The sequence below is a fragment of the Atractosteus spatula genome, chromosome 5 (assembly GCF_055471065.1).
Source record: "Atractosteus spatula isolate fAtrSpa1 chromosome 5, fAtrSpa1.hap1, whole genome shotgun sequence".
Lineage (NCBI taxonomy): Eukaryota > Metazoa > Chordata > Actinopteri > Semionotiformes > Lepisosteidae > Atractosteus > Atractosteus spatula.
In genome coordinates, this window is record NC_142710.1 from 3,600,715 (window position 1) to 3,671,928 (window position 71,214).

The 71,214-nt window shown below is 44.8% G+C and overlaps 6 protein-coding genes and 1 non-coding gene across 7 annotated transcripts; 2 read left to right on the forward strand and 5 right to left on the reverse strand.

Moving 5' to 3' along the window:
• The first annotated feature begins 2,305 nt into the window (after positions 1 to 2,305).
• On the forward strand, positions 2,306 to 3,262 carry LOC148833566 (G protein-coupled receptor 68-like). Its single transcript, XM_088915167.1, has one exon. It carries the CDS (start codon positions 2,306 to 2,308, stop codon positions 3,260 to 3,262), a length of 957 nt encoding a protein of 318 aa, XP_088771293.1.
• A 7,973-nt stretch (positions 3,263 to 11,235) lies between these two features.
• Positions 11,236 to 12,252, forward strand: LOC148833567 (cysteinyl leukotriene receptor 2-like). The gene has a single exon (XM_088915374.1). It carries the CDS (start codon positions 11,236 to 11,238, stop codon positions 12,250 to 12,252), a length of 1,017 nt encoding a protein of 338 aa, XP_088771500.1.
• Positions 12,253 to 13,121: 869 nt separating this feature from the next.
• Positions 13,122 to 18,857, reverse strand: LOC148833568 (P2Y purinoceptor 2-like). Its single transcript, XM_088915257.1, has 2 exons — positions 18,760 to 18,857; positions 13,122 to 17,358 (listed from the first exon to the last, which is right to left on the reverse strand). The coding sequence occupies exon 2, from the start codon at positions 16,640 to 16,642 to the stop codon at positions 15,749 to 15,751; it is 894 nt and encodes a 297-aa protein (XP_088771383.1). The 5' UTR covers positions 16,643 to 17,358; positions 18,760 to 18,857; the 3' UTR covers positions 13,122 to 15,748.
• A 5,559-nt stretch (positions 18,858 to 24,416) lies between these two features.
• Positions 24,417 to 25,019, reverse strand: LOC148833569 (uncharacterized). The gene has a single exon (XM_088915186.1). It carries the CDS (start codon positions 25,017 to 25,019, stop codon positions 24,417 to 24,419), a length of 603 nt encoding a protein of 200 aa, XP_088771312.1.
• Positions 25,020 to 37,218: 12,199 nt separating this feature from the next.
• LOC148833570 (G protein-coupled receptor 68-like) lies at positions 37,219 to 39,002 on the reverse strand. Its single transcript, XM_088915192.1, has 2 exons — positions 38,125 to 39,002; positions 37,219 to 37,240 (listed from the first exon to the last, which is right to left on the reverse strand). The coding sequence occupies exons 1-2, from the start codon at positions 39,000 to 39,002 to the stop codon at positions 37,219 to 37,221; spliced, it is 900 nt and encodes a 299-aa protein (XP_088771318.1).
• A 6,738-nt stretch (positions 39,003 to 45,740) lies between these two features.
• trnai-aau (transfer RNA isoleucine (anticodon AAU)) lies at positions 45,741 to 45,814 on the reverse strand. The gene has a single exon. It is a non-coding gene; the product is annotated as a tRNA-Ile (tRNA).
• A 21,109-nt stretch (positions 45,815 to 66,923) lies between these two features.
• LOC148833572 (G protein-coupled receptor 68-like) lies at positions 66,924 to 67,796 on the reverse strand. The gene has a single exon (XM_088915197.1). It carries the CDS (start codon positions 67,794 to 67,796, stop codon positions 66,924 to 66,926), a length of 873 nt encoding a protein of 290 aa, XP_088771323.1.
• Between the last annotated feature and the right edge of the window lie 3,418 nt (positions 67,797 to 71,214).

Consider the following 71,214-nt stretch of genomic DNA (forward strand, 5'->3'; position numbering starts at 1 on the left):
ACTCATGGGTTTCATCCCTCTGCAATCCTAGAAAAAGTTTATTGTCTACCGACTCTTCTTAAGAAAGGAGTTGGTGGCAAACCCAGGGCTAGAGTTTGATTTTGTTGTTATTGTATTTAGTAAATAATGAGCCCCCGAAAAACCCAACAGCGATCTTGGGTCCAGGATTGTTATGCCGCGGCTTGGTGTTGCAAAGCTGGTGTCACGGTCGTCATCCCTCCTCTAGAGGGCGCTCCGACCTTTTATTATTAGTTCCATTATTACGTGCACCGGTCTCCTGTTTAACCCGTCACTACATAAGTTACGTGTCTCCTAAGTTCTGGGCTCAGTATTGGAAGACGTCTGAAGGCCCGCTTGTCCATCGGTCTCAGGAGCAGCCCGAGGGCACAGGCATTTTCCCCAGGCATCCTGACCATCTGAGTTCGGGGCTCAGAGTGCCTTGCTCCATTACAGCCTTATTTTCCATGTTCCTGGATCCCTTTTCCCTGTCTTCATCTCAATTTGATCTCCCGGCTACCTGGACTTTGGATTGCCCCCTGTTTTTTCCCTTTAGGACTCCCACTGGACTTGTTCGTATTTCACAAATCCTCTGGCAGGATCGGAGGAAACGAAAAATCCCATGCTGGATTGAACACCCAAGGAAAGCTGGTTTCGAGGAGAAAACTGTAAACCTGTTGCAGAGAGAGTATCTCAATAACCGAGCTCCGGACCAGGGGCGAGAGAGGATTAAATACCTGGCTGATTGCTCATCAACTGGTGGCAGATGTCTGAGAGAGATCCTGCCACTCTGGGTCCAGATGACACTGTGCGGAGCTGAGCGCCCCGTGTCAATGCAGTCGGTCCGGTGGAAACCGAGGACTGGGAGCTCTGACCCACCCGGGCGTAGCTGGTTTCTGTAACAAAGCGTTCTTTCCGGACCCTATGCAGACAACACAATCCGGGGAACAGTGAGGAAAGAACGGGGGAAAAAAGCATACGGGGTTCAGGACTCAAAATAAGGGGCATGTCCATGGTGCTTCTGGGGGGTGAGTCCGGGCCAAACAATCTGAAGTGAGTCCAAAGGGAAATCCAATGCGAGGCAAATGTCCAAAGCCAGGACGGTCCATCTGGGATGAAGACAAACAGAATTAAAAACCTTTTGACTCCACGGGATCAGGTGGAGGGTCAGGGAGAACAAGGGGGGAACGAGACCAGAAGCTCCAGATCCCGGACTTGCAAGGAAACCAATGCAGAACCCAGAACAGAGTGAGCGTCTGGCTTTTAATGGGAACTGAAAAGGGGGCTGGAACAGGGAGCAGGTGCGGGAGATGAGTAAAAAACAAGGAAGGCCTGGAGTGTCCTTAAGAGGAGGGGTTTATGAGCGTGACAGTTTCTTTGATAGGGCTGGCCAAGACAGTTATTCTAAACCGGACAGATAAAAAAAATCAGATGAGATCTTTATCCTTCATGGACTGGCTAGTGATTGGTTGAATACTTTAAACCAGAGAAATAGTTGTATCGAGTTCACCTGTAACACACAATAAAGGAGCAGGGGATTGTGTGTTGTTTGTTTAGAAAACAATAATTTTATTAAGCTCACATAACTTTCAGGGATGATCAGATAGAGAGTGGGCCAGTCAAAAGCTTGACATAGGGAACATTTTTTTCAAATCTTGCATCTTATGAAATATTTGCTCATTTTGCTGTAATATTTTCTTAGCCTTGTTATAAAATGTCTTCAGGAGTCTTTGGTGGAAGAGTCAGTCAGTCCTCAGGAAAATCAAGATCATTCAACCTCACAGAGCAGGCAAACTGTATAGTTTAGGATGTGTAGAAAGGAGATAAAATTATCTATAAAATCCTATTGTATCAGAGCTATTTGCCCTTTCACATGTTTTTGCATGATCTTTTAACATGCAAAAAAATTATGTTTATTTTTTAGGAGAGCCTTCAGCTGTGAGTGAAGTCTCAAAGCAAGGTGTCAACACCCCCAGTCTGTCCTCTCAGGTGATATACTGTCCCCCCCTGCAGTACAGCTCCTCCACACCCCTGAGGCTCTGAGAAGGGCAGGGAGAGAGATGCCTTGTGGACTCACCTGGAGAACCCAGGAGCAGAAGAAGCTCTGGGTTGCTGGTCACCAGGAAAAGATCCCCACTGACAAGGACAGGACACACACCTCAGTCCCCATTGAGAAGGACAGGACACACAGCTTGATCCCCATTGAGAAGGACAGGACACACAGCTCAGTCCCCATTGAGAAGGACAGGAGACACAGCTCAGTCCCCTGTTGACAAAAACCCCTGAAGGCCCAGTCGACAAATACGTCATGGCAGACACAAGAAACTGCAGTGACCTCTTTCCCCTGCGGCCTCTTGATGTGTTCACAGTTGTGTCACACTACATAATCATATTCGTTGGATTTCCTGCAAACTGCCTGGCCATCCACGGCCTGTGCCGCCTCGTGAAGGCCGACTGCGTGTCCCCCCTCTACGTCATCAACCTCCTTGCCGCCAACCTCCTTCAGATCGCCACCGTGCCCATCTACCTCGCCAGCTTCACGGATCAGCGCGTGTGCAGCTGGACGGTGGTGAACCAGGTCAACGTGGCCGTGTTTGAGGTGGGTCTGCTGGCCAGCATCGGGTTCATGCTGTGCATCAGTCTGGAGAGATACCTGGTCATCGCCCGCCCGGTGTGGCACCACAACCACAACAGCCTCAGCTTCGCCAGCCGGATTTCCCTGGCCATGTGGGGTGCTGCTGTCCTCCTCACCTCCATCAAAGACTGCCTGGAAGATCTTGATCTTGAGGCATCTCCGGCGTTCCTGCTAGTTTACTTGGCCATCCTGTTCCCAGTACCGTTGGTCCTTCTCCTCATCTTCTGCGTTTCCACCAGGAGAGCCCTGGTCACACTGAGCACGCTACCTCCTGAGGAAAAGAAGAGGATCCTGCGCACTCTGGCCCTCGTCCTCTTCATTTTCATTGGCATCTTCGCCCCTCATTTCGTTTTGTATGTCATCACCGTCATTTACAACTTAGCCAAGGTGGACGTGCCCCAGGGGGTGACGGATTGTCAAGGTGTGCTCTTAAATATCCGCTGCCTGCACCCCCTCCTGGACCCCATCCTGTACTTCCTCCTCAGGACCGATGTCAGAGAGAGCCTGGACACTGTCTCCTGCTGTCAGGGGCTGTCCCGTCTGATCCAACACTGGTGGAGACCCGGGAAGGGAAGAGAAGGAGACAGAGACACTGTCCATACCTTGTCTTCCAGTATTCATGAAGTCTAAAGGTGACAGGATACAGCAGATGCCCAGACAAGAGCAGATGGCGGTTCTCGTCTGAACCACGTTCCCCAGAAAGCTGTGGGGTACGATCCGCCATCCTCTGTCACGTGTTTAACTGGGGGGGACAGTTTGACAGATCTAAAAACTAGGAGGCAGAGGCTCCCAGCTTCGCTCTGTATCTGATACTTAGAGAAGACATCAGATTCTCCAGGCCAGGGGGAAGATGGGAGCGAAGGAGTGAAGGGCTTGGCTCTCGGTTTTGGAGCTGGTATGCAGCGTATCTGCCGTATGATTTATAGAGAAGTCATTCATGGAAGTGTTTAGGCTCCTTGACACAGCCCTGGCCTATGTCAAAACCCTGCAAGCCTTGGAATTGGACACACATGACCAGAACGGTCCATCCCTTCTCTGGGAGGAGCCATCGTCCGGCTGGAATGAACCAGCTGTGATCTCCAGAAGTTAAAGTGGCTGCAGGTTGGAAGTGAACCTAAAGAAAGGACTAAAATCTGTAGGCACCCTCCCCTCCAGGACCCAGTTTGATTTCACTTTGAGACTGAAAATCAACACTTAAAGAATGTGTACCCTGAGAATGTACCTATCGTTCAAAGGTTCTTCTTCACAAAAACAAAACCTTTTTTTTATTTTTCGAATAAGTTCAGGGAGGTAGCTGTGTTAGCGTGCGCAGGCTGCGGCGGAACGGATAAAGGTTTATGCCTTGCTGAAAGGAAAAGAAGAGAGACACAACATTGGCTCAGCCTTTAAGAAGAAAAATGCCGAAAAATGGTGTCTCTTTTCCTTTCCTTTCAGCATGGAATTAAACGTTACCCATTCCTCTGTTTGAAAATTTTTGACCATGTCCATATCGCCTACAGTAGCTATCTAAGCCTTTTCCTGCTGGATTTCTGGACTGCTGTGTGCTTGCCACCTCCCAGTATAATATTAGCTCCAACACTGTGATGGTGATCGTCAGAGAGGCTCAGAGCTGGAGCGGGAAGTTTCTGAGATCTTATCCAGCGTATGTGACACACCGCAATCAGATAAGCAGGTCCCACAGTGGAGGGAGTCAAAGCAGAAAACCACAGCTATGTGGAACATGTAAACATGTTAAGTGCCTTGGGGCAACCTTGTTGTGAAATGTGCTATATACAAATGAATTGAATTGAACGTAAATGTGTGTAGATCTTAGCCGTCTTTTCTTCTTCCATTGGGGTGACATCAAAACGACATAACTACATAAATAGGTACATTCTCAGGGCACAGCGCTTAACATCTTATTGAACATAAGACTACCTGATCAGTTTGTCCATACAACGTCGCTGTTTGATTTAAAATCTGCCAAGGGTCCAACCAGACCTGGGCTTGCACAGATCTCATCCACAACTGGAATGGACAGCTCCCCTTTCCTGGTTTTCATCTTTACCCTGACTGTCACAGCTTCGCTGGACCAATTCAGTGGATGAGCAGGCTGGTTTCTTGTAAGATCCAGGCTAATTAACAGGAGCCTCTAAAGCAGGCAGATTCCCAGGGGTCCTAATGTTCCTCGCAGCTCAAAGCTGCTCTAAGCTCACAGTTGCTCTAATTATTTAATTAATCCTGTGATTGGAATGCTTCTCGCCAGGCTCACAGGTGTTTTATAGGTCACTGTATCCTTGAATGAAGTGACTGTTTTGAGTGATCAGGTGTAAAGATCTACATGTTCAAGAAAATAATTTCTGTAGGTTAATGGTTTAAACTTACTCAGAGCTGGGACTCACAATAAGATCAGATAAGATCACTTTATTAGCCATGTACAATTTCATGCATTAGGAATTTGTTTGTTAGCGTACCCCAACTTGCTCACACAGGCATGGAGAGAGAAGCTTGGGGTCAGAGCGCAGGGTCAGCCATTCATATGGCGCCCCTGAAGCAGCTGGGGTTAAGGGCCTTGCTCAGGTGCCCAACGGAGTAGGATTCCTCTGCCGGCCACGGGATACAAACCGGCAACCTTCCAGCCACGGGTGCAGATCCTTAGCCACAGTGCCACTGCAATGCCCGGCTATCACTGTGGAATCACAACAGTGACATCACAGCAGCATCACTATGACATCACAAAAGTGACATTAGAGCAGCCTTCTGCCAGCACCTTTGGTTAGCCACATGGGCACATAGGTAGTCAAGTCGCACATTTAAGCACAGATTGTGAAACCACTACAAAGCCTGGAGTCATGAACCCTTTATCACCAGGGAACTAAGAGTTTAAACATCGGACATGATCAAGACTGCCCATTTCTGTTCTATGCTGCCTCTAACTTCTGTTTCAATGATACAAAATTGTGCTGAAATATGTTTTGTTCCCCTTTCGAATAAACCTTCTGCAACAGGAACAGGAACCATTTCTTCTGTCTTCTTCCTGTTTATTTAAAGATATCCAACTTGATGTGGTAGAACAGTATTTCGCATTTGATCTAAAGGATGTAGCCCAGCTGATCATGAGTGGACTGTGCGTGTGAGTGTGTAGATCACAGTGTGTACTGTGAACATGAATGTACTGTGTCCAACCACGTCACTCACACCCATCCTACATGCATTAAAGCTCACACAGGCAGCACTTGCTCAGCCCATTGGTCACAAGTCAGTGTGATCTCCAGCTTATTGATCACTGCTTTAAGCCTTGTCAGAGAGGTGGTGCTTCAGACGAGCCTGGGTTTGGACAGGATGATGGCTCCGGGTCCATCCCTCCTCTTTTACCCAGCACAGGGATTCAGAGGAGCCAGGGTTTTCCCAGAAGCCAATTTACCGACCTGCATGTTTTTTAAAGTATAGGAGGAAACTGGAAACCCATGCAAACACTGGAGAACGTACAAACTCCACACACAGCACCCCAGGTCTGGAATTTGAATCCAGGGCCCTAGAAGGCCACAATGCTGATCGCTGCACTGCTGTGCCTCCTCTCTCTCTTAACCCTTTCATCACCTCACACCATAACCTTCAGCGACGACTCGGTGGCTTGTTTCCTCGAGTCAACAACTTTCCATCTAAAGAGTTTAGAAATGGCCCCCGCGCTGACCTCTGACATCCCCCTGTTGTAAATCTAACGTGTGTCTTCCGCTGTTGTGGTGTGTTTCGAGCTCAATGGCTATCTTTCTTGAACGGAAAGCCCCTCCAGACATCCGCAGTGCAGCTCAGATGTGGCTTGTAGGCAGCTGGAGCCAAAACGCCTCTATCGTCATCACTTCCTGGCCCACAGGAAGCTCCCCGGCGAGCACGGGCTCTTGCTCGTCGCCATCGTCACTCTGCCTGAATCACCCCAGCTCCGAGGCTGGCTCACCCCAGCTCCTCCACTCGTCTTCAATCCACGGTCATTCCAGATCGAGAGAGGGCTTGGATTTCACCCCCTCCCCCGCTGCTCCCCCAGCTCTGGCCGATCCTCCGTGTTGTGTGCGGGATATCGCCTGCAGACGTGACAGCCTGTCGTCCGGCGGGCCTGCTTCTGCGACTCGTCTCGGACGCGTAAACTCCTCGCGGGGAAGCGGCGGAGAGGACCTCCGGAGAACGAGAACTGAAGGGACACACCTGGAGCTCTGTGACGCAGCAGGTGAGGAAACCACTCGGGTTCGTCTGGCTAACCGGCGCCAGCTGAGCTGAGACTGGACCAAAACTAAGAAGCTTGCTCTGCCTATGCTCTGTTCTTAAGGTCGCGTCTCAAAACCTGCTAACCTTTCTTTACTGTGCCATTGGAACCTTCCATGATCTATCTAGATACTGTGAGAGATATATATCACATAGTCATAGGTTGGCTTTGCGGTAGCATAGTTTTTAGCATTGCTGCCTCGCAATATTGGGGCCCTGGGTTCGAGTCTGGATCTGGGTTTCCTGGGGCTGGGGTTTGGGTTCGGATAGATTCATCCTGTAGTCATTCAGTCTTGGGGATGAGGTCCTTCCTCCATACTTGATGGATGCTTCCTCCTCGCCTGTCCCCCCTTGCGGGACGCTCTCCTTTAGTCTTGGGTGCGGAAGTGTGATTTTCGGGATCTGCCCTTGCAGGATGCTTGGGGCTGCAGGAGCTTTAACGTCCACCCATCCGTTTTCTAAACTCTTTTAATCCCATGTAGGGTCGCGAGGGCGCCAGGGCCTGTCCTGGCAAGCAATGTGGTGCACAAGGCGGGGTGCACTCTAAGATCAGATAAGACAAGATGACTTTATTGGCCATATACAATCTCTTGTATTAGGGATTTGTCTTTTCGCATACCACAGCTTGCTCTCCATGAGACACACAGGCAGGGAGAGAGAAGCTGGGGGTCAGAGCGCAGGGTCAGCCATTTATACGGAGCCCCTGGAGCAGCTGGTGTTAAGGGCTGGCAGATCCTGAGCCACAGAGCCAGCACTCCGCCCTCTGGATGGGACACCTGTTCTCCACCGGGCACCGACAGACACAAACACACTCCCAGCAGGGGCTAATTTTCCTCGAAGCCAAATGAACCCACCAGCCTGTCTGGGGACTGTGAGAGGGAACCGGTTCCCAGGAGGAACCTCAGGCGGACGGGCAAACAGGAGCCCAGGGTGTCCGCGCAGCGAAGTGGCGATGCCAATCACTGTGCCAGCATGCCAGAGAAGCTTGAGCTTTGAGAGCTTTATACTGTACCACCCTGCGCTCTGCATCACCACCTGCCTTTATCATCTAGCCATGACAGCAGCCTGTCAGGGAACAGACGGCACGGGGCCAAGCTTTTGCACCTGTTTGCAGAGAAGAGATCAACAACGCATTCTCTATGGAGAAAGTTTCTATGGTAACTGGCCAAATTACTGACTAAATTAAATAACTAAATATATTAATGGGAGGCCCAGAGCTAATTTCGTGAGCCGTTACATCCTGCTTTTTTTAACACTGCTATCTTTTCTAATGATCTTTCAGCGATAGTGGTCGGTTTTGCTGGGTTCGATGTTCGACGTAAACAAATTTATCAAGTTCGATCGGACAGGTGTTCCTGACAGAAAAAAAACCCCGAAAATGGCTCATTATCTTCCTTCCTCTGCCACGATTCTATCAAGAGCGTGGTTTTTCTCTCTCTCTCTCTTAAAAAGAAACAGCAACCAACAATGAGTCGAAACAAATACACGGCATCACATCATATAGAGGGTTACAGTAAAGCCCGCCATAATTACATGTTATTCCCGAGCCTGTGTTTATTCCACAGCCTGTTGAAACACAAGAAAAAAGCCCAACATATTTTATACACATCATGTAATTACGTGGTAGTACCATGTGATTATGAGACGGATAATTAATAGGTAGTTCATGTAAATAGTTATAATTTGTGTGTATGGATAACGTACATTAAATTGCGCAAAGATAGTACCGAGAAGCTACCTAAATTTAATTTTACCGCTCACTTTAGGGTTCGTGAGGGTTCAACAAGGGATTTTGCACTGGGGTGCACCATGAACTTTTTTAGTTCGTTTGAACAGAATCATTATAAGCCTAAGGACACCCGGGCGTACCGTCAAACAAGAGAGACTACTGAAGGAAGCACTATGATGATTTACTGTACCAGACGTGGCATTTTCCCTTCAACCGTCGCTTAATTTCGCGATACATTTCATGCACAACCCGCGATGATCGCGCAATATTCTTGTTCTTGCTGCCGCTTTGCGCTTCTACATAAACCAATTAGCGCCGTTGAGGAAAAAAATACGGCGTCCGTTCAAAAGCACGTTTCTGACAGCGGAAAGCACACATTGCGGTCAGTAATAAGGGCTCTCACGCGGCCGGAAAATACTGTAGTGGTCCTACCTTTCCCCTGACCTTGATAAACTCACTCCGCGAGTGAAAACATATATTTTAAAAAATGGACAGGGCAGCAGGGCCGGTTTATTAATTTTTTCACTCGCGGAGTAAGTTTATTATTTTTTTTCGTGTTCCGGTCGAGAGGGAACGTTTGGCTGCCGCTCCTCTCACCAGTTTTTCATTTTTTATCTACAGTACATATTTATGTCTTTTTTTTCCTTTTTCTTCTCGGCAACACTGATTTCTAACTTTATCTTGTGTATTCTTCTTATTTATTGTTGTTGTCATCCTGTAAAGCGCTTTGAGAAGCCACCCTTAAAGGCGCTATATAAAATAAAGTTGTTTATTATTATTATTATAATTAATTAACAAGCGCCTGCTGGTCTCCGAGAGGGGTGAGCGAGAGAAAGAAAGTGCGCTTCCTACTGCACCGTGACAAATATTCTGAGATTAGAGAAACAGTCTGCCCCAGATTTACAACTCTAATCCCCCAGAATTCCCACACCTGCCAGAATCACAACAACCCCCAACCCTACTGGGAGAGGGTGGAGGGAACTCAGTTGAACTGGCAGCCCAGTATGTGATCTCCTGTCCCAGCCTGAGGAACAGTGAGCCTGTCTCCCAGTAATGCTCCATATGTTTATATGTGAATATTTTATGATGTGTCTGTATTGTAAATGTCTGCAGATTTTTTTTATGTTAACTGTATTCTCGACCACCCCATGCGGTGTAAGAGGGTGTCTAAGATGTGTGTACTTTACCCAGGAGAAATTAAGTGAAAGGGATTCGCTGTTGAAGCTAATTAGCGGGGAAGCGGAAAGTAACAAGACGTTTTCTTGCGACTCCGTGTGTCAAACCTCTTCGCTGCGGCGGGCCAGGAAATGTGAAGTATTCGGGCAGGACATTACGGCCGCCTCCCCAAATCCGGCACTAAGCCCTTCCTCCAAGACCGCACTGGAAAACTTGGCAATACCGCTGTTGAGTCAGAGCTCGTTGCTGTTAAATATTTCATCTGGCCCTGGAGAAAATAAAAAGTGACATTACAGGTAACATAACACGTTCATTCCCGTTGAAAAGGATGTATTGAAAGAGGGCGGAATAAGATATATAAGGGCAACCTGGCAGAACCTCAATGCTTTGTACTATCAGTCTTTCCGTGTACAAAACACACTGCAGGTACAGTAAACGAGCATTCATCAGTCAAAACAGGGGGACAAAATTAAAGCTTTGCGTCAACACTTTGTATATAGAATACACACAGCGTGAACCTGAAATAGCCTAACGACATTTCATTTTGACATAATTCAATATTATGAGTGTAAAAAGAAAAAAAAGCTTCATTTTACGAGCAGGTGAATATTTTTTTCCCCCATGGCAACCGCTTCTCGCAGGGCACGGCGCATTGCGAAACACAAATATCCAAACGGGACAACTAACTTACGCCCTTGCAGACCAGAGCAGCGAAAGCACATACGAAGAGCTCAAAATCCGCGAGCGCGCATACTGGGGCACGGCCGGTGAAGCACAACCATCGCCCTGCTTCCACAGCGCCCCCTGGTGGCCCGGAGGGCAGCTGGTCTCCACGTCCACTGATTCCCTCCGGCGCGGAACAGGTGGGAGGAGAAGGTCCTCCTGTTCGTTTTTAAAGGCACTGGAAAGGTTCAAGTTATCTTAGGGGTTTCTGGCATGAGTGTAGTCCTGCTCTTCAGGAGTGAGCTGGGTAATTCAGGTGTCACTCGGCGCACAAAACGTGAGGGAGCAAAAGAGTGGGGTCTTCTCTTATCCAGACAGTGTGCGGATCAGATTTCTGCAGCAGAGAACCACTGCAAGCGATGGATCGTATTGTAACGCATACGGCCACCATTGGTTGTGAGAGCCGGCTTACCAGCGCGGTGACATCACCGCCCTTCCCTGTGAATAGCAGGGACCTCAGCCGTCGGGCTGGGGGGAGATCTCCCTTTAGATCAACTGGCTGTGTCCCTGTTGAATGACGCCAGAGGCCTGGGTTTGAGCCCCCAGAGGTGGGGGGCCGACCTGAGGTGGCAGCGGCGAGGGCTCATACTCACCTGAACCCGAGAGCGCTACAGTAGCGTTGATCCATGTTAGTCTTCCCTTTGCTCTGAGCTCTGTGCCCCGCGCTCACGATCTTGTGATCTCATTTTTTAGGTTAATCCCCGGCATTTCTCTCCCCCCCCCCCCCCCACCGCCAGCCATGGATCTCTACGCCATCCCGGAAACCGACACCCTACTTCCCACTACTGCCGCCAGAGAGGTGAACAGCAGCTCCTCCTACATGAACCACACGCAGTCGCCCCTGTCGTCCGCTGCCTTCTACACGAAACACACGCAGTCGCCCGTGTCGTCCGCCGCTCCGACCTTGCCTGAGCAGTGTTACCAGATGGCTCAGATCCTCCCGGCCATGATCTACATCGTCGTCTTCTGCATGGGCCTGCCTGCCAACTGCTGGGCCCTGCACCGCCTGTACCGCAGGTACCGGGCTGGCACCCGGCTCTCGGTCTACGTGCTCAACCTGCTCCTGGCAGACTTCCTGCAGGTGGCCGCCATGCCTACTGAGATCTATCGCCACTTGAACGGTTTCCCCTATATGTATTATGTAAAGACGAAGAATTGGTATCTCCTGTGTGCTAGCAGTCTGTCATCCGTCGGGTTCCTAGTGTGCATCACCCTGGAGAGCTACCTGGTTATTGCTCAGCCTGCAGGTCGTGCCTGCATCGCTGCTTTTAAATGCGCCGTAGGCATCTGTCTGGGCTGGTGGGTTGGTGCAATTCTTTCCCTGTATCTGTTAAAGGTATTCTGGGGCACCCTAGCTTTTTTCGTTGTGTACAAGCTGGTCTTTTACCTGCTGCCTTTGTTCCTGCTCGTGTACCTCTGCGTGGGCACCCGAATCGCCCTGGCCAGAGCCCCTGCAGTACCGGAGGCTGACAGGAGGGGCGCTGTGGGGACACTGACTCTCTCCCTGCTCATATTGATTCTGATATACAGCCCGTATCACATTATGCAAGCCATAAGATATTTTCCCACAACCTGGTGGTATTTGCCTCCCATATTTTACATTGCTTCACAGCGGATCCTCAGTCTTTGTGTGGTCTTTGCCCCTCTTGTGGTTCTGTTCATCAGAGAGCAGCCCAGAGCCCCGGGGCAGCATGGGACTGATCCCAAAGAGCAGGGGCCCGACCAGCTGCTGTGTGAGGCCGAGTCTGCTCTTTGAGGTGAGAAGCCTATAGCTGGGAGGTTGACTGAATCAAGACTGATAGTGATGGGCTGTCGTTTCGCTTTTAACCCGAGGTACTGTTTCAGTACACCTATGCAACACAACAACCGGCGAGCCAAACCTAGCATCCCTGCTTCTTACCAGACAGGTGAAGAAGTGCCTCTCTTCATCAGATTTTTATTTTGTGGCAATTAACCAGGACGGACACCATTCTTAAAGAATGGGAGGTTTTTTTCCGAATTTACAAATGGTTACACATTATTCCATGCAGCACAGCAAGGATCCAAGGAGGGCAAGGGGAAAACGATGATAATAAGGATGACTATGATAACAATCTTGCTGACTGCCATTGTTATTCTATGTGTTTCTTTTGTGAGCCACTTGTTTGACTTGCAATACAGTATCTGTGGCAAACCTGCCTCCGAGTACATCTTTCAAAGTTTAACCGGGGATAAAAGAAACAAAACAGCAAGGTGTACTGAAGCTGAAGTGACAAACAGTTGATTGCTCACAGATGTATTCTATTGATTGTGTCTTCCTGTCCTTTATTCGGGATTGTAGGGTCTCATTTTCAAAGCACACAGAAACTCAGTTGTTTCTTACAGGGACGGACTTAGGTGAAGGATTTCGGAGTCAGAGGTAAAAAGGGGGTAAAATGTTTTGAAACCAGAGCTCTAGTTTAAGAACACAAGAAAAATCTCATTCCTTACTGGTCCTTTAACAAACCTTTGCCAGAGATTCAGAAATCCCTTTAGTCAGTTCTTCCATTTCTGTCCCCTTTATCGCCAAACCACCTCTCCAGCGTGTTGTTTTGTGGTGTACTCATTAAAACAACAAAAATAAAAAAAACAACACAACATATTCTGTACGGATTAAAATTCCTTTTAACCTTTATTATTTAGAATTATTAAAAACTCTTCTCTCTGTTTGTAACTCTATCAGTTGTACATATTCAAATCCCTCTTTCCTTGATCTTTTCTTATTATTCTACTTAGAATTGTAGAGCTTACATGCAAAAAGTTTGATTATTTCTCAAATTTAAGATTTTTTTGTACTCTCTTCTATGCAGTTGCTACAGACCGATCTGTAATGTCACTGTACAGCTCTTTGAAATAGGCTTTGATTGTGCATAAAATCCCACCTGAAGGACTACAGTACATTTTGTGCTGCTGAAAGAGATCTAATTCAGAAGAAACAGGCTTGTGAACATTTAAAGTGACAAGGCTGGCAGAATTTTCCATCTTAGATATTTTCACAATGGCTATTTTTTAAAGGCTGTACTTGGATTTTAGGATGAAATGTATTCATGAAGATTGGTCTTGGAATAAACTCAAGTGCCAGAATGTTTGTTGTCTTGGGTAGTTTTTTTTAATAACTCATTTTCAATATTTCTGTTTCAAGATCGTAACTCTCTGGCTTGTAACTTCGGTCTTGAGCATCCACAGGTGTTAGGGTTGTATTTTTTATTCATTTTGTCTTACAGAATAGCTGAATCACATTCATTCCGAAACTCAGGTCTGCTGAAATGAACTGCATTGTAATTCAGTCCTAGATTAAACTAAAACTTAACTCCCATGAAAATTTTGAAATTTCACATCTGACAGGGTGGAGGGGTTCTGCTTGCCAAGGAAAAGAATTGCCAGGTTTGAGATCTGCTATGCCTGGCAGAATGACATTTCCATTAAAAATGAGCTGTGGTTTCAGAGACCTGCATTTAGTTTGAGCCAAATGTTCCTACTTCATTTGGATAAACTATCGGTCTCTTTCTCTCTGACTTAATGACAAGAACATTCTTGTTGCACTTCAGTTCAGAAGCTGAACTATTCCTGTTCCAGGCATTAAAAAGTACAGGGAAATCAGGAAAGGCAGAGAAAGAAAGTAGACAGTTCCACTGATAATATCTGAGTCACTATTTGTATTTCTTTATATTTAATGAGCCAGATATCAATACATGTATTTTAAAGTGCTAAACATGGAATAAGATATGTTCAGATCTTCAGGACTATGGTGGGAGACACCTGATGGTTAAAGTTGATTTCTTTTAATATATGACACACAATGTTGCATTTGTAAAACCTTCAGAAATGATATTTTCACCCCACAATCTAAAGTGTCAGCAAAGCATTGTGCTCGAGCACCTTACTCTGAAACAGAAGGGAGCTGCGTTCTTCATCTGCGGTGTTTGAATGTGATGTCCTGCCACTAACGATTAAGATCAACAACCAACCCATTTAAAAGCACAAATGCTGCAGAAAACACAAACTAGACAGAGTACGGGCGTCGACACACAAAGCAAAAGAACGACAAATCATTAAGAACAACATAAGAAATGGAAGACTCAAGGGGACACTTGGCCGTCTCACACTTGATGTTCCCACAGGAGGTAAAGTAAGGAGGAACGTCCTTGTCTCTGACTGCTGGGAGAAAGACAGAGCACACACGCAGTTGTAAAACGTGGTGTCACAGGGAATTTCGACCACCATGGATCAGGTGCATCTGAGGATGTCGACTGAGCGTTGAGGATGAGTGATATTTGGGTTAACCTGCTTGGGTGAGGGCTATCGCCCCCTGCTTGTGGGACACGGAGACTGCAGAGGGAAGAGTGAACCAAGGGGCAGTGGCTCAAGTGGAGATGGGCCAGGGGAGAGACGCAGGAGGCAAAATGCGAAACAAAGAGGAGTTTGTTTGTGATTTATACTGCATACAGCTAAGCGCAGTAATGCAGTGATGATCCTGAGTAGGAACAGCCAGGTGAAACTGACAGGGGCAAACACATAGCTTGTCTAGAAACAGGAAGGAAAACCATTTGTCGGTCCAGTCGAGCTGGGAAGCTAAAAGGTTTCATTTTCAAATGAACATTTACGGGGATGTGACCAAAAAAGGGCTCAGAACGAGCTGCGAGGGACACAGTGCCTTGCAAAAGCATTCATCCCACCTTCCTGTGATGGGCCTCTGGTGAGCTGCAAGGGATTTCTTTGAACTGTGTGCTCTCAACAGAGCTGGAGCAAGTTTGCAATGGAGAACACTGTGCAATCTCAACGTGCCCAGCTGGTGGACACTCACCCAGAATGGAATTGTGGTCAAAGGTGCTTCCATTTGGTATCAATTAAGAGGATGGGATACTTATACAATTGACATAATTTACTCTGTGGCTTTTCTTTGCAGATTTGTTGACATTTACCTTCCTTCACCCACATGAAATGTGTCTGGTCTGAGGGTAAAAGTTCTGATAAGATATATTCACTTGCAATATTTGTAATCCAGCTCATTATTGGAAGGAAATTAATGCTTTCTCTAGCTGCTGAAGAACCATAATCCAGTCAGTCCAGGGGTCCCTAACCTTGGTCCTAAGGATCCCCTGTTTCTGTCAGTCCCAAACCCTTGTCCTGCCGAGTCCCGATGTCAGGCAGGATGTGATCTAACCAAATCTTGGGGAAAACAAAATCCATGTAGCTTGGACGTTTCCCTTTCTCACTGGCGGATCCTTTTAGACCTAGAGGGAATCTTTTCCCGTATCCTGACCGGTCTCTTCGCCTCTCCGATCATTGCTGCTGTCCTTCGCCTCTCTGGGTCTCTCCCGGACGAACACCGCCAGGCACAGGACCAAGTTGAGGTCAAGGGGCACGGCCATGGGGACTAAGATCTCGATGCTCAGAATCATGGGGTATGTGCCGAGGGTTGAGATGAAATAGATCATGCAGGTCAGAGAAAAGGGGCAGTGCACCAGCGCTATCACGAGCACGATGAGGGCCAGCGTCCGCTGAGTGTGCCTCTGTTCCCTGCGGAAGACCGCAGAGGCGGCGGCCAGGCTCCTCAGGGTGCCGATGCAGAAGAAGGCCAACGGGACCAAGGGCAGGAAAAAGACAGTCACCACGCTGAACAAGATGTACCCCACCGCCGCCTGCGAGGTGGCGAACGGGTAAGTGACGCCCACGCCCAAGATGAACACATAGACCCCCCAGATCCCCAGGGAGACGGACAGAGGGAACCGGAGAGCCTGGGCCCGCTGGGACCAGGCAGGCTGGGCCACACGTAGGTACTTCTCCATGGCCACGCACACCAGGAACCCCACAGTGGAGAAGGCGCTTATGCAGAAGACGCAGGAGGCGGCGACACAGAGCCGGAAACTGCGGTTCCAGTTCTCCAGGTCCACTGTGATGTGGGTCAGCACCGGCAGCATGAGCAACTGGAGGGAGGTCGGGATGAGGAGGTTCGTCAGGAAGATGGGGACCCTGTGGCCAGACTTGTAGAGGCGGTACAGCCTATAGAAGGCCCAGCAGTGCACAGGCAGGCCGATGCAGAACACAATGCTGTGGAACACAGCCAGGAACACCTGGTAGATGTGACAGGGCCGACTGCCCTCTTCGGGCAGGTAGGACTCATCCATTATCTCCCGAGCATCCAGGTTGCGTGGAGCACTGATCAAAGCTGGATTGGACTTCCTGTCCTGTCCTTGTCAATGGGGGACTGAGGTGTGTGTCCTGTCCTTGTCAATTGTGATTGAGCCGTCTGTCCTGTCCTTGTCAATGGGGACTGAGCTGTATGTCCTGTCCTTGTCAATGGGGGACTGAGCTGTGTGTCCTGTCCTTGTCAATGGGGGACTGAGGTGTGTGTCCTGTCCTTGTCAATGGGGGACTGAGCTGTGTGTCCTGTCCTTGTCAATGGGGGACTGAGGTGTGTGTCCTGTCCTTGTCAATTGTGATTGAGCCATCTGTCCTGTCCTTGTCAATGGGGACTGAGCTGTGTGTCCTGTCCTTGTCAGTGAAGGACTGAGCTGTGTGTCCTGTCCTTGTCAGTGGACACTGAGGTGTGTGTCTTGTCCTTGTTAATGGAGACTGAGGTGTGTGTCTTCTCCTTGTCAATGGGGGACTGAGCTGTGTGTCCTGTCCATGAAGAGTGATGTGTGTGTCCTGTCCTTGTCAGTGGGGGACTGAGCTGTGTGTCCTGTCCTTGTCAGTGGGGATCTTTGTCTGGTGTCCAGCAGTCCAGACCTTCTTCTGCTCCGGGGTTCTCCAGGTGAGTCCACCAGGCGTCTCTCTCCCTGCCCCTCTCAGAGCCTCAGGAGGGGAGGAGGGGCTGTGACTCTGGTTCTAAGAAAGGGTTCTAGACAAAGAGAATACATTTCCATTCAAAGTCATTTCTCTGACACAAATCAACATTCCAGGAAAATGAAATCAACACTTACCCACCACCACAGGAAAGAGAAAAATAGGAGCATTAGATGAGATCTTTTCTCACCCAGAATCTAAATAGCACTGCTGTGCAATGACCTTCCTGATCAATGAAATGCATCTGAACAGGGCCGGGGATCAACATTGCTTTTACAATGAAGGGCCTGTCTAATTACTGCAGCTCTGGATTTGAGGATTTTTGGTTCCCATCACTCGTATCATTAGAGGGATTCCCGTCCCTTCACTTTCTTTGTTGTTAACTGGCTGTTTTCATGGCCTGTGGGGGACGTGACATGATGTGACGAGACGTGCTCTCGCGCCCGCACAGCTGAGCTCGAGAGTTTGCACACCCGCTACTTCCTCCCCTCCCTTCCTGCGGGTCCTTCATCGGCACGTAACGGGGCCCAAACAGCTGCTGAGAGCGCCGGCTGTCGCCTCTTCCTCTATCTCTCTCAGGCAACGATTCAGACTGGGACAAACAGGAAGTTCTTTCTGAGGTTCTTTTAGATCTTTCACAACTGCCGCTTACTAATCTCTCTTGAGCCGGGCAGCACCACATAATCTTTACAGTGATCACGTTCGATCGCAGACACGGAAAACAATCTCTGTTTGCCTGCCACTGTGTGCTGAGTTTTTCGAGAATGTGGATTAACAAACTAGTAATCTTTTCCAGATTTGTATTTATCCATAGTCATAAAGACAGGCTGGCAGAGACATCTAAGTTTTCAGACAAACTGAAAAACAGGCAGACAGATACGGTATACAGCCAGCTTAGACACACAGACCAGCAGACAGACAGACAGGTACTGTATACAGCCAGTTTAGACACACAGACCAGCAGGCAGACAGACAGATACGGTATACAGCCAGCTTAGACACACAGACCAGCAGACAGACAGACAGACAGACACAGTATACAGCCACCTTGGACACACAGACCAGCAGGCAGACAGACAGATACGGTATACAGCCAGCTTAGACACACAGACCAGCAGACAGACAGACAGGTACTGTATACAGCCAGCTTAGACACACAGACCAGCAGGCAGACAGACAGGAACTGTATACAGCCATCTTAGACACACAGACCAGCAGGCAGACAGACAGGTACAGTATACAGCCACCTTAGACAGACAGACTAGCAAAGCAGGCCGACCAGAAGACAGACAGAGAGATAGACAGCAGATAAAGAGACAGACAGAAAGACAGCCAGCCGAACGACAGATCCACAGACAGCTCCTCTTTTTCTATGCATGATGAAAGCCGTTCATTCTCTGGCTGCGGTTCACCGGCTGGGACCCAACCCTGACAGACGACGAGATGGCGTCCTTACCGGAGCGAAGCTGGATGAGCTGCACATGCGGTGCTGTCCGCGTGCGTCCGCCCCCTGTCCCCTCGGACAGAGATGTGTATCCTGGGCCTCAGAGGGTGGTCTCTCACTCCAAGACTTTGCGAGGGAGACCAGGCTCAGGAGGCTGTGCTGCACACAGAGAGAAGGGGGACGAGCCAGACTGTCTGTGTGTGCGTGGCTGAGAAGGCGAAGGACCAATGAGGCAACAGGGCGGCGTGTGGAGGCACAGCAGTGCTGCATCCTGGAGGGCCGGGGGGTTACACACACATGTGGCCTTCAAAAAAAAACCTGGAGCGAAGCCAAGTCAGACTGAAATGGAAACCACCCGTTGCTCACAACTTGATTGTTCGCCAAGAATTCAGCGTGCATGAAGCTAGTTTGATTTTTTTTTTAAATCAGACTGCTTAACCGCTTAGCAGAACTGTTTGATGAAATGCAGCTAGAACCTAGGTGTTTCTTTACACACAGGGTGGCAGGGGTGGGGAACAAGCTGCCCAGCCATGTTGTTGAAACCGAACCCCTGGCTACTCTCTGGACACAGCCGGGTGAGATCCTCCAGTCAGGACAGGAGGCTCTTCTTTACACAGAGGGTGGTGGGGGTGGGGAACAAGCTGCCCAGTCCTGCTGTTGAAGCCGATACCCTGGCTTCTCTCCAGACACAGCTGGATGAAATCCTCCAGTCAGGACAGGAGGCGCTTCTTTATACAGAGAGGGGTGGGGGTGGGGAACAAGCTGTCCAGCCATGTTGTTGAAGCCAATACCCTGCCTTCTCTCCAGACAAAGCTGGATGAGACCCTCCAGTCAGGACAGGAGGCTCTTCTTTACACAGAGGGTGGTGGGAGTGTTGAACAAGGCAACCCCAGGATGGAACAAGCTGTGTGCTGTCGCTGTTTTTCCACATTGTATAGTAATAATTGTATAAGACACTTCGACAACTGTTCCATTATCGAGTTTGCAGATGATGTTGTCTTGATTGGACTTTTGAACAATGATGACGAACGCAATCACATTGCAATTACAGGAGACGTGTCTTTTTTAGAGTTGGTGTCAGGATCATTCACAGTTTTTAAACACAAACAAAACAAAGGAAAAGAGCATCAATTTAAGAAAGAGACATTCTATTCATATGAACCCTGTAACTGTGAAGGGGAGGAATACTGAAACAATAAATGAACACAACCTTGGCACTGTTATGGACTGCACATTGACGTGGACTGCCAAAGCAGAGACAAGGCATTTGACAAGGCTGGCTCTGTGCTGGGGCTGAGCCTTGACCCCCTGGAAGTGGTGGCTGAGAGGAGAATGCTGACCAAGCTCACAGCCATCATGAACAACGCCTCTCATCTGCTTCATGGGACTGTTACTAGGCAGCGGAGTACTTTTAGCAACAGACTGCTCCAGCTACAGTGTCCAAGGGAACGTTTCCGCAGGTCCTGTCAGGGTGTATAACGCTAGGCTAGGACTGCTTGCCCTTCATCTGCTCATCTATGGACAGCATGTTGCACTGTTGTACTTTTTGGACACTCAATCTGTATATATTTATGCACATTTGCACATATTTTTTTTGGTTTACAGTGAATATTAACATATTTTGCACACACCTATGTCTTTATTTTATATTTATTTTGTATTCCTGTATGTATTTCAATTCTTTGTCTATTCTGATGTCTGTTTTTGTTTGTCTTGGGGTGGGGAGGCTGCTGTAACACCTCAATTTCCCTTTGGGGATCGATAGTCTTTTCTATCTATCTTGAAGGTGCAATAAAGGTTGATTTTTTTTAATGGCATTTAAGGAGTTTCAATGCAGATCCTGCAAATGCTGACACTTCTCTGTAACAGTTTTATTCAGAACATTCTAACCTTCTGTATTCACAGCTGGGGAGGAGCTATGTCCTTGCAGAACAGAAACAAGTGATCAGGACTTCCTGCACGACCTTGGACGCAATAACATGTCTAACAGAGCGATATATTATCAGTCTTGCACATACAATCATAGATGTATACTCTCCTATCCTGCGGAAGAAAGTATCAGATGCCCGTTATAAAGATAACAAGAGTTTTTACTTCTTTTACTCCTAAAAGCCTGAAATTGTTAGTTCTACAATATTTACTTGCCGTCATCCAATTCCCCCCCAACCCCATCAATCAGTTTCCCAAATGAGGTATTCCAAAATACTTCAGCTGAGTTGTTGGCAACTTGTAAAAAGGGATCTTAAAAATGTCGTATGACATCCATAACTCAAAATATCCTTTCCTTGTAGTCTGATACAAAACTGTCGATTCTTCCGTGGTTTCAAATCGACTGCTATCGCAGTTCCTAGGGATCGCATTGATTACGTAAAATATTGATCAGACTTAATTGAGATATTATATCTGTTCACAAAGTCGATGTAATTACACATTTCACCATCAGCATGGATTAAGTTGTAAATCGGTGTACAACCCAAACGTCTGGATCGTAGAGGATGCAGGCGGCCATAAACCATCTCAGTGTAGAACAGTCGCTGTTTTATTTCAGCAGTAAAATATAAGAACCTTCCGCTCTTTTCATTTCAAAGGTTTGCATTCATTTGCCTACTGCAGCCTGTTGGACGACTCGAAACACGACTACTTAGCCAGATTAAAAGTCGTGTTCTTCACGTTTACAAAACTAATAGTAGCACAACTGTCAGCCTACGCGTTAAAACCCGTCCGATATTTGGTTTTAAAATCGAAGCTTTACACACCTCCCCTTAGTATTCTGACAAGACAGGCTTCGGGAGTAGGGAAGCGAGCATACGACACAGATTCGACAAGTGTTTAACTACACGACAGATTTTATTTAGAGATGAGTTGAGGGCCGTATAAGTACACGCCAGATGTGGAATGAAAAGAAAAATGTAACTCGTCATTTCGAAGCGGGGTCAGATCTGATCAGAACGAAGAAAACCGGAAACCTTCGATGCGCAGCTGGCGATAGGAGAGCTGGTGAGCCGCGGAAATAGCGGACTTTTGTCAAACAACTCGGGGGTGGAGGGGAGGGAGAGCACGGAGCGGTCCAGGAAAGATGTAAAAACACGGATACGTACTGGGCGTTTTCCCGGGACCCTGAAGCAACGAGTTCTTTCTGTGACTCACCACAACTGCGTGATAAGTCATGTAGAACAGCTGGAAAAACTCTGTAACCCGAGGCCACGGAAGGGCGAGTTTACTGAGCCGCTAACGAAGCTTTGAGAGGACAGAGGAAGGGGCTGGCTCCAGTAGCCAGTGAAAGTGTTTCTTCGACAGCTGCAGTAACGAAAGATGAAGATTTTCCTGTGCCCTGAGAAGTTTTTTGTTCCCCTACCGCAGTAAGCAGTAGGAATGTTGACCGATCTCTATCGTGAAACTGCGACGATTTCATGATTTTATGCGATGGACGAGGTTACCGGTTTTACTGGGAAAATAAGCAGTCAAAAAACAATAATGGCACTTTATGTGGGACTCAGGAAAGCTATGAGTGTCCGTGAGGGGATAAATCCTGCGGGTGATGATGTTCAATGAAACAGCAAACACAGAGTCTGTCCAACAGAACACGAGAACACAGAAGCTGTATTGCGCTCCTCACATTTTGCGATTTATTCTGAAGCTGCGCTTTACAGATGACTAAAACCAAGATCTTTACATTTAAATCAAAAGGTTAAACAAGCCCACGTTAAAATCAAAATAATTAGTCATAACTTCATACTGTACATAACACCCCCTGTAACTTAGAAGTATCTGAACAGATATGAATAATTCAAAAGCCCTAAATACTCTCCTAATAAAGCTTCTTAATTCCTATTGTTGCTTATATTCCAATTTACAAAGTACCATAATAAAATCCTAGTTTTAAAAAACGTAAGTATTTTACTGTTGCCGATCACGAAGTACATTGGGGAAACTGACACAATTGCTCGGCAGCGGAATTGCCTGTACTCTTCCTGAGTCCTTCCTTCAAAGCCTTGAGAACGACGTGGGGGTGATTATCAATGCCTGGAAACCAGACTCGGCGGCAGGAATGAAATCACATTGTCAACATGGGCAGATTCTTCGAATAACGATCTCCTCTTAAAGGGGAACTGCAACATTTTTTTTTATCTTTTGGAAATGAGAACGAATCAGCCTGAATGAGTGCATTTCAAAATACAGAACCTCCGATTTTCCTCCCAAATTTTCCGTATTATGCTATTCAGAACAAGGCAAGCAAACGTCAGGTGAGGTGAAGTGGCCCTATTATTTTGTAAACAAGCAGGCTTGTGAATACATCTCTTTTAACCCAGTAGAAATATTGCTCTCGACTTCGAGATGGGTTTTATGACAAATACTACTTACTTGTGGGAACATTTCTGCAGTTAAATGTGGCACAGCCTGTGCTTCTTCCCTTGTACATCACAGTACATTAATCATTACAGTGACTAGTGAGCAGGAAGGGCCGGTGTAAGTCACATTTCTTGTGAACTCTCTGGTGAACTCAGGTGAGACCAGAGGTTTGTGATACATCACAGCACTTCCCCAAAGTTTGTGATTTTGTACTTAATTCGAAATTGGTAAAATGTTGCAATACCATCTGTTCATTTATTTTGTTACCAAGATTGAATAAAAATTGGGACTGCAGTTTTCCTTTAAAGGGAGGTGTAGCAGATAGACGGAATCCTGATAATTTTAATTCGATTATGCTGTTGTCGCCTGGCAAGCTCAATTTACATCGCCATTACTTCCTTTCAAATCAGGTGAGATCCCAAACTTTCCAAATTCCCTACATTTCTAAATTGATTGGATTAGCATGAGTTATTCACATGCCTGCTGCCAGAATAAATGTCCCTTCATGTTTCTAAAATGCACCCATTGCTGGGTTAGGCTCTGTAGAGATCACCTCCTTGTCTCTGAAAACCTCAGTTTTTTGACAAAACAGACCTGTAGTTTTAGACGTTTAAAGCAGCACTCTGTAAAAAAAATGCTTATTTCTGCATGAAACAAGATCTGTAAAATAACTACTAAAAATTGTTTAAAATGTAAAAATTGTCTTCAGCTCTAACATTGAAGGAGACTATGTCCCCGTTCTTCCTCTATGAGGTCTGTTCACAGAAAAGGGGTACTTTCTGACCTTCTCACGAGTGTACACAGGCCAGAGACAAGGTATCTGAGTTATAGGTGCCATTTTGTCAATGGAGGTAGAGGTGTCTTTCCTGTTCTTGTCAATGAGGACAGAGGTGTGTGTCCTGTCCTTGACAATGAGGACTGAGGTGCCTGTCCTGTCCTTGTCAATGAAGACTGAACTGTGTGTCATACCTTTGTCAACAAAGACTGAGGTGTCTCATCTGTCCTTGTTAATGGAAACTGAGGTGTGTGTCCTGTCCTTATCAATGGAGACTGAGGTGTGTGTCCTGTCCTTGTCAATGGAGACAGAGGTGTGTGTCCTGTCCTTATCAATGGAGACTGAGCTGTGTGTCCTGTCCATTTCAGTGGGGGCTGTCAACCTTTTCTAGTTCCATCTGTGACACTTTTGGAAATTCATCTTCATTTCACAGCTTTGACTCAGATTGTGGTCACACGATGTCACACGAGCTGAGACTATGCCTTGCCAAGCATCATAAAAATCTCTCCAGTTCTAGCTGCTAAGAGTTTCATCCATCACCAATTTATTCTGGGCAGGAAGGGAGAGAAGAGAGTTCTTTGTCTCTTTCTCCCTGGCCTGCCATTGCCTTCCTCCAACCATTGAAGGCACGGCCCAGATGCCGAAGTCCAGAGACGGGATTCAGAGTCTGTTGGAAGTCGGTTCTGAGGAAGATATACAAAAAGGGATCCAAGAGCAGATTCGTGGAAGTCAGGATGAACAGGATGTAGGCAAACGCCTGGAAAGTGATGGCTTTTTTATACTGCACGTCGACGTCAGTCACGGCCAGAAGCAAATACACCAAGAGCGGCACAGAGAGCACGGCATTGGTGACCAGCACGAAGGTCAGCATGCACAGGATCCGCGCCTTCTCGGCGGCAGACACGGAGATCGTAGCCACGATGGCTCTCCTGGTGCCGACGTAGAAGAACATGAGAAGGGCCGTGGAGAGGAGCATCAGGATGATCAGGAACCCGTACCGGACTACGTAAGAGGTGAAGAGGCCGCAGGGGACGCACGTCGTCCAGATGGCCAGAGAAAGCAGAACTGAGTTCTTGACGCTGTGGCGAAACCGGTACCACAGCGGGTGGGTGATGACCAGGTACCGCTCGAGGGCGATGCACACCATGAACCCATTGCCAGCGCTCACGCCAATGTGGAAAGCCCTGCTGCAGACGTATTGGCTGGAATTGGTGGATCCATTGACACTCGCACTTGGGCTTGTGGATTCAGTTACAAACATGATGATGTGGTGGAATTTGATGGGCATCTGGAGCAGGTCTGAAATGAGGAGGTTGATGACATAGACTGGGGCAATGTGGTTAACAGTAACCAGCCGATACAGACCGAAAATTGCCAGGCAGTTGATGGGCAGCCCCATGGACAGAAAAAGGCCCTCCATTGCGATGAAGAAGGTTTTAAGAGAGCGGATGGAAATGGACGAGATGTCTGTGGAATTGGCGTTGCAGGAGGCATCTGTATAGAACACGAAGCTGTTTTGATCGACAGTGGAGGTGTTCATGGCTCATCTGTTTGTGAGTGTTTCTGGTGTCTCGATTGTTTTAGTCCTGTCCTTGTCAGTTGGGATCTTTGCCTGCTGTCCAGCGGTCCAGAGCTTCTTCTGCTCCAGGGTTCTCCAGGTGAGTCCACCAGGCGTCTCTCTCCCTGCCCGTCTCAGAGCCTCAGGAGGGAGGAGGGGCTGTGCTGCAGGGGGGGGACAGTGTATCTCCAGAAGAGACAATTCTGGGATGGCCGTAGAGCTTTGGAAGTACCTTAGCAGAATTATAAAAGATACAGCAATTAAGAATTAATCAGCCAATAAGTCAGTCAAAATGACAGAAAACCTTATCAATTAAAAACTTAAATTCCACAATGATTGAAATCATTCATGTGCAAAAAGAAAGCATTGTACAATTCAGTTATTTCTTCGGCATGATATGTTTTAGTTAAAGAAAGTAAAGAGAAAGTAGGAAAATGTCTAAAAAGATCACTGTAAGGTTGTTTGTGAACTCTGCGTGAGATGATCACACCATACACTTAGAGTAATATCATACCTTTTTGTCATTTAGGAGAAGAATACCATATGTCAGGTCAAGGAAAGACGTATACAAAAATGCAATACTCAGTGTCCTATCTGTGTACTGGCCTGACCTTCACCCGTAACACAGTTAAATAATGTGTGTCCGATCGAATCTCGGTATCTTAAAGCTCTTGAAGGAATATAAACTCATCGCAGTTCATATTCCAGACAATGTGTCACAGTCAGTGGGTCACAAAAGGATCTTCTGTCCTTAGCATATATGCGGATTCCTTACCTGTCTCGCACCGGAGGAGCTGCAGGTGTGTCCGTCTCTTCCAGCTGGATGGTGACCGGGAGCAGCAGGAGACAGAGCTGCAGTCAGGATCTCCAATGTCAGGGGCTGGGCGATCCGGCAGGGGTGCGAGACACAGTCACAGGGGAGAGGGAGAGGGATCTGAAGGCAGAAGGAAATGGAGGCTTCAGATGAAGAGTCCCTTATCACTCAGAAGGTTCCTGAGGCAGATAAGAGAAAGTGCTGAAGCAGGAGGGAGCTGTAAACATCTGTGTTTTATCACTCATGTCATCCCTTCCTCTGTGCTGCAAGCTCACAGTCATCATTACAATACTTCAGAGTGCTTTGCTCAAGATGGAGCTCTGCTGTTGAATGAGAGACGTGTGGGTTTGACTTTTAAAGTTAATTTGGATTTTTCCCAGCATCTTGAGTTGCATCTAGTCTCCTACAGCACCCACTAAGCTGGAGAATAATGAAAAGCAGAGCTGGTCACCCTGGAACTGGAATGTCATACTATTGCAGAGGTTTTGTTTTCTCAGGACTGAGCACTTCACTGAGCCTTGACTACTTAACACACCCTGGAAAACACAGAGGAATTGGAGATGAAATAGGATGGAAATACCTGTTGGACTCCATTGCAATGGTCTTACCTTTTCCAGACTGGTGTCCAATACTTCTGTGCATCAGTCTCTGAGATGCAATCCTGTTTCTTTGGGCAAACCAGCACTGTAAGGCTCTTCCAGTGTGTGACAGCAGTGCTGATGTTCTCCGTTATGAGGCTGCAGCATGAGCTCAGGAGCCTGAGCCTTTCTGTGGTGAAACCTTGTCATGTGTGTAGTGATGCAGCAGATTTCCAGACAAACAAACAGGATACAACTAAACAAGATTGAACAGCTTCCTCTTGTCCGCACCCTCCAGATGTGCTCATCTTCTTGGTGTTGGTGCAGTTTCAAGATGTCAGTCTCCTTGGAATCCACACACACACTCTGCAGCTGCAGAGACCTTTCAGGATGGTGCAGTGAGGGAATCACCTGGGAAAGAGCAGAGAAAAAGCACATTTTAAATGAGTGGTGAGAGGATGAAGAGAGACGCATTCAATTCAAGAAGCACAAGACCCTGAATGCTGCTTTCTCCCCTACGACACGCATCCGAGAGCTGCTGCCCATGGCCTCCGCCTTTCGAAGGCAATCTCGATGCCACCATCGATGCAATTCATCAGGTGCTCACGCCTCAAAGCTTAAATGTTCCAAGGGGACAGAACACCTATGAGAAGACGCCAAGGCTGCTGCCTTTACTGCTGTCCAAATCTCCGGCCCTGTGGATGTGCGGGGGACAGACCACTGTCCCATACAGAAGGATATGGAAATGCCGGTGGACGTCCCCCACCCACTTCGGAGCCACCCACTTTTTAGCACGTCAAAAGGAATCTCTGCGCTTTACTGGAGGATAGGTCCTGACCAGAGGAGAGGTGTGTCCATCACCGACAGAATCTTGCAAGTACTTGCTGTCACGTCCGCTGCCAAGTGGTCTCGTCCTAATCAAGCACCAGCTGGAAGCAATCTCAGCAAGCGCCGCCGATCTATCCCTCCATCCAATCGCGCCACCCCACACTCGTTAACACACCGTCCACTTACAGACTTAAGCCTTCTCCTTTTCACTGAACACTGCTCGGTACTGTCAGTTTCTTCGAAACTCCTTGCCTCGCATTACTATAACTTCCTCTTGCCTTTTTATGGATACTCAAACCCGGATCTTCCCTTTTGACCTTGATCTTGTCTAGCGCTTTGGATTTGTCTGCCTTTCACTGTTTGAATAACCCTTGGAATCGAACCCGGAATTCGCCCTCGACGACGCCTGTGCCTAACGTTTTGGATTAGTCAGAAATCTCTCCTGACTCGGGTCCCTCTCTCGAACAACAACGTGGCTTGTTACATCCGCTTTGCCACAGGAGCCCAGTTTTGCTGCTGGGAACCAACTAAACTCAGCTCTCAGCCAATAGCGCACCATCACCGGGAGAGACATTGTTACATGTGGGCTAGTGACAGTAATCAGTGTCAAACCCACAATCACAGAGTTGCCAGGTTGTGTCACGATCATCAGCCCTGCTCTTAAGGGCGCTCTGGCTCTTTCACTTTGTTGTTGAATTTGTGCACCTGCCTCCTATCCAGCCCCCCTTGTTTAAGCCAGACGCTCTCACTATTCTGGGCTTAGCACTGGGAGATGGAAGCCTGCCTACCAGGGGGTCCGGGAGTGGCCCGACGGCATAGGCTTCACCCCAGTGTCCTGACCATCTGAGTCCAGGGCTCAGAGTGCCTGGACTCGTTAGTCCACTTTTATTCCCCGTCCCAGCACCAGATCCCGTTCCTGTTCTTAAACCTTGTCTTGTCTTTGTCTCACTTGGATAACCCGGCTCTGGACTTTTGGACTACACCCCAGATTTCCCTTTGGACCCCCTTGGACTTGTTCACCAGGGCCATGCCCCCCCCGAGCAACAGTGCACAGTCGTCATGCCCCTCTGTATGTCAACCTGCCCAGTATCTCGTCATCTCCTCCCTGTGTGTTTCACTTACTTCCGGATTATACCGTCTGCATAGGGTCCTGACCAACTCTTCCGTACAGGTTGAGTCACTTACGAGGCTAAAAGTGTCTGCGTTTGGAAGCTTGTTAAATATTAGTAATTTCCCTATAAAGCATACAGTTTACACGCTGAATTATAAATCAAATGAATGTCACCTTTGTTTTAGATCAATGGAGTTAAAGAGTTTCAGCAGTTGCAGCAGGTCCTAAATTAAAATTGCAGTTGAGTTGGATAACTGGATAACTGCTCTTTATTGTAAAGAACATTAAGATTAAGTCATTAGAGATCAGCCTGCAGCTGTGAGCTTGTTATTCAATTTTCCCTAATTGGAAATGACGAATTTACCTTCCAAGAATCAGAAGACACCTCACTTCCTCATCACTGAAGTAATCAAAACCGACTGGCGACTTGCTGCGGTGACTTCCTCATGGCTCCCACATACCAGCTTCTTCTTGAAAGTCTCTTCCCATGTTGGTCCTAGTTTGTGCGGGACAGGACCTGGTGTGTCATCACTCTGGCACTCAGAGTCTCCAGACTCATTGCGTCCCATCTGGAACTCAGTCAGGCGGGAGTGACCGGGACTCGAAATTCCTCGTTATCGTGCGGAGTTGTGGCAAAGGAGAGCAAACCAATTGGTGCTAGATGAAGGTAGACAGCACGCAACGTGTTGTCACATGCTCGTAACCTGGGAAATAACAGTAGACCACGTGAGTTTCCTTTGATGTCTATGCTTTATCTTTGTGTGGATGTCACGTATGAAGTGAACTTGGCAAGCAAGTAGGGGGTTCAAAAAAGCACAGGAATGCACTGCTTTGGTGAGAGGAATGATCAACAAATCCGTAAGAAAGCGTGTAAAATGTAGAGCAGAAACCTACAGAGGTGGTAATAGAACGTTTATATCCGTACAGAGTCTAACCACAGTGTCTGATCTCTTTTCATCCTCTGTTACAAATGCTGGGCAACTAATCTAAATTAATACCTGTGTACTGTTTTTAAACACGTTTATTCACAAGTGTCCCCAGTCCTCAGCCTGCAGGGGTGCTGTACAGTATCTGTTTGTTTTTTCAGGTCTCTTTAAAACAATTAGACGTAAACACCTGGGAGGAGCTGTCTGTTAAACTGGGTACCAGCTGGTTCAGCTCAATAAGAGTCAAGTTGGGATGAAAACCTTGAGACGCCCTGACTCTCCAGGACCAGGATTGGGGATCCCAGATGTAATTTAACCTCTTTATTTCCCAATCCAGGTACGCTCTTGACGGTCTCAATTAGAGATAAGATAAGATCTCTTTATTGGCCATATACAATTTCTTGTATTGGGAATTTGTCTTTTCGCAGACCCCAGCTTGCTCTCCATGCGACACGTAGACAGGGAGAGAGAAGCTTGGGGTCAGAGCAAAGGGTCAGCCATTCATACGGCGCCCCTGGAGCAGCTGGGGTTAAGGGCTTTGCTCAGGGGCCCAACGGAGTAGGATTCCTCTGCTGACTGCGGGATTTGAACCAGTAAACTTCCAGCCACAGGCACAGATCCTTAGCCACAGTGTCACCGCTCCGCCCCATAATAATAATTAGATTTTTATGATCTTCGTCCAACTGCAGCACCCGACGAAGCTGGTAGAAGCTGTTAAACTGGTCCAAATAAACCAATAAGGGGCTGATTGAAGATGACGACAACCAAGCTGGACTGAAAACCTGTAGGAACAGGACTGGGGAACCATGCTGTAGGCATGCTGGACCTCCAGGATTCGAATGGGGAACCTCGGTCTTACACTAGAGTGTCATAACAAATATGTCCTGCCTGGTTCAGACTGTGGAAACAGCGGTACTCTCTGACTGGGATATCTCTGTGTTCCTGTGATCAACTCTGCCTCTGCAGCACCAACACACTGACCACATCAACATGCGCCAGCAGGGGGTGGCGTCCAGCGTCTGTCTGACATCATTCCTGAGGAAGACGTACAGGATGGGATCTACGATGACATTGAGACTGCGGATCACAGAAGAAGTCATTGTCACCTCTCTGCCTCCCAGAGTGGTGAATATGTTAATAGATTCCAGGATATCACTGATCACAAATAAAGTGAAGTAAGGCCCGTACATAAGGATGAAGAGGGCGAGAACAGCGGACAGCACACGCAGGGCCCTTTTCTTCTTCACATCCGGAGCTCCGATAGAGGAGGTGATGGCGGCTTTGGAGCGGACATAGAAGAAAACAAGGAGGATCAGTGGAACAAGGAAGAAGAACACAAAGAACAGAGGAATCCAAATGACTGAAGGAATTTTCGTCAGATCAAGGAGAAACAGGAGGAAAATCACAGCGAAGAAAAAGAAAAGAGGAAACAGCCAGACTCCTACAGACACCTTGATGGCGAAACTGGGGCTGCGGTGGCTCTGGTGCCACAGGGGATGGACGACAGCTAGGTATCTCTCCAGGGAGATGCAGACGAAGAAGCCAATGCTGACACACATACAGATAACGTAGACCATGAGAAAACTAATGAATACATAAACTGTTGCAAGTGACCGATCTATGTAAAAGCTAAACTGTACTGGAGGTAGCACAACAAGCTGGAGAAGGTCAGCAATGAGGAGGTTGATGACGTAGATGGGGAGGGCATTATTGGTCTTGATTAGGTTGTAGAGTCCGATCACAGCGAGGCAGTTGAGGGGCAGCCCAATGCAGATGATGCAGCTATAGAAAACAATTTCAACGATGTCTATTCCTGTCAGCCAGGGACTGAGCTCACCAGGAGCAGTGCCGTTGTCCATAGTGCTGTTTTCCATTGAGATTGATTTACTGTGTCCTTGTTTATAGAAAATGAAGTGTCTCTTCTGTCCTTGTAAATGAAGAATTGAGGTGCCTGTCTTTCTCACTGAAGGACTGATGCGTCTTTCCTGTCCTTGTTGGTGGGGACGTTTGCCTAGTGCTCAGCAGAGCACTGCTTCTTCTTTATCCAGTATCCAGAGGGGACAGATTTCTGAGTTGGTTGTGCAGCTTTGGAAAAAATAAAAGCACAATTAAGAATAATGAAGTGATTAAGAATAAAATGATTTTTGTCAGCCAATCAAAGTATCGATCAATTGATGAAAATGATAGAGAACCTCAATATTTCAAATCTTAACATCCCCTGTGATGGAAAAGTATTGATCATAAAAATTAAAATGTAATCCACTACAATCATTTCATCCACTTAACTTACTTTGTTTAAAAATGATGTGCGAACATGTCTAAAACTTCTACTGTGGTGTTGTTTATGTCCATGGGTTTAACTATAAAAGACTCCTAGAAAATAACCATGGATTAATACATTAAATGAAACTACGCACAACTATGTTTAATTTTGTGCTCATGATTTAGATAAATATCCTGCAGTTCACTTTCACATTTTCATTTGTGTTGATTTTCCCTGATCCACTGCTTGTTTCCAGACATACTATTGCATCTAAACCACAGAGAGGGATGCAGCTCTCTAGCAGGTAATGAAAAGGTCAAATTTCCTGAAGGTATATTAATATTACACTTGAATCATAATAAATGAAGACAATAATACCATATGTCATGAAATATTTTTCACTCCAGGTGAAAAAATAAAAAAAATAAATACAATTATTGCCAGCTAAATTTAATAAATTTAATTTTTAAGTAACATACACATTTTTAGAGCTGAGTACAAGCTGCCTTAAACGGAAGAAAAACAAATTGCTAAGGAACCAACTACCTCATTTTAATCATCACTACTGTATGTTAACATTGTGAAGCTCTGTTTTGGGTGACTTACTAATATTCTATATCTAGTCTGGGAAGCTCGTTAGTCCTTTGCAGGACTGTGCTCCTATGTGCACCTGTCTGACCTTCACCTGTAACCCAGGAAAGTTACTGGTGACCAGTAGAAAGGTTCTGTCATTTCTCACTTCTCATCTCATTCTGTTTCACAGCACTAGTGTCTTAAACTTCTTGAACATATCGTCTCATAAACATTGATAGAACTGAAGACAATTATTACAATACACATGAAAATAAAGGGGTTAGTTCTGTTTATCTTGCAGTGAAATGAGATGCATTCTCACTCTCTGTTCTGAGGAGATCAGCTCATCACAGCTCATATTCCAGATGTGGCTCAAGAGTGGGTCCATGGATCGTGAGAGGATGGTCTGTCATCTGCGTATGAACGGATTCCTTACCTGTGTCACACCGGAGGAGCTGCAGGTGTGTCCGTCTCTTCCCTTCGCTCCAGCCGGACGGTGATCAGGAGCAGCAGGAGACAGAGCCGGAGTTGGGATCTCCAGTGTCAGGGGCTGAGCGATCCAGCAGGGGTGTGAGACACAGTCACAGTGGAGACAGATCTGAAGGCAGAGCTGAAGAAGGCTGCAGATGAAGAGTCCCTCTTCACATGAAGAAGGGTCACGGGGCAGATAAGAGAAAGTGCTGAAGCAGGAGGGAGATCTAATCACTTGTGTTTTATCACTCATGTCATCTCTTCCTCTGTGCTGCAAGGCCACAGCCCATATCAGTAATCCCCAGAGTGCTTTGCTCACATTGGAATTGACTTTTAGGGTTACTGTTGACTTTACTCATGAAGTTTTTGGGTGTTTTTGGCTTCCGTGTGGAGCATCTTCCGAGGATCCAAACAGGTCCTCACCGGACCCAGCTGAGCAATAGCCAAGTGGTTTGAAGATGTTTTCAGAAGAAGATTGTTTGAAGCAGCATGGATCAGCGTGCAGGCAGTCTGTGCTGGAAGACAAATGCAAGGACGAGACAGGGCCTTGCTGTCGGCGTTCACAGCTTTTAAGGAAGCAAGATTTCACAGGATCAGGATTTGGAGTGGCGAAGGTGAGGGAGAGCTGGTTTCTCTCATTCCTCCTAAACGTTCCTCAAGATCTCTACCTCTGGGGCAAAGTGTTACCACAGTTACTAGTCTTTCAGTCCGTAAATCATAGTAGTAGTATCATTAATGTCTGTGAATTACTTTGCAACACTTCCATTCACAGCAGTGGCCAGATTAGTGTTGTGGGCAGGCCCTGATCTCATTGTGCCCAGTAAGTAAAAGTGCTCCTTTCACTCCTCATTACAAGACTCTCCAATGTTTGTCCTGGAGGAGGCACTGTGCCTGCAGGATCTCTAGGTCTGTTTTGAACAGCAGCACCTTAGAAAGCTGGGAGCGGCTGTTCAGTTCCTCCAGATAAAACAGGGACCAGCTTCTCCGGCTTAACCGGAATGAAAACTTTGAGACACACTGACCTGGCAGGACCAGGACTGGTCCAAATAAGCTTTCATTCCAGCTACGCTCTGAGCAACCTAAAATAGTACATTATGGTCTTAGTCCACATCTCTAAATGCCTTCGATCAGCCCATTCTTTGTTTACCTGGACCAGTTTAACGTCAATTCCCAGCTCTGGTTGCCGGTTTGACTGCAGACATTCTAGATCTATTTACACCAGAGCTGGGAATTGATGTTAAACTGGTCCAGGTAAACAATGGGCTGATCAAAGTCATTTAGACCTAAGATGGACTGAGAGCTTGTAAACATACTTGGCTTGCAAGAGCAGGATTGGGGAAAGCTATCTTACCCCTTACTGCTGCCCTAAACCAGACTCTCCTGTATGGTTTGGACTGTGGAAATGGTAACAGGCTCTGCCTGGGAAATCTCTGTGTTGCTGTGATCAACTCTGTCTCCGCAGCAGCAACACACTGACCACATCAACATGCGCCAGAAGGGAGTAGTGTTCAGCGTCTCTCTGACATCATTCCTGAGGAGGACGTACAGGATGGGATTCACTATAATGTTCAGGCTGCTGATCACATCAGACACTATTGCCAGAGCTATTAATCCTATACTAGCAAATATCCTCATTGAATCCAGGACAGCACGGAACACTATTACAGTGAAGAAAGGCCCGTAGACGACGATGAAGAGGACAAGGACAGCAGACAGCACACGCAGGGCCCTTTTCTTCTTCACATCCGGAGCTCCGATAGAGGAGGTGATGGCGGCTTTGGTTCGGACATAGAAGAAAACAAGGAGGATCAGTGGGACTAGGAAGAACAACACAAAAAGCACAAAAATGAAGAGAACATATCGCATTGAGAGGAGATTTTCAACTGTGAAACACATTCCAGCAAATAGCCAGACTCCCACAGACACCTTGATGGCGAACCTGGGGCTGCGGTGGCTCTGGTGCCAGAGGGGATGGACGACAGCCAGGTATCTCTCCAGGGAGATGCAGACAAAGAAACTAATGCTGACACACATAGAGAATATGTTGATTGAGGTCCAGTGATATAGTAGATAATAAACTGTATCCAGCAGATCTGTGTAAAAGGACAGCAGTATGAGAGGCAGCATTGCAAGCTGCAGCATGTCAGAGATGAGGAGGTTGATGACGTAGATGGGGAGGACATTACTGGCCTTGACTAGGTGGTACAGTCTGTACGCAGCGAGGCAGTTGATGGGCAGCCCAATGCAGACGATGCAGCTGTAGAAAACAATTTCAAATATGTCTATCCCTGTCAGCCAGACAAGGAGCTCATCAGGAGCAGTGCCGTTCTCTACAGTGCTGTTTTCCATTGAGATTCTGTCATTTAACGTTGTCTTGTCAAAAGGGGACGGAGGTGGGTGTCCTTGTCAACGGGGGAAACTGAGTTGTCTCTCCTTGCCAATGGGGGATTGAGGCGTGCCTTCTGTCCTTGTCAACGGGGATCCTTGTCTGGTGTCCAGCAGATCAGTGCATCTTCTTCTCCAGAGGTACCAGATTCCTGGGGTGGACGTGAGGCTTCGGAAGCACCCTAACATAAAAGAATGCAGAACTATGAACAATAAAGTTGTCACGATCGTAATCCCTCCTCTGAAGGGCGCTCCGCCTCTTTCACATTTTGTTGATTCCGTGCACTTGCCCTCAATCCCGCCCCTCCTTATCCAAGCCAGGCGCTCTCGCTACTCCCGGCTCTGCATTGGAAGACGGACCCCCAGAGGCCCGCCCTACGTCTGCGGCTTGAGGGCATAGGCCTCCTCTCGGCCTGACCCTGAGCCTGCAGATACCTGGCCTCGTCATCCTGTTTTTGTTTCCCTGTCCATGTACCAGGTCCAGTGACAGTTTTTAACTGTGTCTTGTTTGCGTCACGGATGGATCTACTGGATTTGGACCTTGGACTTCGCCCCAGATTTCTCCCCTGGACTCCCTTGGACTAGTTCACCACGGCCATGCTCCCCAATAAGTTGCACATGTAAGTGAAACATCAAGGCTGGATCAATTATCGCCTCTGAGATCTTCAATTGTGATTGAAACTCAAGTACAGTTTGATCCACAACTAGGCTTCCTGTATTGGTTTCACACTGTTGATGGGGAGTGCCAAGAAGCTTGACTTCTGTCTTGTTGCAGTTTAACATTTAAAATCCATTTCATATACTATTGAATTGCTAATGAGAAAAAAATACTATACAATTTAATGATTTTCTCTTTATGAGTGATTTACAGTATGAATAAGGACAATAATACCATGAGTCAGGTCTAGGATGGATTCTAATCATCACTGAGAACATGAGTATTTTACATTCCAGATGGTCTTTAAGAAATATTCTAAAACGATTGATTATTAGATTCAAAGCTTTAGGATTCCTGAGCAGTTTGTGCATTTTCAGATGTTAACAACCTACTTTAACCAGAAAAGAAAACCTAACAAACCAATTACCTAATTTTAATCATCTCTATGTAAACATTGTGAAGCTCAGTACTGGTGGATTTATTAATATTCTGCAATATACTACTGTATGTCTGGTCTGGGAAGCTCATTAAAGTTCTTTGCAGGACTGTGCTCCTATGTGCACCTGTCTGACCTTCACCTGTAACCCAGGAATGTTACTGGTGTCCAGTAGAAAGTTCCTGTCATTTCTCACTTCTCATCTCATTCCGTTTCTCAGCACCAGTGTCTTAAACTTCTTGAACATATCGTCTCATAAACATTGATAGAACTGAAGACAATTATTACAATACACATGAAAATAAAGGGGTTAGTTCTGTTTATCTTGCAGTGAAATGAGATGCATTCTCACTCTCTGTTCTGAGGAGATCAGCTCATCACAGCTCATATTCCAGATGTGGCTCAAGAGTGGGTCCATGGATCTTGAGAGGATGGTCTGTCATCTGCGTATGCATGGATTCCTTACCTGTGTCACACCGGAGGAGCTGCAGGTGTGTCCGTCTCTTCCCTTCACTCCAGCCGGACGGTGATCAGGAGCAGCAGGAGACAGAGCCGGAGTCGGGATCTCAAGTGTCAGGGGCTGAGCGATCCAGCAGGTGTGTGAGACTCAACCTCAGCCGAGAGGGATCTGAAGGCAGAGCTGCAGATGAAGAGTCCCTCTTCATGTGAAGAAGGGTCACAGGGCAGATAAGAGAAAGTGCTGAAGCAGGAGGGAGATGTGATCATCTCTGCTGTATCACTCATGTCATCTCTTCCTCTGCTCTGTGCTGCAGGGCCACAACCCTCAAAGTCACGAGCTTCAGAGTGATATTCTTACATCGGGCATGATGTTTACAGTATTACTGACAATACTGATCAGCACCGAGCCAATACACCTTCAGATGAATACGACTCCTCTTGCAGACTCACTTGCATGTCTCCTTTTCACATCCTCCATCTTCTCAACCTTTTCCCTCCAGGACCCAGAGCGGGAATGCGTGATATAATTATCTTGCTTATCTAAGTTTTTTTAACAAGCTCCATTAACTCATCATGGTCTGAGTCCAGGGATTCCCAGACGTGCTGCCAGTTTCGTCTGCAGGTTTTCCAAGTCTCATTAAACCAGAAGTATCATAAGAGCTGATTCAAAGAGGAATGATTTACCCAATAATAGGTTCTCACTTCCCTGAGAACGAAGCTGGACGGAAAACGTTTGGACACACATTTTCTCCAGGACTAGCATTGGACATCCCAGTTGTAGACAAACATTACATCCAGGACTACAGAACTAGGAATGCGTTGTGAGAGCTTGAGTATACTCAGACTGAAAGGTTATTGGTAGCCATCTCATCTTCTGCATAACTAACCACACCAAGAAGGAAGATAGGTAGCGGGCAAGGAAAGTAAATGCCACTCAGCACATACATGTCACATACAAACACACAAGCTGACAAGAAAGGTACAAGAGAGGTCTGGGAGTAGAACAAAATCTTTTAGATACATGAAAAGACAGGATAGCCCCTCACAGGGACTGCTGCCTAACTCTATACTCTATACTGCCTCAACTAAACCAGCCTACCTGGTTCAGAATGTGGAAATAGCAGTACGCCCTGCCTGGGATATCTCTGTGTTCCTGTGATCAACTCTGCCTCTGCAGCACCAACACACTGACCACATCAACATCTGCCAGCAAGGTGTGGCGTCCAACGTCTCCCTGACATCATTCCTGAGGAAGACATACAGGATAGGATCTACGATGACACTGAGACTGCGGATCAGAGTGGAGACCGTGATCACGACTGTTGTTGCTGGACTGAAGAGTATCTGCATTGAGTCTAAAACACTTTGAATTGCACACAGAGTGAAGTAAGGCCCGTAGACGACGATGAAGAGGGTGAGAACAGCGGACAGCACACGCAGGGCCCTTTTCTTCTTCACATCCGGAGCTCCGATAGAGGAGGTGATGGCGGCTTTGGAGCGGACATAGAAGAAAACAAGGAGGATCAGTGGAACAAGGAAGAAGAACACAAAGAACAGAAGAAAGAAGATAACAGATGCAATTTCTGGCGGATCACCGAGGGAAAAAAAGAGAGACTGAGGGGAGAGGCACAAGGCAGTGAACAGCCAGACTCCCACAGACACCTTGATGGCAAACCTGGGGCTGCGGTGACTCTGGTGCCACAGGGGATGGACGACAGCCAGGTATCTCTCCAGGGAGATGCAGACAAAGAAGCCAATGCTGACACACATACAGATAACGTAGACCATGAGAAAAGTATGGAAAACCCCAAAATAGTCAGCAGACTGGTCTGTATAAAAGACAAGAATTACAGGAGGTAACACAACAAGCTGGACAAGGTCAGCGATGAGGAGGTTGATGACGTAGATGGGGAGGGCATTATTGGCCTTGACTAGGTTGTAAAGTCCGAACACAGCGAAGCAGTTGAGGGGCAGCCCAATGCAGAAGATACAGCTGCAGAAAACAATTTCAAAGATGTCTATTCCTGTCAACCAGGGACTGAGCTCATCAGGAGCAGTGCCGTTGTCCATCGTGCTGTTTTCCATTGAGATTAAATCATTAACTGTGTCCTAATTAATGGAGAAGGAATTAATAAAGTGTCCCTCCTGTCCTCGTCAATGGAGTCTGAGCTGTGTGTCCTGTCCTTGTCAGTTGGGATCCCCAGAATGGCCTGTAGAGCCCATGGATCCCTTGACTTGCAAACTTCCCAGAAATGTCTCCCACTGGTTAGGGTTGTCCTTGGAAGGAAGATAGGGGGGTTCTGTCCTAGTCAACGGGGGACTGAGCTCTGTGTCCTGTCCTTGTCAATGGAAACTGAGCTGTGTGTCCTGTCCTTGTCAATGAAGATTGAGCTGTGTGTCCTGTCCTTGTCAATGGGGACTGAGCTGTGTGTCCCGTCCTTATCAGTGGGGATCTTTGCCTGGTGTGCAGCAGTCCAGAGCCTCTTCTGCTCTGGGGTTCTCCAGGTAAGTCCACCAGGCATCTCTCTCCCTGCCCCTCTCAGAGCCTCAGGAGGTAAGGGGGGCGGGGGGGCAGTGTATCTCCAGAGGAGATGTTGACAATCCAATATCCCAGCTTGGTTTTGGGTCGGGTCACTATGGACAATATCAATAAGATGAAAAAAAACAAAGAATAAAAAAATACTTAAGAATAAAAGAATAAAAAGTTAGTCATAGAAAAAAGAAAGATCTGATACATAGAAATTCATATATAAAGTTATGGCTTCAATATTGATAAAGAGAAGATACAGCTATTTTATTTTTAAGCAAAAGGCATGAAAACATCTAGAACTAATTCTTATGGAATTATCTGTATTGGTCACTCAATACACATATAAAATCAAGATATTTTTCCCTGAAGGGCACAGAACCATCAGGAACAATTTGTGCTTCACAAGCCATGTGAATTCTTCCAAATGTCCTGCAGTACATTTTCAGCATTTCTATTGTTCCTCGTCTTTTGTATCAGGACTGCTACATTGTCCAAATCATAGAGAGGGAAGTAGCTATCTAGGAAGTAAAGGATCATGAAAGGAAAATATCAGATTTTCTGAATGAATATCGCAATCGGTTTGTTATTCAGGGGACAATAATAACTCATGAGCTCTCATGTGAATGAAGGTCCCTAAATAATCCCAGGTTTAGAATTCCAGAGACACTTTGATAATATTGCATAGCGTTCAGGTATATAACTAAAAGCTTTATGATTCGTAGGCTGTGTAAACGTTTTGAAAACTGATAAAACCATGAAAACCAAAAGCTTACTGATATGTTAATTAGGTACAAATTAATCCATGTCATTTAAAACAGCTCAATTCAGTTTTTTTGTCATATGCAATGAAATGCTTATTTGAATGTCTGCTCCGATACAAAAACATGAAGACAACACCAAAACATACACATAATAGTACAGCAGCAAGAACGACACGTTAAGAAGAAGTCAGACAAGCAGTGTGAAGAAGGTGTTAGGTGGTAGACTTCAGTAATCTGACATCTTGCAGAAGAACTGCCTCTCAATCTGGAGGTTTGTGCGTTTATGCTCCTATAACTCTTACCAGGGGTAGGGGAGAGAACGACCCATTTGTTTAACATTGTGAATGTGCTTTGACTTTAATGTTCATATTTGCAACAGCATGCGCATCCTGTCTGGGAACCTCATCATCATTGTCTTGCAGGACTGTCCTGTATGTGTATCTGTCTGATGTCCAACACTTACACAAACAAGTGACTGGCTCACCTGCACACAAGTAGATTCCTTACCTGTGTCACACCAGAGGGGCTGTAGATGTGTGTCTGTCCCTGCCTTTTGCTCCAGATGGTTAGTGACCTGTAACTGCAGGAGACAGAGTCTGTGTCTGGATCTCCAGTGTCAGGGGCTGGGGTGTGTGAGAGACTGGCGAGAGATTAGCTAGCATATTTAGCCATGCCCCCGCACCACACCTATACCATCTACCTCCTTATGATTTCTTATTTATTTATTACACATCTCCAGTCATTGTTTACACGCCTGCATTGTTTACATTCAAACTGTTTACTGTTTACTTGTTTACTTGTACATTGTCTACTGCTTGTTTGTATATTGTCTTGATGCACTGTGAGGAAGAATTTTAGCATTTACCCTTTTTTAAGTGTATAAGATAGTGACTAGTTGGCTTAAAAAAATGCTTTTTACCCAGCAACAGTATGAAAGAACAATTGCAAGCATATTATTTGACATTTTGATATTAATGGTACAACTGCAGGATGTCTAGCTCATTTCACACCTTTTATTTATATACTTATTTTTGTCTGTATGCAAGGTAAAACTGCTTCTTAAGAAGAATGTGGTCAATTACAAAGAAATTTTTGTAGGGAGAAAAACAACTCCTAATATGGAAACTTAGAATGAGCTTTCCTGTGTGAATTTGCTGTATAAAACTCATTGCATTTATCATCTCGGTGGAGAGGTTACTCACAGATCTGTATGAGAGGCTGCTCTCAGATCTGCATGATTATATCCTCCCCATGCGCATGAATAAAGGGACTCTGCTTGACCACACCTAACCTGAGTGAAGACTTTTCTTCGACACCTGTCTGCACTTTGTGTTTTTACAGCCGTTTTAACAATCAAGAGACTCTCTGTAAGTAAGAATTTCATTGTACCAGTACATGTACTGGTTACATATGGCAATAAAGTTCAAGTTCAAGTTCAAGTTCAAGACTCAGCCCTAGGGGAGAAAGATCTTAAGGCAGAGCTGATGGAGGCTGCCCAAATGCCCAGATGAAGATTCTCTTGTCACTCAGAAGGGTCACGGGGCAGATAAGACAAAGTGCTGAAGCAGGAGGGAGATGTGATCATCTCTGTTTTATCACTCATCTTCCTCCGTGTTGCAGGTCCTCAGCATTAGTTAGAAAGACTCAAAGCTCTCTGCTCAAGACCAAGCTCTTCAGTTGACTGAGAGACGTGCAGTTATGATATTTAAAATCACTTTTGACATTTCTCATCATCTTCAGTTGCACCTAAGCTCAATACCCACCAAGCTGGAAGTCAGTGCAAAGCAGGGTTAGGAAATGCTATTGTAGAGTTTCTGTCTTATCGGGACTGAGCACTTCACTGCTCCTTGACTACTTAAGTTCATGATCAAGTTCAAGTTTTTTTGTCATTATACTCATACACAGGTATATGGTATAAAGAAATGCTATTTAGCTGGCTCTCAGACAGTAAGTAGTGCAAACAACAATACAATTGTGTGAGGAAAGAAGATAGAGACAAAACGCAAAGTGCAAAACATCAACAGGCAATGTGCAAAACAACAACAGGTAACAGCTAATGTGCAAAATAACAACAGTTGTGCAAAATCATACATCAAATGAATTAAATAAAGGATACAAAATTATGGAGAGTAAATGTCTTGAAATGTGAGGTAGAGGTAGATTTCAATGTGTGTTTGAGTTTTGATAAAGAGAGAAGGCACCATAAGGGCTCAGATCATAGGAGTACTTAAACCACTCTGGAGAGCAGGGATGAATTGGAGATGGAATAGAATGGAAATACCTGGTAGACACCATTTCAATGGCCTTACCTTTTCCAGACCTGTGTCCAATACTTCTAGTGCATCAGTCTCTTCTCTTTCCAGGTGAAATGCAATCCTGTTTCTTTGGGCAAACCAGCACGATAATGCTCTGCCAGTGTGTGACAGCAGCGCTGAGCTCAGGAGCCTGAACCTCTCTGTGGTGACATCTTGTCATGTATGCAGTGATGCAGCAGATCTCCAGACAAACGACAGGAGGCAACCAAATGAGAACAAGCTCCTCTTGTCCACACCCTCCGGAAGAGCTCATATTCATGTTGGTAGAACCTCAAAATTTCAGTCTTCATAGAATCCACCTGCAGCATCTGCAGCTGAGAAGACCTTGCAGGTTGGAAAGAACCTGGGAGCAGAGGAAAAGCACGTTTTATGACAGGTGAGGGAATGAAGAGATGGATTTACTTCAGGAAGCACAAGATCCTGAAGCTGCTTTCTGCCTGACTGCTTTTCTGACTTTCTGACCATTGGTGATTGCTTGTGCATACAGCCTTCTCCCTTACAAAGGGTTTCTTCTTCTCCCTGAGAAACAACCTTAACAATTGTCAGCTGGCACCAAGAGATGTAAGAACAGAACGCTTTGCATGGCCAGAGAGACGATCAGTGAAGTCCATACAGCGAACAGGTACAGTGGCAGCAGAGTATCCGAGACGCGGGGCGAGAGAGTAGTCCAAAAGTCGACAGCAGGGAGTCAAAGCCGGGACATCTCAAACGAAGAATAATTAAGGGCACAGTGTGGAGCAGCTCTTCTCGAGGAGTTCTCAATAGCGAACAAGGGCAGAATGTGAAGAGAGGGGTTAAGTAGGAAGTGCTTGGGGTAAATTAGGGCGTTCAGTGTGCATGAGGATGCGATGGTGCTTGTGCGACAGAGTGCAATTTGTGACAATGAGTGTTTATGATGAAAATTTCCCTGACTCAAGCAACTGCCTGCCACTTCCTTCTTAAAAATAAGAGATACAAATCTATCCTTCCCTGCTGTCCAGACAGCAACCCTTCAACCCATCAGGGAACCCAGCTTTCAACAACCTCTGCACCTGATCCTTGGCTCATCTCATTCAGAGGGTCATTTCATGTGGGGAGGAGGGGCAGCTGATTATGCCTCACAGTCCAGTGATCTGAAACCCAAAGGAAAAACCTCAGAGCGTCTTAAATCCTGTCCTGTCCTGACATGTCCACTTGTCTTGATCAAGGCAAAGACAATACTAAAAAGCTTATCAAAAACTACATATTGCGATCCACCATTGGAAAAGGAAACTAAAGAGAAGTATTTGCAGGGGCTCATATCCAGTACTGACCAGGACCCACATCAGGAGGCAGCTCTCCATAGACTGAATGTGCTCATGCCTCAAAGCTGAACTGTTTAGAATGGACAGAACACCTACAGGAAGATGCTAAGGCTTCTGCCTATTAAAGCTGTGCAAGTCTGCAGACTTCCGGGTGTGTAGCTGACTGACCACTGTTCCGTGCAGAATAATGAGGAAGTGTAAGATTAGATCACTTTATCAACCATATACAATTTCTGGTAGTAAGAGTTTGATTTTTTCACAAACCCCAGCTTGCTCTCCATGAGACACACAGAGAGGGAGAGAAGCTGGAGGTCAGAGTGCAGAGTTAGTCATTTATACAGCACCCCTGGAGCAGCTGGAGCAGCTGTTTCAGGGACCCAACAGAATAGAATTCCTCTGCTGGCCACAGGATGCAAACTGGTAACCTTCCAGCCACAGGCGCAGCTCCTTAGCCACAAGACCACTGCACCGCTGGATGGGTTGTTGATGAACTGGTTCCACCCACCTTGCAGCAGCATGTCTCAGGTCTTTCCTGGAGCTGTGGCGCCGACGGGAGGAGTGACAGGTCCCTCAGACAGACCTGCCAAACTGCACATACCCAGGCAGCCACAGGAGGGGCATTCTGTTGTTGAGGCTCAAACCCACAATCATAGAGCTCCCAGGCAACTTATTTTACTGGCTGAACCACTCAAGAGGCTACAAGTGTCTGCATTTTGAACCTTATTAAGTATAAAGCAACATGTCACTTCCTTATGAAGCTTACAAGCTGATTTATAAATGGAATAAGTGTCAACATCATCCTTTGACCTTAGCAAGGTGTTTGAGATCCAATTAATGAAAGACTCTTCAATCGCTGCAGCTGCTATGATCTGTACTCTGTAATCACAATTATCTCATAATTTATTATGAGATTTATTTATTATTTATTACTCTGTCTTCGTCAAAAGAAACTATGGATGCTGCTCTTCAATTTAAGACAAATCAATAATTGATTTTTCTACAAACAATGGATCAATTTCATCAAATAAATCTCAGGATATCCTCCAGTGTTCACCAGCTTTACAGAGATCAAAATACGTAGCTCTTTATACCAAACCCCTCCTCTCCCAGAAAGTCATTTGTCCTTAAAGGAACCACTCAGTTCTATAATTCCGGAAATAAAATATCAAACTAATAATATAGATCCAAATACAATTAATTTACAACCGTATTTTTTTTTTACTGAGAACGTGTTTTGCTTTGATGAGTGCAAGCCTTTAGTGAAAGTGATTTGTAGTGAACAAATGTAAGGAATAAAACTGAAATCATTGATTTTGTATGCATTACTGATCAGTAGTGTACGAAGAGGGGCCAGTGACAATACTACAAAGTTGGGAAAATGTTTTAACACAAACATTCCTATAAGAATTAAAAATGAAAGCAGTACGTTTCAGATAATTCGATAAAAAGGAAGAATCTCTTGAAATAGAAACGAGTATTTTCTCGTCTTCTGACGGTTAACTGAGACCGTACAGTTGCTTACAAGTTCTCCTGTTTAGTATAAATGGTAACAGAAAAAAAGCATTCAACGGAGTGGAATCTGTGTCGAACCTACATCTTCAGGGGAAACCAGGATCAAAAGGCAGTAACTCAAACAGCTCGGGCAACCTCACAAAACAAGCCAACCGAAAAGATTTTTGTTTCGATACCCAACAGCGATCCTATTAAGTTTTTTTGCATACCACAGTTTAAAAATACGTATAAAAATACGGTGTGACACCAGCATTGAAAACTTTCGATGTGCGCGTCTTTAAACAATACGGTAAAGTCAAGCAACTTCTGAATTCTTCATAGCGCCCGGTGTCTCGTGATTATAACGCGTTTTTCAACATGTCCGAACAGAAACGTCCGGAGCTCCTGGAAGGAAAAGCGAAGCCCGCTGGCCCGTACGGGGATCGAACCCGCGACCTTGGCGTTATTAGCACCACGCTCTAACCAACTGAGCTAACCGGCCTGCTGAAAGGTCTTGCTCACGATAGTGCTCTCAGTGGTGATGGAGGTGATTCACTGAGCTTCTGCTCTCTGTGGGGTAAAGAGACTCTTCTCTTCACAGAGGGCGCCCCCACGTGCGGCTTTTCTCCAACAACAGTTTAGACACCAGAAACAGACTGCAAGCTGAAAATAATTACGACGAGGCCATAGGAATAACTAGAGCGCCTATGAGCGTCATTGAACAGCCTGCACCCACTGAAAAGCAGGTAAATCGCCGTTTGTTGTCTTTTTCTGAAGGGACTAAAAACAATAACTAAAACTACTGATAGTATAGCTGCCTTCTATCAAGAGGAGTGGCAGCAGCAGCACAGATAGCTGAAAGTGTATTGCTGTACACGTTTCATTTTAAGTACACCTCAGACCTGTCCCTGCTTTACAGGTGGACTTCAGGGTTCGATTCTCAGACGTTTTTTGGATTTACCATCGGACGGTACAGAAAAGAGCATGATGTCATAGGCTTTCAGATCTGTCTAGAAATAAGACTTCATCTTATTTGTGTCTGGCCTGTGCTGTTTATGGGGGAAAAAAACAACAAATCATTTGGGCATGAATCCACAGGAACAACATTTTGGAAGAGAAGCAGGTCTGCTCTTAAAAGAAAATTGTACATTCATAACAGAACACTGACAAAAGTGACAACAGCCCAGACGGAACACAACCCCACCTTCCCTGGTTTAGGAAGCCACAACCTTTAGCCACTTGATAGCACTATCTATTGGGCTGCTGGAGTTTGCTCGCTTTGTGAGGTTTAATCATTCAGCTAAGTGCACGATTAATGATTTTTGCTGCTTCAGAGACAAATAACGGAAATAGTGGATTTTTATCAGTAGTAAATTTACTGTGACCGGAGATGGACCAGTGTCCAGTCTCAGTGCTGGGGTCCCCTGAACCCCACAGTAACCTGGACGATCAGGTCCGATGAGTCACCGCGCTCTGCTGAGGAACTTACCTTTCCAGGAGTAAGGACTTTCCGGCAGTAAAAACCTCATAAATAGACCTGAAATAGCGGAATCAATAGGAGTTATTCTTACCTATTCTATAGGTGTTATAAGTGTACAAAAAGGAGCAGGAGCAGTAGTAAAGACAGTTGGAAACTCGTTTCTGAAAATAATCAAAATAAAAGCCTAAATCTAAAGCACTAGTCACAAGGAGACTTTCCTGGCAGTTAACCGAGTTCATACCAGTGAAGTCAACAGTACTCCTGGGTGGTGTAGCATATACTGTATGCTTCTGTGTGCCTGTCTCATCCTGCACTTGGATTTGTCACAAGACTCACTGAACACTGTTTTACTCCGTCATAGGCATGAGACATTACAACTATCAATTAGACATTGCAAGCTGATTCCTTACCTGTCTCATACTAGAGGAGCTGTAGAAGATAGAGCCAGAGTCTGTGTGGTGGAATCTTTTTTAGGTCCGTGAGTTTGAAGGTCTGCAATCACTGTGAATAATTTCTGCTCCAGTCCTCTCATGCCATGTCACTGTCCCTGGTTGACTTTATATGGGCAGGAAATGATCTTCCAGCTTTTGAAGAAAAGCTCCTTGGAAGGCAGGAAACAACAGTGAAAGTGAAGCTTTGCCAGCCCTGACTCACATCAAGGAAGTGTGATAAGGAGAAGGAGATCTGATCATTAAGACTGTGGATCACAGAGGTCAAGGTCACTCCCAGGCTAGTGACGATACCCATTGAATTCAGGACAGTATCCATCACAGTTATGTTGAAGAAAGGCCCATAGACGAGGATGAAGAGGGCAAGAACAGTGGGCAGCACACGCAGAGCTCTTTTCTTCTTCACACCTACAGGTCCAGTAGAGGTAGTGGTGGCGGCAGTTTTGGTTTGGACCCATTCAAGTTTTAAATCCAGCTGTGCTCTTAAGTAACTCCTTATGCCAGCAGCCATATCACTCTGCAACTCACAACTAGCAACCCACTGAAGCTAAGCAGGTGTGAGCCTGGTCAGTACCTGGATGGGAGACCTCCTTGGAAAAACTAAGGTTGCTGCTGGAAGAGGTGGAATTTCCTGTTGGCCCTAATAATCCCCATCTATGAATTGGCTTAATTACTCTGCTCTTCTCCCCACCGATAGCTGATGTGTGGTGAGCGTTCTGGTGCACTATGGCTGCTGTTGCATCATCCAGGTGGATGCTGCACATTGGTGGTGGTGGAGGGGAGTCCCCATTACCTGTAAAGTGCTTTGAGTGAAGTGTCCAGAATAGTGCTATATAAATGTAAGCTATTATTATTATTATTGTTTTGGTTCAGGGTGTCCAATCCTGATCCCTTTGCATGTTTTCCAGACCTTTCTATACCAGAGCTGGCCAATGATGTTAAACAAAGAATGGGCTCATCTGTCAGTCACTGCTGGTTGCAGTGCATACGTACACACCTGTTCGTGAAATCTATCAGTTTCACCATTGGAAATTACAATCTGCCATGTTGTCACGCCTGACATCCCTCCCTAGAGGGCGCTCCACCACTCCCGTTATTGTTTCTGTGATTAAGCTCCCCAGGTGTACCCTTTTAGGTGTATTATTTAAAGGCTAGCTCCTCCAGTCCTCAGGGCTCATCATTAGGATAAGGATGTCGCAAGGCCCACCTTGCACCAGGAAACCCTACGTCCGTCTCCTGAGGGCATAGGCCTCATCCCCGACACCTCCCGCTTCCTGAACGGGGATCTCTGCCTGGTGTCCAGCAGGTCGGGGCTTTCTCCTTCACTGGAGGTACCAGATTCCTGGGGTGGCTGTGGGGCTTCACACAATAACAGAAGCAGAATTAAGAATAATAAAGTGATTAAAAATGTCTTAATTAAATTAATTAAAAAAGATTAAAAAAACCTGAGCATATGATATAAAATCACTGTCCGCTGTTTAGGACAAATAAAACACAATATAATTCAATTATTTTGTCAGTATATTTTACTTTATTTACAAAGAAAGTAGGAAAATCTTACTTTCTTACTTTCTTACTTTTACTTTACTATAATCTTTGATTATATTGTTGGTTTCTTATGTGCTGTCTTTGGGATTACCGGTAATGCTCACACTAAACACCAAAACAATTATCACAGATTAATGCATTAAATTCAGTCACCCAGAATGCTACTTTGGTGAACAGAAGTGATGATTCTGATAAATATCCTTCAGTTCACATTTTCATTTCTTGAAGGCTGTGAAGTGGGGAGTGGGATGAAAGTAACTTAGACAGGTACTGAGGTGCCAAGCAGAGCCTTATAGGTGAGCAAAAGGACATGAAACCTGACAGGAAGCCAGTGCAAGGACTCCAGGATAGGAGTAGTGTGATCAGTTGCAATAGACCTGGTCAGGACTCTGGCTACCGAATTTTACTGTATATGCACTGTAGTTTGTTCAGTGTTGACCAGCTTTTCAGCAACAGTCAGAGGCAAGATATACCTTAGACTGGCACTATTTCTGAGGTAGGAGAATGATGTTTTGACAGTATGATGCAGTCTGCAGCTGATGGAGTCTGAAGATGAAGAGTCCCTCGTCACACAAAAGGGTCACCGGCTGCATAGGAGAAAGTGCTGAAGCAGGAGGGAGATGTAATCAACTCTGTTTTATCACTCGTGATCTCTCCTTCTCTGTGCCACAGCACAGCCCATGTCAGTAAGCCAAGGAACACCTCATTATATAATCTATCCCATAGAGAGTGGTTTGAGAAAGCTTTAGGAGATGCCTCCTTTCTGTGGATTTCCCTCTGTTACTGGACTGGTTCCTGGTCAATTCAAAAATACTATTGTCATGCTTGCCTTTGCTGGAGTGCAATGGAGCTAGGTAGCACCACTGTGGAGGCTGTCCATGCCTCTACTCACTAGTCAGCCAGTGTCCATTGCCATGGATACACAGTCAGACAGGAAACCTGTTTCACCTGTGGAAAATTACGACCTCCCATCTCATGTGAAATAGGTTACTGAAATTCTAATCTGGCAGCTTCTGGGGCTCTGGTATAGAGTTTGCTATGACCTTAGCTTTGTTCCTATTTTTCTGAATGACATCCCCTAGATTATTGACCCTAGTATTGCCCTGAACACATCTCAGAAATTCTCATTATAGCTATCAATTAGATATTGCAAGTGAATTCCTTACCTGTTTCACACCGGAGAAGTTGCAGGACAAAGAGCTGGAGCCTGGATCTCCAGTGCCTGGAGCTGGATGAAATGTAGCAGAAGGACTTAATGGCACAAAGCTCCTTGTGACAGTCTAAATCAAAGAGGCAGTGGACTTTCTATTAATTTCTTGTTTTGATAAGATTGACCAGCCCATTACATTGACCAGCCCATGTTGAATGTAATGGCTTTCTTCAAGAATTGAAAGTAAAAAAAAAAGTATAGACCCAAGGATGAGCAATCAATAAGCTCGTTAAAACCAATAGATCAAGATGGCATGTATGGTAGAATCATTTTCCTGTTATTGAGATCTAAGACCTCAATCAATCAGTGAAATATCCTTTCATTTCCCTACGAGATGTATCATTCTGGCTCCAGTGCTCTCATGCTATCTGTGGACTGCTTCATGCGGTCTGTTGGAGAAATGAACTTGGAGCTTTTAAAAGAACTTCTTAGAAGGTAGAAAAAACAGCGTCCGTAAAGCTTCCTCAAACAAAATTGCTCTGTGTTTCTTGCTCATGTCTGTGGTTTGACCTGTCCTTTCCAATCTCGAGATCTCTACACCAGGAGGAAGAAGTTTCACAAGAAGGGCGTCCAGCAGTGGAGGTACATGCAGCATTGTTGCACATTAAGTAAATATGAGAAGCAGAAAGAGAGTGTAAAACAAAATGTCATTGTTTAAATAATAATAATTGCTTACACTTATATAGTGCTTTTCTGGACACTGCACTTCACAGGTAACGGGGACTCCCCTCCACCACCACCAATGTGCAGCCCCACCTGGATGATGCAACAGCAGCCATAGTGTGCCAGAACACTCACCACACATCAGCTCTCAGTGGGGAGGAGAGCAGAATAATGAAGCCAATTCATAGAGGGGGATTATTAGGAGGCCATGATTGGTAAGGGCCAATGGGAAATTTGGCCCCACTCCCCTACTCTTTTCAAGAAATGCTCTGGGATTTTTAATGACACAGAGAGTCAGGACCTTAGTTTTACATCTCATCCAAAAGACAGTGCTTGTTTACAGTATACCATCACTATACTGGGGCATTAGAACCCCCATGGACCACAGTGTGAGCACCCCCTGCTGGCCCCACTAATACCTCTTTCAGCAGCAACCGTAGTTTTTTCCAGGAGGTCTCCCATCCAGATACTGACCAGGCTCACACCTGCTTAGCTTCAGTGGGTTGTCAGTTGTGAGTTGCAGAGTGATATGGCTTCTGACTGACAATATTGTAATGAACATTTAGAATCCACACAAACCTTGAGCTGGTTTACAGAGAATTCACTGAGGTCATGAGAGTTTTAAATGATTTATGTCAGGTTGTATGTTGACTAGTGAGGATTTCCTTACCTTGGGATCTTCAATGTTAGCACACAGTGACATGATAAATTGACTGAAGCCATGAGGGTAAAAAGAATAATTTAATATTTAGTACCTCAGCCTATATAGAGAGCTTATACATAGTATCTTGGACACAGAACTTAATACTACTCTTAAGTCCTTCACTGTGTTTTAAAATAAAACATCTGAATAAGAATGTTGATACAAATGTGATTGAACGGTGAGTTTCACTACTTAAAATTTTCATATTCACAGTCAGCTAATCCTATTTATGACAGTAGTACTATGTATTATTTGAACTATGATTCAACATAATTCTGCACTTCCAAAGTTAATCTCAAAATACCACAGAATGAATGGACAGTAATGGCTTATCCCCAGTTAAAGACTTACCCCAGTCAGAAGAAGCAAAGTCAGTGTAACTGGTAGCTCCACGTATTAGAAGTGGAATACCTTTGGTAATCTTCCACATGAATAGTTCTCAAATTAATTGCTTTAGGATTCCAAGTCAATAAATGCACCCTGATCTGGAAACGTTACTGTTGTACAAACTATCACCTGTTACTTATCATTCCAGATGCCTATTTAACTTTCTACAATGTAAAACCAACTGGGTGTTTGTTGTCTTTCACTTCTTAATGATTGATTTCACCATGATCAAAGTGATGGTATTTGTTTGTCAAATGTTTTTATCCCCTTCTCCTTTGTACCTCTCTCTGTGCCTTTATACCAGTTTATCTCCATGTTTCTCCATGTTGAAACCCTGTGTTTCTTCAAAAGATTGGAAGTTGAAATTTCTAATAGCCGATTGAACCCAGGATGTGCAAAAGCCTTCAATCACTAAGCCGGTAGAAACCAAATAAGCAAGATGTTGGAATCTCAGCTGCAAACGTTGAAAAGTCCTTGGGATTTAATAACTTCGATCACAGTGAAATCTCCTCTCTTTTCCATTTTATATGAATCTTTTCACCTCCAGCACTCCCCTGCCCTGTCACTCTGTTTGCGGACTGTTATATGTGATCTGTTGGAGACATGATCTCACAGCTGAAGGTAAAAAAACCCAGCATAAAATAAATATCTTGTAATAAGAAAGTTGTGTGTTTTTGTTGCATGTCTGTGGTTTTGATTAGTCCACCCCAATCTATTGATCTCTGCTTCACTTTTTATTAAAAGAAGAAGTGACGCAAGAGGTTGTTCAGCAATGCAGATCTGAGTCAACCTTGTCTCACATCAAGTAAAGACGAGAAGGAGGAAGAGATCTATTAATGTGAAATGAAAAACAAATTTTACAGATAGTTTATTTCTAAATGTTTTAATGAACAACAATAATAATACACTTTTTTATAGTGCCTTTAAATGCAGCTTCTCAAAACACTTTAGAGGAAAAGTAAAAAAAAATACAAGAAAAGAGTTAACAAAGATAAGATATAACACAATTAACACAAATGTTGTAAATAGAAGTGGTAGGAATTGCAGTAGTAAATGCAATGAGCACACAGAGACTCCAGATATATACAGTACAGTACATGACTTTCTGAAGAAGAAGGCTTTGAGTCTGGATTTGAAAATGCTCAAGGGAATGTTACTCTCTGATATCCTTGGGGAATTGGAGAATTCTAGAGCTCTGGAGTGAAGCACGAGTATGTAAATGAACTAGCTGGACAAACAGGAGACCAGAATCAGATGAATGAAGTGTGCGAGTTGAGAGTAAGAAGATAACTCAGACAGGTACTGAGATGCCAAGCAATGTAGATCCTTACAGATGTGCCACATTTAAACCCCCTTGTTTATTCAATAACTGAAACTAGAAATAGCTTTTTGATCCAAGGATGAGCAAGATTCTTCACTACAAAAGTCAGTAGAAACCTATAGATTCAGATGGTGCTGTACATATAGTTGATCCTCAGCTATAACCTGTGATGTTCTTATGATTGTAGATCATCAAAGACTGCAATGACTGTGAAATCTTCTTTCGGTTCCACTTGAGGTGAAGTGTTTCTGCTCCAGTGCTCCTATATCTTGTCACGATGTCCATGGACTGCTTCTTATGGTCTGTTGGAGAAATTATTTTGCAGCATTAAAAAAAAGCTCCTTAAAAGGCAGCAACATATGTACATTTCTTTTACCACGGAAGTTGTTTGTATTTGGCACCTCATCGGTTTTGAACAGTCCTCTCCGATCTCTTGATCTCTACTGCACTGCTGATCGCAAGAAGAAGAAGAAGTGACACAAGTAGGACCCGAGCCTGTCTCGTCTCGCTTCAAGCAGATACAAGAAGGAAAATGTGATCTTTAAAAGTGGAGTGAAAGAAAAAACATCACAGAGAGACTACTTGACCAAGTTGTAATGAACTTCAGAGTTTGTATCAAGAGGAAACAGCAGAGAACCCCTTAAGTTGATTTAAAATACACAGAATTCACCGATGTTGTCACAATCGTAATCCCTCTTCCTAAGGGCACTCCGGCCCTTTCGTATTTTGTTGATTATGTGCAGCTTCCCTCTGTTTGTCCCTCCTTTTTTAAGCCAGGCGGTCTCGCTTCTCTGGGCTCTGCACTGGAAGATGGATGCCCGGAGGCCCGCCTACCACCAAGTTGCCCTACGCCCGCGGCTTGAGGGCATAGGCCTCCTATCAGCGTCCTGACCCAGCGGAGTCCAGGGCTCGGAGCACCTGGACTCATCAGTCTATTTTTAACTTCCCTGTTCCTGGTTCCTTGTCCCCGTTCCTTTGTTTTTATTCTTGTCTTCATCTTGGATGGACCTCTCGGTTTTTGGATATTGGACTGTGCCCTGGTTTCCCTATTTGTACTGTTTTGGACTTGTTTGCCTGCGCCACGCCGTCTGAGCACCGGATCACCGTCGTCACGCCCCCCTGTCTGTCAACCTGTCCTGATCCTCTACGTCTCATCCCTGTTGTCCTTCTCCACTTACTTCCGGATTATACCGTCTGCATAGGGTCCAGAACTACACTTCACAGGAGCCTGGACCTTACATCTTGAGTGTGAGAAGAACAGTGAGATTTGTTACCACAGTGCAAGATAACCCAAAGAAACAATTTGGTTTCTTCAGACAGATCATCATAAAGATCATCATAAGAGCAAAAAAAGAAAGGTTACAAGAAATAGGAGGTCTTGAGCCCATCAGGCCTCTTTGTTAGTCAATAGGTAATTGATCCAAGGAGCTCATGTAATTGTTTTAAATAGCCAGGGCATTGCCTTCGGTTTCAATAATGTGCCTGGTTTGTGAACTTTTTCCTAACAAGAAAGGTAGACGAGAGATTTGTAAACATTTGCTCCATTTTAGCTCGTTTTGGTTCTGATGAGGAAGGGTGGAAAAGAGGCCTAGTGACCACTGTGTGCCCATCTGTGCCCAAACATCAAGTGAAGCCTCCTTTGAGTCACCTCACAGGAACAGTATTCATCCACCCAGTCCCTGAGAGCTAGGCAGGGCAAAAAAAAGAACTGGACTTTTCTGATTCGAGTCAGGTTGAATGTAGACCATGGAAGATCTCATTACCTGTGTTGGTTTTGTCATCACAAAGTTGAGGAAAAACTTCCTGTTACAATCTGGCGCAGGAGGATCTTAAATGTCAACAGAAAGGTACACGACCAATTGACTGAAGCCATGTGGGTAGAAAACAAGTAATTGGAGTAGTGACATTGGCACAGCTCTTATGTTCTGCACTGTCCTTTAAACGCAGCATCAGAATCAGAATGTCAGCTTCTCATCTAGACCTGCAATCGAAGGATGAGATTCAGTGGTGATCATTTTCACAACCACAGTGAACGAGTACTGTTCGATGAGAACCTTCATCAGTTTTAATTCTACACTCCCACAGACACTCCTAACGCACCGTAGAATGAATGCACACGGATGGCTTATCCTAGGTCAAAGAAAGACCCCAATTAGAAGTTAACAAAGCTAGTGGAATTGATGGCAGATGTACAGATGCAGCCATTCAAAACAAGCGGGTGATACCGCGTTATAACGTGGTGCTCTTGTCGCAGTATAACTCAAGTTACCGTATAATACCGTATATTCTCGCATATTACCGCATGATACCGCAAGTAAAATAATAGTATCTGGAATTTCCGCCAGGTGGAGCTAATAAAGCTCAACCTCTCATGTACAGCGTTTGAGCTGTCACCATCAAAGTCTTTACCAAAGATATTACTAATAGTATTAATAATGAATGACCTTGGAAAAGCTGTAAACTCAAAGTATTACCCTGGTCCACATTCTTTGTAACCGTCTTTGTAAACGAAAAGACTTTATTTTTTCATTGACAAAAAGTAACACCACAACATTTAGTTGATCCGATCACGCGTTTCCAATCATACAAAGTAAGTCTTGAGAATCTCCTATTCACCATGCCTTTCTCATGCTCATAAACGATATTAATTTAGGAACATAAACATATTACTGTATGTAAACTGTACTGTATATGGCTGGTCTTGGTAGTTTAAAGAAAAAATACACACCAGTACTCCATTTCTCCCTAAACACATTAAGCATCAAAGTCTTACATGTGGTTATTTCGGAAACGTTTTTACGTGCTCCTTCTGAGCATGTTACTGTTTACTGTTACTGACCATATTACCTGCCCTGCCTGCAAGCACTTTTCCTGTCCATGGGGGAGGGTGGACTGTCTTTAATTAGAAGGTTAGCCTATTCTACTCTGAGAATGTAGAGGGGGTGGAAAGTGCCCGCGGTCATTTAATTAGTATTACAATTCGCACTGATTCCCTTGCGAAGATATAGAAGAATATGCGTGCCTGGTCCAAAAAATGGCATTAAGCACTTTAACTTAGTATGGTCAGTAACAGTAAACAGTAACATGCTCTACCAAGATTAGCTAAACTGGGAAGAAAACGCTTTCAGAGAAAAAGTTTCGGGTGTGAAGAACACAGATCCCCAATGCAATTTCAACCAAACCTGTCCCCACACACCCTGCCCCCACTGCGATTAGAATATACACAAAGCACTGAAATCTTTCGAGCAGATGATCAGGCGTTTCGCAGACGTAGACAAAGTACGTAATTCAGACTTCATGAACTCACACCTGGGATTCGATTAATTAGGGTTATTAATTATTAGAGTTCATCAGTTCATCTGATTGGGGAAAAAATACCTGCTGATCTGTTCTACATACCAGGAAGACAACAGAATATGATTTTATCCATTCGAAACGTGTATTTTAAACATTTAATTAAGAAGTAAAAACCTTACAGCATACACAGATTTCTAAACTGATCAGGAGGAAGAAAAATCACCCGTGTTTCACGCATAAAAAGTGGTTATTAACTATCAAAACCTGTTTTTATGGCTTTTAAAGTCGTGCAATGTCTAAGCAGGAACACATAATTATATCTTATATATGAAAAATACATAATATAGCACCCAAACAAACGCAAACGTGTTTTTAATAAAATGCTTTTATTCATTCATAATCTGACTCACATAACTCACAATTTCCCTGCAATTTCCCTCACGGGATCAATAAAGTATCTAAGTATCTATCTATCACATTCCCGAATGCCCCCCAACCCGCTTAACAATTTTAGGAAGACTAAGGAAGGAATATGTCTGTATTCAACAAGTGTGTGAGTCACTGTGTCCGTCCTATATAATAATGTCACAATATGTCTTTTATGTGTCGCAAAAAACTGACTTGCTTTAACAAAATATATCTACTAATCCCCAACTATCTGAGGCAGTGCCACGTGATGCTGGCCGCGCCGGTTTCCTTGGAGAAGGCCCTGGATCTGGCTGAAAAGGCTGATGTCGTATTCGAGGAGACCGGTGGGCACCAACAGAGGGGCGCTCCCTGCCGGGCAGCGGAGGCGGCGCACGGTGAATCAGATGGGGAGGAGGAGACGGCCAGCGCATCGACGCCAGGGGAGCGACGACGGTGGGTCATCTGCCACCACTGTGGAGAGAGAGGGCACATCACCCAGGAGTGCTGGGCGCTGGAGCACCGGGGACTCTGGAGGCCATCGGGAAACGGGAGCGGGGCGGCCTAAAGGGGGGAAGGCCGCCTTTGAGCGACGCTACCCCCGCTCCGGAAAGCCAGAAGGAGCGCTTCAACCCACCTGCTGCCGTGGGAAGGGTTGGCCACAGCCGGGGCTTATTTCTTCCCTGCCTCATCAAGGGCAGACCCTGCCAAGCCCTCGTCGACACCGGTTCGACCATCACCCTGCTGCAGCCTGGTGTCCTGCCGGGCAACGAGGCAGCCGGACCCCCAGGATGGGAAACCACCAGCCTGTGCTTGAGGACGGTGACGGGACAGTCAGTCCAGAGTTTCAGAAAAAAAAAATTTCAACTAGGATCACGAAACCACTTTTCTTCAACTTGACTTGGGCCAAAAATCCAACCCTGAAAATAAAAATTCTCTAAGTAGTGTGTAAATGCTGATCCTTAACCTACTTGGGGTGTCCACTGAGCATTTCCGCGAACTCTATCTGAAGTTCTCTGGGCATGGGATTTTGACGTATTCCCCATACTAAAAGGAATGAGTGGGAAACAATCAAGACAATGGATAGAAGCACTTGCATTAGAATGAGTTTCAAGCATGCTTGGGTACTCGTGTGATCTGAGTGACTCAGTTTTGGAATACAACTGCCACGTGGTGCACCGTGACATGCAGGCACCCCGGAGTTTCTGAAAAAAAAATTTCAGCTAGGGTCATGAAACTACTTTTATTCAACTTAACTTGGGCCAAAAATCCAACCCTGAAAATAAAAATTCTCTAAGTAGTGTGTAAATGCTGATCCTTACCCTATCTGAGGTGTCCACTGAGCATTTCCGCGAACTCTAGTTGAAGTTCTCTAGGCATGGGATTTTGACATGTTCCCCAAACCAAAAGGAATGAGTGGGAAACAATCAAGACAACGGATAGAAGCACTTGCATTTGAATGAGTTTCAAGCATGCTTGGGTACTCGTGTGATCTGAGTGACTCAGTTTTGGAATACAACTGCCGCGCTGTTTGTGTTACAGTAAATGAATATAATTATATCGTTAATAATTTTTTTAGATACGCGATTCCATATTATATTCCCTATTAATCAAATTCTAAAAGTATGCTTGTTTACTCCGGTATCGAGCATATTCGCAGAAAAGCTTAAAATTATCACTTTTCTCACAGAGTACTGTATACTGTATAAACGTCCAGCAAAGTAACATGGTCAGAGGGAGCAAGGAGCACGTAAAAACGTTTCCAAAATAACCACATGTAAGACTTTGATGCTTAAAATGTTTAGGGCGAAACGGAATACTGGTGTGTATTTTTTCTTTAAAATACCAAGACCAGCCCTATACAGTAAAGTTTACATACAGCAATATGTTTATGTTCCTAAATTAATATCTTTTATGAGCATGTGAAAGGCATGGTGAATTGGAGATTCTCAAGAATTACTTTGCATGATTGGAAACAAATGGGTGATTGGATCAACGAAATGCTGTGGTGTTACTATTTGTTAATGAAAAAATAAAGTCTTTTCATTTACAAAGACGGTCAATGAAAAAATAAAGTATTTTTGTTTACAAAGACGGTTACAAAGAATGTGGACCAGGGTAATACTTTGAGTTTACAGCTTGTCCAAGGTCATTCATTATTAATACTATTAATAATATCTTCGGTAAAGACTTTGATGGTGACAGCTCAAACGCTGTACATGAGAGGTTGAGCTTTATTAGCTCCACCTGGCGGAAATTCCAGATACTATTATCTTACTTGCGGTATTATGCGGTATTATGCGGGATTATACAGTATTATACGGTAACCCGTGTTATACTGCGACAAGCGTCCCGCGTTTTAACACAGTATTACCCGCTCGTTTTGAATGGCTGCATCTGTACATAAAAGGGGTGAGAAATGCAGCAGCAGATGCAAAGAACAAACTCCAATGAAATAAATGCCTTTCAGAAGGTTTGAGTCTGGATTTGAATGTGCTTGGGGAAGGGGACTCTCTGATCACACGGGCAATAGAATTGTAGAGCACAGGGGCATAGCAGGAAATGTGAATGAGCTTGGGGGACAAACAGGAGAATCAGATGAATGAAGGTTGTGAGCTGGGGAATGGGAAGATAATAATTCAGACAGGTTGAGGTATCAAGCCATGTAGCCTTAAGACGTGCATGAGGATTTTGAAGTCGACACTAAAGCATATATGGGTGGAGTGGAGATTGCTGTCCATAATGCAAATACTGCCTGATTACTGTCTCCTCTTTAATACAACACTGAAGGAAAGGGTTGAGAGCATATTGGAGCTTGAGCAGGCAAAAATACCTGAGGAGTAACAGAAATGTGGTGTGATGTTGTGCAGTTTCTCCGTGGCTCAGGATTTGCACCTGGTGCCGGAAGGTTGCTGGTTTGTATCCTGCGGCCGACAGAGGAATCCTACTCCATCGGGCCCCTGAGCAAGGCCCTTAACCCCAGGTGCTCGTGGGGTGCTGTATAAATGACTGACCCTGCACTCCGACCTCAAGCTTCTCTCTCCCTGTCTGTGTTTCTCATGGAGAGCAAGTCGGCGTATGTGAAAAGACAAATTCCTAATGCAAGAAATTGTATACGACCAATAAAGTGATCTTATAGGAAGGCAGTGCAAGGAATCCGTGATAGGAATAATTTGATCATTGCAAGTGACCTGGTCAGGATACTGTCTGTTGACTTCAGGAAAATTAGAAGTTTGGTTTTGGTGCGGATTTTGATACAGCATCAAGTAGGTCATTGGAGTATCAATATTAGAAAAGATGAGTGTGTTGACCAATTTTCTGTGATAGTCAGAGACCACATAGGGTGTAGTCTGCCTATATTTCTGAGATAGAAGTCAGAGATGCAATTAGAAAATGCAGAAACCCCTAAGAGAGAGAAAGTCTTGGCAATCAGTAATGTAAAAGTTTAAGCAGAGGTAAGAGGGATGTCAGAGACAGTCTCAGGACAAGAAAGTAAGATGTCATTATAATCCGTTTCAAAAGCAGCTGTGGTGTCTCCGGGGGAAAGGTTTATGTAACCGAGACAAAAGTACTCACACCACGCTTCTCTTCTTTTATTTCCGGGGAGTTTTCTCTGTTTCTCCAGTCCGTACGTCTTCCAAGCCAATCCGCAATCCGTTCGCTCAATCCTTATTCAGTCCAAGTTCCAAAGTCCGGAAAGTACCACAAATTCGCGTCATATCCAAATCACAAACTGTAAATCATAATCCTTTATTTCTTCTGTTAATCCATTATTCTTTAATCCTTACAAACACCAACCTGATTCCACTATCTCCTCCAAAATGCATTCACCTACTGGCTTCCATGCTGGTTCACTGTTTCCAGGGTATATATATTTTGTTTCCTGACGAGACACACCTGTGTCTCGTTGTTTTTTGGACTAAGCCTTTTCCATCTGCGGGTCAGCTGGTTTCTCTTGGCTGCCATCTTGCTCAGGTCTAAGTCTAGTATATTGAGCAGGTCGTTCCTGAAATACCTGTCCTGGATGACCCTTCCCCTGGTCATCTTACACAGCACTGAGCTCAAAGCAAAGAAGGCCAGCTAGAGATAGGGAATCAGCAGCCACAAGAAGATCGTTAGTGACTTTAACAATGGAGTTTCAGTGCTGTGTAGCTGTCTGAATCCAGATTGGAAGGGTCCAAAGAGGTTATTTGCAATGAGATGGTTGTTCAGTTGCCCTGGGCTTAACTGAATTGCACCAAGCGGGATGCAGTTCAGACATCCCTCCAGTAGATTTACACAGAATTCACCGAAGCCCTGAGTATTAGAAGAACACCTGCTATCATCTGTTACTTCTCATTCCGGGTTCCTATTTAACTTTTCTCAATGTGAAACCCAGCTGTGTGGTGGGTTTTGTCCACTTCTTGATGGTCAGCTTTACCATAGTCAAAGAGAACATGGGGCTGGTTTCATGTAATAATAAATCAGCTTACAGGGATGAGGTTTTATCCCCTGTTGACTGGTGCTGTACTAAGAACCTAGAGCTGAAGGGTTTCCAAAACTAAAGAGCTGGTGCTTGACTTCTAGAGAGGCAGGGTGGCCCTTCTGCCACTGACCATTAATGGCCAGGGGGTAGAGAGAGGGGACAACTTTAAGTTCCTTGGAATAATAATCTCTTGCTCTCTTAAATGGGATAACAACTTCATCCATATCGTTAGAAAAGCTAATCAAACATGCTTCTTTTTGTGTCTCTAGAAAGGCGATGCTGCAGTTTTACAAAGCTGTGATAGAACGTGTGCATACCCCTCTCCTCAGGAAAAAGACTCAGAACCATTAAGAACAAAACCTCCCGTTTCCTCAGCAGTACTTACAGTATTGTAACAGTATCTGGATACTGAGCAGCTCCCCAATCATACATCAGCACCTTAAGATGATTATTGACAATGCAAGAGGACTCTAAACCCTCCAATGTACCAGTCACTTTTTTAATACTGCATTAGATTTCTTATTATTTTTATTTATCTTTTATTTATTCTTATTTTTTTTAAGTAATCTGATTGTATCGTATGGTTTTATGTTATGTTGTGCCTGTTGTTTTTGTGTTATTGTTTATTGTTTAACTGTCATGACCACACTGAGGCAAATTCCTAACCACTAAGTTGGTATGGCAATAAATATTCAATCGTGAATCTTGAATCTTGAGATGGTCTTTGTCTTTGAATGTGTTTATATCCTTCTCCTCATCTATCGTATGCCTTTATACAGCTTTATCTTTGTGTTGTTTTGATGATTCCACATTAAAACCCCATGTTTCTTCAATAACTGAAACTAGAAATTAATAAGACTATTAGTTCCAAGGATGAGCAAGATTCTTCAATAAAAAGTCAGTTGAAACCTATAGATCAAGATGGCATATATGATTGAATCTCAGCTATGACCTTTGTGATATTCTTGGGATTGCAGATCATCAATGACTGTAAACTTTCATTTCAGTTCCATTTGAGATGAAGTGTTTCTGCTCCAGTGCTCTTATACCATGTCACTCTGTCCATCGACTGCTTCATGTGGTCTGTTGGAGACATGATTTTGCAGCACTAAAAAAGCTCCTTAAAAGACAAAGAGAACAGAGGTTGTTAAATGTCTTCTCTTACGAAAGCTGGGTGTTTTTTGTCTGTGAAAAGTCTGTAGAACAAAAATGTCTGTGGTTTTGACCAGTCTTTTCCAATCACTTGATCTCTACTGCACTGTTGATCTACAGAAAAAGTGACACATGAAGGGCTTGAGCCTGCATTGTCTCACTTCAAGTAGATACAAGAAGAAAAAAAATGATCTTCCAAAGTGGAGAGAAAAACAAACATCGCAGATCGATTACATGACAGATTTTTAATGAACTTCAGAGTTTGCATCATGAGGATGTTGTGCAGACAACCCTCAAGTTGATGTACACAGAACTCACTGATGTCTTGAGTGAACACTGCATACATGAAATTTGTACCACAGTGCTAGATTGCAGAAAGACATTAAAACAATTTGATTTCTTCAAACTGATCATCAGCACGATCATCAGAAGAAAAAAGATATTTTAAATTTTTGTTCTTCTCTCCTCCTAATTATCCAAATGAAGGGCAGCATGGTGGCACAGTGGCTCTCATTGCTGCCTTACAATGGGTTCAGTTCTGGAGGGTGGATTTCAAGTCGCTTTTCTGCTTTTGGTTCAAACCACAGCATTGGTACCTATGGTCTATTAAACCTTTAGCTTTAGGTGGGGTGAGGTGGCAGACAGAGATGCAGTCAAGCACGTCTCTCCCCCCTTCCGTGACTGTTTGACAGATGTGTTTTTTCTTGACAAACTTGTGCCTTCACCCCCAGACGAACTGAAAGACCATTCCTTGCAGCGCTCATCTGAGTCTGGCCAGCAGCAGCAGCTAAACCACTGCTGGAGAAACTAAAGCCAGCAGGATCTCTACTTTCAACAAGGGTCGGTGACCTCCAGCTTCGTGGTCAGCCTGGCTATCCTCTCTGTCCAGTTTATGGTCACTTGCTCCTTCCCGCAGGCTTTCAGCCGCTCTCTCAGGGACACCTTTCTCCCCTCTGGGGCTCTCCATTCTCCTCCTCCATCCCACCCTGAGCCCCGGAGGAAAGTGCCTCAGTTTCCTTCAGGGGTCTTTTCTTCTCCTTTTTAGTATATACAGTAATGAAAGAAAGTGCCTGTCAGAAGTGGGATTCGAACCCACGCCTCCAGAGGAGACTACAACCTCACGGCAGCACTTGACTCACCTCCCCACTCAGCCATCCTGACTTCTGACCCCACTCCCAACCCTTCTCATGAGCCACCATGAGCCTCTTCTGTTGCTTGGTTATCATACTATAATTAAAAATACAGTGTGACACCAGTATTAAAATCGCGCAATGTGGCACCTTTAAAAGTACAGGAAAGTTCAGTCAAGCAATTTTCGATGATTTCATAGTAACTAGATATAACATGTATTGCAACATGACCGTAAAGGAACGTAAAGAGGTTTTGGAAAAAAAGAAAATTGAAACACACTGGCCTGTACAGCTATCGAACCTATAACCGTGGTGTTATTAGTACCATGCCCTAACCGACTGATCTAACCAGCCTATTAATGAGTCCTTTCAGTGCCCGATTGAGTGCTCTTCTCTCTTGCAGGGGTAGCAAGACTCTTATGTTCACAGAGGGGGCCCCCACATGCGGCTTTTCTCCGACAACAGCTTAGACAACAGAAACAGACTGCAAGCTGAAAATAATTACGACAGGACCTTTGGAATACCTTGAGCGTTTGCACTCACTGAAAGCAGGTAAACAGCTTTTTGCTTTTACCTGCTCTTCTGAACAGACTTTCTAGTATCAAAAAACAATTAATAAAAATGCGATCACTGATAGTATAGGTGCATTCTACCAAGAGGAGTAGCAGCAGCACAGATAGTCGAAAGTGTATTGCTGTACATGTTTTATTTTAAGTACACCTGAGAGTGTCCCTGCTTTACAGGTGCTTTTCAGGGTTCGATTCCCAGCTGTGTTTATGGTTTTCAGATAAAGAAAAGTGCATGGTGTCACAGGCATTAGGATCTGTCTGGAAACAAGACCTCATCTTATTTGTCTCGCCTGTGCTGTATATGAGAAAAAACTGATATGGGTGATAAGACAGTATCTGAATCCACAGGAAGAGAAGCAGATCTGCTCTTAAAAGACAATTCTACATTAATAATAGGAAAACATGGAACCCAACCCCACCATCCCTGGTTTAGGAAGCCACTACCTTTAGCCACTACCTACCACTATCTATTAGGCTGCTGGAGTTTGTTCACTCTGTGAAGATTAATCATTCAGCTAAGTGCACAATTAATGATTTTTTTTTATTCAGAGACAAATAAAGGAAATAGTGGATTTTTATCAGTAGTAAATTTACTGTGACCCGTAATGGACAGGTGTCCAGTCCCAGTTTTGGGGTCCTCGCTCTGGGTCCACTGAACACCACAGTAACCTGGACGATCAGGTCCGATGAGTCACCGCTCTCTGCTGAAGAACTTACCTTTCCAGGAGTAAGGACTTTCCTGCAGTAAAAACCTCATAAATAGACCTGAAATAGCAGAATCAATAGGAGTTATTCTTACCTATTCTATAGGTGTTATAAGTGTACAAAATGAGCAGGAGTAGTAGTACAGACAGTTGGAAACTCGTTTCTAAAAATAATCAAAATAAAAGCCTAAATCTAAAGCACTAGTCACAAGGAGACTCTCCTGGCAGTTAACCGAGTTCATGCCAGTGAAGTCAACAGTACTCCTGGTTGGCATAGCATATACCGTATGCTTCTGTTTGCCTGTCTCATCCTGCACTTGGATTTGTCACAAGACTCACTGAACACTGCTTTACTCCGTCATAAACATCAGACATTACAACTATCAACTAGACATTGCAAGCTGATTCCTTCCCTGTCTCATACTAGAGGAGCTGTGGAAGATAGAGCCAGAGTCTGGATGAAATACAGCAGGAGGGTTTAATGGCACAAAGCACCTTCTGACAGTCTGAATCCTCCAAGCACACAGTGGACTTTCTATTCACTTCTCATTTTGATGCAATTAAAATTCATGGATAGCCCATTCCTCTTCATTCCCTGGGTTTCTTCAAGAATTGGAAGTAGAAATTAATAGTAGAATATTGATGTAAGGATGAGGTCCTTCAATAAATCAGCTAACAGAAACCAATAGATTGAGAGAGCATGTATGGTGGAATTCATGTAGTCCATTGGAGACATGATCTTGCAGACTTTATAAAAAGATCCGAAAAGGGTAGAGGCAACACTGGAAGATAAATGCTTGAAATAAGAAAGTTTTTTTGCATGTCTGCGGTTTTAACTAGTCATCTCCAATCTCTTGATCTTTACTTCACTGATTATCACAAGACGAAGTGAAGGTCTGAGCCAGCCTTCTCTCACGTCAAGGAAATATGAGAAGGAGAAAAATCAGTAAATGTGGAGCAGAATTTCACACATGCTTTATTTGGCCATTTTTAATTAACCGCACCAATGATAATACAGCATTTTATACAGCACCTTTACAAACAGATTCTCAGAGCAGTTTACAAAAAAGTGAAAGAATAATAAAGCCAAAGAAAACAGTAAGCCAAGATAAGAGAGAACAAAATTAACACAAATTAAACCAAGGGGTTAAAAATGTAGTAGTAGCTGCAATAAGAAGACATAAACACTAATTAAATTAAAGCTTCTCTGAAGCAGAAGGTATTGAGCCTGGATTTTAAAGTGCCTAGAGATCCTGACTCTTTGATATCCTTGGGGGTAGAATTAAAGGGCCCTGGGACACAGCAGGAGAAGGCCCTGTCACCCAAACAATGTGAACAGGCTTGGGAAAACAAAGAAGACAGAAGTCAGTAGAACAAAGGTTGTGAAGTGAGGAGTAGATAGATAAATCATTTAGGTATTGTGGTGCCAAGCCATGGAGGTGAGCATTGGGATTTTCAACTCAAAACCTGACAGGAAGCCAGTGCAGGGACGCCAGAACAGGAGTAATGTGATCACTCACACTCGACCTGGTCAGGATTCTGGCTGCTGAATTCTGAATATACTGCAATTTGTTCAGTGTGGATTTAGATACCCCAAACAGTAGAGTGTTCCAGTAATCAATTCTAGAAACAGATTAATATGTTGTCCACCTTTTCTGCAGATGTCAAAGACAGCTTAGGACGTTCTCAGATGGCAGAATGATGTTATTACAGAATTCTCTAACTTACATTGAAATTCAAGCACAGTGTCCTCCTCAGATAGGGTTACTGCATTGAATTTGCAGAATAGATGAGAGGTGTAGAACAACATGTTATGGTTTAAGTGATGGAGAATTTGAGTTATCCAGGTTTTTATATCAGATGCAATTAGAGAGTGTAGAAGCAGCAGCTTCTGGGTAAGGTTTAGTATGGACTTAGATGTGAGTATTATCAGCATAGATATATGTGAGAACATGTGACTTTAGTATCTGATCCAAACAAGCTAACAGGAAGGATATAAGAGAAGTCTGGGATTTTATATTATGTTTTAGACATAAATATACACCATCTAGACCTATACTGTCTAGCCAAACCAAACTGCCTGGTTCAGACTGTGGAAACAACCTGGGGAATCTCTGTGTTCCTGTGATCAACTGGCTCTGCAGCACCAACACAGTGAACACTTCAACGTCTGTCTGACATCATTCCTGAGGAGGACGTACAGGATGGGATCTACGATGACGCTGAAACTGCGGATCACAACAGAAGTTAAGGACACTTCCAGGCTCACGACAATACCCATTGAACTCAGGACAGTGTTGATCACACTTAAAGTGAAGTAAGGTCCATAGACGACAATGAACAGGATGAGAACAGCGGACAGCACACGCAGGGCCCTTTTCTTCTTCACATCCGGAGCTCCGATAGAGGAGGTGATGGCGGCTTTGGAGCGGACATAGAAGAAAACAAGGAGGGTCAGTGGAACAAGAAAGAAGAACACAAAGATCAGAAGAATCCCAATGACTGAAGGATCTTCCGTCAGATCAAGGAGAAATATGACGAGAAACACAGCGGAGAAAAGGAGAAGAGGAAACAGCCAGACTCCCACAGACACCTTGATGGCGAACCTGGGGCTGCGGTGGCTCTGGTGCCACAGGGGATGGACGACAGCCAGGTATCTTTCCAGGGAGATGCAGACGAAGAAGCCAATGCTGACACAGATGGACAATGCATAGACTAGGATTAAAATGATTAGTGCAGCAATGATTTCATCAGACTGGAAAAAGTAAGGGGAAAGACTTGTGAATGGCAATGTAGCAAGCTGGAGGAGATCAGCAATGAGGAGGTTGATGACGTAGATGGGGAGGGCATTATTGGCCTTGACTAGGTTGTAGAGTCCGATCACAGCAAGGCAGTTGAGGGGCAGCCCAATGCAGACGATGCAGCTGCAGAAAACAATTCCAGCGATGCTTGCTCCTCTCAACCAGGGACTGAGCTCATCAGGAGCGGTGTCGTTGTCCATCGTGCTGTTTTCCATTGAGATTAAATCAATAACTCTGTGCTTGTTAATGGAAAATGAAGCAATGAAGTGTCTCTCTCCTGCTTGTCAATAAAGGGCTGAGCTGTGTATCCTATTCTTGTCAATGAAAACTGAGCTGTGTGTCCTGTCCTTGTCAATGGAAACTGAGCTGTGTGTCCTGTCCTTGTCAATAAGGACTGAGCTGTGTGTCCTGTCCTTGTCAATGGAGACTGAGCTGTGTGTCCTGTCCTTGTCAATAAGGACTGAGCTGTGTGTCCTGTCCTTGTCAATGGAGACTGAGCTGTGTGTCCTGTCCTTGTCAATAAGGACTGAGCTGTGTGTCCTGTCCTTGTCAATGGAGACTGAGCTGTCCTGTCCTTGTCAACGGGGGACTGAGGTGTGTGTACTGTCCTTATCAGTGGGGATCTTTGCCTGGTGTCCAGCAGTCCAGAGCTTCTTCTGCTCCGGGGTTCTCCAGGTGAGTCCACCAGGCGTCTCTCTCCCTGCCCCTCTCAGAGCCTCAGGAGGGAGGAGGGGCTGTGCTTCAGGGGGGTGTCGGGATGGTGTTTCTCCAGAGGAGATGTTGGTTGCCTTTGGGTTGGGTTACAAGGGACCATTATGAATATATAACATAAAATATTAAAGACTATTACTAATATAACAATATCAAACAATGGAAATATAAAGATCAGATACGAAGAAATTCATTACACAAAGTTACGGCTTGAATCTTGAGAAACAAAAGATAACTGTTATTAACTATTTTATTTTTTAAGAAAAAAGGCCATAATAGAATCTGATAGAAATAGAAAAACTATTTCTGAGTGTTCAATATTTGCATATTGAAAAGTCATAAGGACCATTTTCAAAATACTAACAAATGTATTCCTTAGGTTCAAACCACCTCATGTTTGTTTTTAGACAATTGCCTGTTTGTTTAACATTGTGAAGCTGAATTGGCTGTAAGGTTTATGGGATTATCTTCATTGACCACAGCACATTTATACAATCATGATGTTTCCAAAAACAAAACCACACACAACCATCTAGGAAGAACGGTGCTCCACAAATCTTCCATAATTCTTGCATATTCACATAAATTCTGTGAATTCTTCATTACACCCTGCAGTACTCTGTCAAATTTCTGTTGTAATGTAATTAACTATTTATTTATTACATGTGTCAGATGTAGCTTTTTGAGAAACAAAGCATGATAGCTGTTGCGTGAGCAGAAAATGGCAAATTCGCTGAGTGAATAAGACAGTCACTTTATTATTCAAGAGGGCAATAATACCTCATGAGGACAATGCACTCTGTGTAGGTCCTGGTTTAAGATTTTCAGAGACCCTCTTATAATATTCCACTGTGAATAGATGCTATCTTTTTAAAGCTGAAAGATTCCTTGACAATATTTGCATATTGCAAACTCGGAAAGACCATGTTCAAAATAGTACCAAATTTATTACCAAGGTCCAAACCACCTCATGTTTTTATTTTTTTTTAGAAAATCGCCTGTTTGTTTAACATTGTAAAGCTGAACTGCCTGTAAGTTTTGTATTTAAAACAGCATGCACATCCTGCGCCTTTTCACACTCCTCTTGCTCGACTCTCCTGGATGTGTATCTGTCTGCCTTCCAGCTGTTACACTAACAACACTAACTGGCTCATCTGTGCACAAGCAAATGCTTACCTGTGTCACACTGGAGGAGCTGCAAGTATTCAACCCTGCCCTTTGCTCCGGATGGATAGTGATCTTCCACAGCAGGAGGCAGAGTCTGGAACTGGATCTCCAGTGGCAGGGGCTGGGGTGTGTGTGAGGCACAGCCCTAGCAGAGAGGGATCTGAAGGCAGAGCTGAAGGAGTCTGCAGACGAAGAGTCCCTCTTCACTTGAAGAGTCACAGGGCAGATAAGAGAAAGTGCTGAAGCAGGATGGAGATGTGATCATCTATGCGTTATCATTCGTGCCATCTCTTCCTCTGCTCTGTGCTGCAGGGCCCCACAGCCCACATCAGTAATCCTCTGAGGGCTCTGCCCAAGTTAAGCAGCCTGTACCTGAACCCTTTAGAGCAGATCTCAGTTGTCCACTGGTCAGCTAGCACTGACCCTGGGGACTGACAGAGGTGGAGAACACAGATGCTTCCTTGTCCTGGGATGTTATTTTTATTCTTCTCTCCTTCTCTCCTGGTTGTTTCTTACTAATTAGATGTGCAAATGCTGATTAAGGGTTCGTGACAGCACTGTATAAAATAAAAACCAAATGTAATGAGTAATGACACTTACCAAAATGACAGATGGCGTGGAGGTGCAGTGGTTAGTGTTGCTGCCTTGCAGTGCTGGGTCACTGGGTTCAATTTGGGGGGTGATATCTGTGTGGATTCTGCATGGTCTCTCCATGTTTTAAGTGGGGTTCATCTGTGTGATCAGGTTTCCTCCCAAAATCCAAAGACATGCTTGTAGATTAATTGGCTTTAGGGAAAATCAGCCCAGGTGTGAGTGTGTGTGTTTCTGCCTGTGATGGAGGGGTGTCCTGTCCAGGGTGTGCTGCCTTGTGCCCAGTGCTTGCTGGGATAGGCCCCTATACTCCCCAGTAACCTGAAATTGGATGAAGCTGTTAGAAAATTGATGGATGTTTATTAATAAATTAGTTCAACATGCATTAAGAAAACATTTTGCTTTAATCAGAGACCAGAAAATCATAACAGGCAGCTTCAGTTAAAGCCAGTTAACACGTCTGTCATATTTTCAGTTTTAACCAACACAATATGACAAAACAACTGACAAAGCTCCTTAAGAATAACAGTTTGCAATTATATTTGCCTGAAATTAATTTTAGGTCCTGACATTGCACCGTCTCTGTCTTGTTTCTTGTACACATATACTGTAGAAATTAACAACCCAGGAAGACGATGTGGCACTCGAACAAACTCTTTATTTTTTAACTCGTTACTCCGAACCCGTTAACTCCTACATTCGCCATGGCACATTACCCTGCGCAACCGGTATTCCTGCTCTGCCCTCCACCAATCAACATGCAGTTTCACTGCTGACGCACACAAATATTACAGTCTCTTCAGGAAAGTCGTTCAAAAACGAGAATGCTGCACAAATACCATCGCATTTCGGTGTAATAGAAAAACACCTGAAATGAATAAATTACTGTCACAATTATAAAAATGATTGTTACCTTTCTTGTTATGTTACTCATCGCAATGTTTGTTTTTTCATTAACTAATCAAATACTGGCCGATTAAGCAGTATGTCCTACGTATTATTAAAATGGTAAATAACATTGCAGAATGAATGCATACATTTTGTTTAATAATTTTGAAATGTTGTTGAATATTCAAGTTTTTTATAATTTAAGAAACAGGATTCCACAGAAGACAATTTGCAACTCATATCATTGGGATCCCTGAACTA

Coding starts and splice junctions, on each gene's coding strand:
- LOC148833566 (XM_088915167.1), top strand. CDS start 2,306: ATGGCAGACACAAGAAACTGCAGTGACCTCTTTCCCCTGCGGCCTCTT.
- LOC148833570 (XM_088915192.1), bottom strand. CDS start 39,002: ATGGACAACGGCACTGCTCCTGATGAGCTCAGTCCCTGGTTGACAGGA. Junction 37,241..38,124: donor TGCTGGCAGATGTTGATGTG/GTCAGTGTGTTG, acceptor GTGGCCCTGCAG/CACAGAGCAGAGGAAGAGAT.
- LOC148833569 (XM_088915186.1), bottom strand. CDS start 25,019: ATGGTGTGCATCGCCCTCGAGCGGTACCTGGTCATCACCCACCCGCTG.
- LOC148833568 (XM_088915257.1), bottom strand. CDS start 16,642: ATGGATGAGTCCTACCTGCCCGAAGAGGGCAGTCGGCCCTGTCACATC.
- LOC148833572 (XM_088915197.1), bottom strand. CDS start 67,796: ATGGACAACGACACCGCTCCTGATGAGCTCAGTCCCTGGTTGAGAGGA.
- LOC148833567 (XM_088915374.1), top strand. CDS start 11,236: ATGGATCTCTACGCCATCCCGGAAACCGACACCCTACTTCCCACTACT.